The following is a 69,830-nucleotide window of genomic DNA, read 5'->3' on the forward strand; positions in this document are numbered from 1 at the left end:
TTCATCACTTGCCAGACGAGTTATACAAGGACTACTGGCTGTAACAACTGTTCCTGAAGTTCATCGTGTCCCATAAGCAGAACAGTTAAAGCCAGTGTTAGTTTTAACTTGTATGTCCTTCATTTTACACAATTACATACAACAAAAGAATCAAAAAGTTTGAGTATAAACAAAACAACATATCTTTCACAATGTGAAGTAACTTAATTAACACATTATGAAGTCCATAAGTGTAAATTTTTTGCTAAAAATCTTTACACATATATATATATATATATATATATGTATATATATATACACACATATATATATATACACATATATATATACACATATATATATATATATATATATATATATATATATATATATGTATATGCATATGGCAAATACTCCTATGTATAATGTTAAATGTTTGTCTTGGATCTTGGATCTTAGATCTTGGATCGAGTTGTTCCTAAACTGGAATTTCCCCTCGGGGATGAATAAAGTTTACCTCAACCTAAACCTAACTTTTTTTTTTTTTTTTTCACAATTTGTAGTTATTAGAGTTACTACTGTAAAATGTGATTTTTCTTTAATGAGACGGTGCTCATGCACTTGAGTATGACTGTCTATTCTATCTTATAGAAAGTTTCTGTTTTCTTTTGATTAGTAGTACACTGTTGGCTTTATTGTTAGAGGAAGGTAAAGTTAACAATATTCCTTGCTTCAAGATCAATGACAAAGAGAGTAGTTATGGAAATACAGTAAAATCTCCAGTTTTTTTTCTTTTTTTTTATCATTATTCTTTTTTTTTTTTTTTTTTTTTGCAGGGTTAAAAAATATATTCAAATCAAAGATATTTTGTCAGTGACATGCAGAACGCAATATTTTGGCAGCACTTTCTTCAACCTCTAGGTTTTGTATGTATGTATGCATGCAGTTTTTTATACACACACATACACATGTCTCTTGAATTAGTTACTGTTTTGTGCTGGAATTACCATAGAACAGTGTGAAGTGGCTTAAAAAAATGTACATATATATATATATATATATATATATATATATATATATATATATATATATATAGCAAAATAAGAGGCAGTCCAATTAAAATGTCCATGAAAAAAGAAGAATGGACGACAATTAGGAAAAAAAAAAAAAAAAGCCTGTAGAACTATTGTACATAAAATGAAACGTGAGAATAAAACCAAATTGGTTTTTTTCTTTTTTTCTCTTTTTTTAAAAAACGTAATAAAAAGAAAAAATGTTGGCTGAACATTGCTCTGGCGTCTTTGTGTTTGGAATGAATTGACTTATGTGTGTCGTTTCTTTCTTTTTTTTTTTTTTTTTTTAACCTGTCCTGTCCAGCATCTCAGCATACAGAACAGCAATCTGCGTGCCATATTTTTGCCAGACAGATTTGCTCTGTCAAGGGAGACATCTCATGTATATAACTGCCCTTGATAATCTCAATATGTTTATTATTATGATAATTATTTTATTTTATTTTATTTTTTCCTTTTTTCATTTTGCAATCATCGTCAGTCTTGATATGGCCGAGCTGGACCTGGCAGGGGAAGAGGAAAAAAGAGGAAATGAAAGGAGAAAAAAGAGAGAAAAGAAAGGCGTGTCTAAGCTGCTAAAGTTACAGTATTTGCAAAACAATATAAAGTACTGAAAAAAATACAACAAGACATAAGTAGGATAGTGACAATATTAAAAAAAAACAGACAAAAAAAAGAAAAATAAAAGTAAAAAAAGTAAATGAATTAATAAAATAACAATTACAATACCAACCGTTATTAAACATACCTACAGAGAGTCATCAGCAACATTTAGTAGGAAGCAGATGGGAAGATGAGCGCTTTGTGGGCGTGCACGTGTGAGTGTTCAACCTGTGATCATGCAATCAAAGATCAGCTGAGTGCTTGTAGCACGACCACGACCCGAGGCGTAGGGGAGGATGTGTGTCGATTCTGTCATAAAGGGAATAATAAACCGGCATAAATAAAGAGACAGCGACACTCAGCGGTCACTTTATTATATCATGAAAATGTTGTTGCAGTACCGCTTGCTTCCATATGAGGGCGCTTAACAACTGGAAAACCCAAAAGAGGAGGGGCTAGAACCGCTCCGCAGCAGGTCTGTTCACAGGGCCAACTAATGTACATCATCAAGCTAGTTAGCGGCGCTTCGCTGTAAACGGTATCCGTGATGCGCTTACTGGCAACAGAAGATGGACTAACTACGTGATATATTGCCCAGTGTTTGGACAATCACCATTAACCTGTAAACCTTTTCAGGTGCTCGTAATTACCCTCTCCATCCATGCAGTCGCTGGTGCACAGGGGAGTTTGAGCTCCGAGTGGCGGGCAGGCTCAGTCATCAGCTCGCAGGGACAACACGGCTCAGTCACCGGTACGGTTGTGTGGTTGATAGCATGCTAACCAGCTAACATTAATAAGAGAGTTTAGATGTACATGTATGACTTCACTTGCTGCTTTACAGTGGAAGTGTTTAGCATCGTCGTGTAGTTAATTGCACGGCCAAAACGACAGAACAGTAAGGCGACATAGAAATAAACGCTAAAAATGTTTATTTGACCCACTCGTGGCATGTCTAGATTAAAATAAACGTGTTTTGTGCAGTTGTGCTCCAAAAGGAAATGCTGTTGAGGAAGCCAGTGAATACTAATATCATTGTTTGGGTTAGTTACACAGTACAAAGCTGTCGTTGTGTTGCCTGGAAGCTTGTGTCCATGCAGCAGCCCAGTAGTGTTATCAGTTAAATATTCCACGTGCAGTTTTTAATTATCTGCACACACGTGTGTGTGTGTGTGTGTGAATCTATCTATCTATCTATCTATCTATCTATCTATCTATCTATCTATCTATCTATCTATATATATATATATATATATATATACACACAAAACTGCATGTGGAATATTTAACTGATAACACTATATATATATATATATATATGTATATATATATATTTGTATGTGCATGCATGCATGTGTGTGTTAAATATGGTGGGCATGTTAATTTCTCCCAACAGAGAGTCAGCATGGTGGTACCGGACAGTGCCGGTGTGGTCCATCAACCTGACAGTGGCAGTACCACCGGCCTTATGGAGAGCTCCTCGCCCGGGTGCGAGGAGGTTGGGGGTCAAGACCTTGCTGTAGGGGAGCTGGAAGAGGTCCGGAAGTTGCAGGAGCTTGTTCGTAGGTTGGAGGTCCAGAATGAGACCCTACGAAACAGAGGAGGGAAGACTGTCATCCCGAGAAGAACCAATACCAATATATCTGCTGCAGTCAACATCAATGAGAGACTGACATGTGAGGGGGTCACTAACTCCCACCTTAGGTTGGAGCACAGCTGTGAGCTTGGCAGCACAGACTTTAAATTGTCACCCCCTCAGGACAGCAGCAGCAGTGAAGAGATGTCTCCTTTGCCTGTGGCCAGCACCTTGGAGGAAGAGGATGAAGAGGAAGGGGTTGAAGAGGATGATCAAGGTCCGTGTGGGGGGTTTCTAACGCTGACTTGCAGCAATGGAACGAGACAAGCTCAGGGGGAAAGCCAGACGCCAGAGAGCCCGTCTCAGGAAAGTTATGAGTCAGAGACACTTGCAGAGAGCGACTCTGGAGTGGACCAGACCGCACTGGATGAAGTGGATGTCCTAGATTTGGAGGATGAGTGTGCAGAAGTGGAGGACGAAGACAGCTGGTAGGTCTTATTTACAGCATTTTCACTCCTCTCCAGTTATGCTTTTGAAGCCACGCCTTTTGTCAAGTTTGGGTTATCCATCATCTGTTATTGCACCTGTCACGAAACATTGCAAAGATAAAGAATACTCATGCAATGCATCAGTGCATTGGAATAATCTTAAGGGCAAACTATCTTAAGTTGTCAAAGGTTACAGAGAAGTCATATTTAAAATATCCTGTTATGTTTGGCTGTCTGTAGGAATTGGAGATCCTTAAGGCAGATGAGCCTTTTGGGCTTTCTGAACCTTTGATTCAGAAGTGTGCAACTTCGTCCAAGGGCGATGACTATGTAGCGCGTAAAATTAGATTCAACCTTCCTTCTTTTATTTATTATTTTACTGCACTCAAAGTAGGTATTTCTTCTTATCCTTTAAAGTTTAGCTGGATATTGGCAAACATTTTACACAGCAACAGTCTTGTTTTTGTGTAACGATGGTGGAAATGGATGCTCGTGCTAGTGATTGGGGAAAAATGTGCAAGAGACTAAATTGAGGAGAAAGGGCCTGGAAAGGGAAAAAAAAAAAGAGTATTCAAATTTATAATCAAATAATGTAAAAGCAGCAAGAACCTGCTTCCTCTCTTTTAAACATGACTGAGTTTTCACTATAACTTCAACAACAAATGCCTGTCTGGTACCGGTTTTGCAGGTTAAGTTCAGAACAAATTAAAGCTGAAGCATTAAACTCTGTCGTTGTCACTTGTCAGGTGTCTTCTTTCACATTAAAGTAAAGCAGTAAGAGAAATATTTCCATCATTACTGATGTGACCTGACACAAATCTGCTCTGGCTAAACCTCATTATACTATAGGCCAACAAAGCTACATTAATCACACTATGAATGCAGGTAACACTAGGGTGTTTAGAGGTTTGAGGTTTCTTATTAAGAAATGAGATTAAAATTGTTTGTTTCATCCAGTTTAAATGACTGAAAGTAATTATCTAAAGGGAACAGCAACAGAGGCCTAATTACACATAATCTGTGTGTATTTTATGCCAAAGATCAGTTTTGAATTGATTTGTTTCTGCTATACCTGTTGTTTTGTCTGAAATATGTACCATATTGTGTTCCTGAAGGCTACTGATAAACCTTAACAGCCAGACCATTCATGGCTTATTTCCAGTTTTGCATTATTAGCCATACCATATGTGCTTTGTCAAGTTATCATAGCCAAAATACTGGGTAATCCTAACAGCAACATAATCTGATCTGCTCTGGGCTGGACGCTGGCACACAGCTCAACTGCTTTGGGTGGGATTGAACAGCATGTGATCTGAGGGCCACCCCATGTGTGACCAGACACAGTCAGACAGCAAAACAGGCAGCATGTGGATGATTTGTTTTGCCTTTTTAAAATTTTTTTTCTCTTATCAGATGAGACAATAATTAGGCTTGTACTTAAATACCTGTGTTAGATATCTGATATGACTTGGATTCAGCCGTAATGTTTTGTGGAAAAATAGCTGCAGATATGTATTTTGTCTTAAAGTTAATAACAGTAAACATGGCTGGATCACATTAGGGAATCAAATAAAACTTTGTATTTGAATAAACCAAGTTACTTTGATGGTGCCCCCCTTTCCTCTCCTCTTGAGGCAGGGTGTGTGACCTGAATATTGTTCTTTGTATTGTTGCTCATTCCAGTGGGAAATGGGACCTTTTGTGTTCATCCAATGGGAAGATGATTCGTAGTTGATTGGGGCAGAACCAGTCAGTCCGGGTCTTTTGTGTATCCAACTAAAAGGATCAGCCCATGTGTTCGCCAGCTCGCAGCTTGCGGTGATTTAGTGGGTGTTTGCTGTCACCACGGCAATACCGAGCATGCAGCATAAGAAGTGGTGAAAATGCCTCCAGGGTTCATAGACTTTTTGTAATGTGATAATCATCCACCCACACACTACAAAAGCAACATATCTTCATTTTTCTCTAAATTTCTGCATTTTTTTCCAGCTTTTTATAAATCCATTTACTGTCCTGTGGGTATGACACACCTTAAGATCAGGAAGAGCACAGTTTGTTTAGTGGGTGTAGAGGAGGCAAAAGTAGATTTAAGATTGGATAGGGTGTAAGATGTGATAAAGGCATTCTGAGACACACTATGTTTAAATTGTGTGATCAGTCTGTATTTATTCTGATTAGATCAGGGCTACTCAGTTCAGTCCTACGAGGCCTGCAGTCCTGCAGGTTTTTGATGTGTCTCTGCTTCAGCATACCTGACTCCTTGTGCAGAATATCATAAGCTGTTGGATCTATTTTAATTTGAGTCAGGTGTGTTGGAGCAGTGACACATTAAAAACCTGCCAGACTGCAGCCCTCGTAGGACCAAATAGAGAAGACCTGGATTAGATCGTTTGCTCATTCAAATCAACCTGGTTGGTTGTGTGTTGTTGTATCTGTGCTGCAGCAGTTTCCACGAGCCAAAAACCATTCAGTGACCTGTTCATTTTGTGTTCAGTCATGCATAATATTATGTACACTTTCTATGCTCAATACTATTATGTGCATACCTTGCACACCAATGCTGCCGTATTACAGATTTGTTCCTTTAATCTGCAGAATTTAATGACAAACACTTCTGACTGGAATGTTTCATAAGAAGCGGATTAGGTTTACTTCTCCTTTTATTGCCACAGTTTTCCATCCCTTGCTTTTACCACGTATAGCTTTTCATCCTGTGTGTCTTTTCCCCGCAGGTTGTACGTATCTCCTAAAAAGCAGGTAGCTGATCCTGGGCCAGACTCGCCATTGAAGTGGTGTCGACAGGCTCTCGATCACCGGAGCCCAGAGACAGAAATAGCTTGTCGGACACTGATCAACCGTTTGGACCAGAGTGTGTATTTTTGTGTGTTAAACTCTTCAAAACAATCAAACTTAAGTTATTAAGCATTTTATTTACAGCATACCCAAGGCTTCATGTACGAACCAGCTATCAGCTATGTTGCTAATTTAAAGCCCCTTTTTAAAGCATCCTTATAACTGAATTTTGCAAGCTGAAGGTGTGTGAATCCTGTTCTGAGACCCAGTTTAGCTCATTTACTGCTTCACTACAAAAGACTCCTTTATATTCTTATTTACCGCTTACCTCTTTAGAGCGTGTGCACAGATCTCTCTTTGTTTAAGTTGCATGACAAAGCCTGGGTAGCACCACTGAATGCATATTCACCTCTGTGTGTGGACAGGCATTTACATTTGATCCAGCAGACCCCTTTTATTATCACAGTCGCAGATTCAGCTTCCCGCATACGGCATAACCTGAACAACAAAGCTATTCACACCACAGCTGAGTGACTACATGAAGTCATGGGTTGGATTGGATTACCTTCCCCCTGAGACATTCTCATTTTTTAAACGGCAGCACCAGACTGGTGGCAGAGAGCAAGCTGCAGTCAGCTAATGACAGAAGCTGATGGCGTAGCAGTAAATATGTATTAAGACAGCGAGCAGAAAAAAAACACCTTTCGTGACATGCAAACATTTCGACAGCTTACTGTCATAACTCTTGTGTGAATGTTTTACAACCAACCCCCTATCAACCTTAATAGCATCCTGTCTTCATGCTGAGGACCTGATCTTTCCTGTCCTGTTCCCCGCAGCGTCTCGATGGAGGAACATGTACAGCAGCCCTTCAGAGGCAGGCTCAGCGAGCTCAGGCCTGATCTCTCCTGGGTACCACAAATCAACTAACAAATCCCTACTAACTTGTGGCAGCTCAGGTATGGCATGACATTAACACACTGCTCCTCAGTGGCATTAACATCAGTCAGTTTACATGTATGTACTGAAGCACTGACTGTGTGGTCTGATTGGGAGTTTTTAAATATAATTCCTGAAACCTTCGGCATGTTTTTCCTTTTTGCTGTCTACATATACCATACATTACTATATACCATTTTCCAAATCTTTATGTAACACTCCATGCTGATCTCCTGTTTCTTCCAGGAAAAATTTAATTCGGTTATTGGTAACTTGGTGCAAAGCAAAAGTTTGCTTTGAGTTAACCATCCCATGTCTGCATCACAAACGGATCTAACTACTCTCAGCACTGCGATCACATAGGTTATTTTTAAAAGACAGACATGATATTCACCATAATGAATAGTCTTGATGTTGTTTGTTTAAATGAAAGGAAACACGTCTGTGCTTTGGAAGATGGTCAGTAATTGTGTAAAGTATATGTAATTTATACCACAAGGGATAAAATCATGGATCTTGAGTTTGCAGTGGAAGCTGTTGTGGTCACTCAGCTTTTTATTTCTCACATTGTCTCACAAAGATCAGCAGTGCTGATGTTGCTGTGAAAACTCTTTGCATGAACATAAATGCTTGGCTACTGAGACATGATCCTGTCTAATCCCTGAGTTTTTTCCCCCCATAACATCACTTCATGTTTGTTTCACTGATTGTTAGGTGTGTGTGTGTGTGAGACAAAGCCCTTCCTCATCAGGCAGCCTTTTCTAGACATATGCTTGTGGTAGTAAAGAAAGGACATCTTATTTGGTAGGGGTGGGAAAATCGAATGGAAAAATTGAATATTGGGATTTTTTTGCTTCACAATCTTGAAATTTATTTTTTGTTAAAAAAATTTAAAAAAAAAGATCTCAAATAAATAAAAAATAATCCATTATAAAATTTGTCTTTTTTATTTTTTATTTTTATTGTTTTTATTGATCTTTTTATTTTTCTTCTTGGGTGTTATAGCAGCAGAATGATGATCTGACGACTGTGTTGTTTTTTCCTGATTGAAATCGAGAAAAATGATGAGCAAAAAAAGTTTTGTACATTTTCTTTTTCGTTTTTAGTCTACAAAAATCAGCAATATCGAGGAATCATGAGAATCCCAATTTAAACCAAATCAGTGCCAAAAAAAAATCTGAATTGAATTGGGACAAAAGCATATCGTCATGGCATTATTATTTGGTTGCTTGGGTTTTACATTGATCTGTTGGGTACTGAGATACAGTTTATTCTGATATCTATTAAGTAGCTTTCCTTTGATATCTATCAGCTTACGGAAACCATGATGAACTTCATCTGTTCATTATGTTTTCTCCACCTAACCATCCTGACAAGATCTTGTAGTAATATTCAACATTTGGTTGTTTCAATGCAGCTGTTACTGGTCCGATTTATTCAAAATATCGTGGTCAGTATTCTTAAAATGATCTTGTAACAATAATTCTCTCTGTATTCTCAGGTGTCACAAACATGCAGTCAGCCCTAAGCTCTCAGTCCTCCATAGACAGTGAACTCAGTACATCAGATGACTCCATCTCTATGGGATACAAACTCCAAGATCTCACCGATGTTCAAATCATGGCTCGCCTGCAGGAAGAGAGTGAGTAGAGGTGGCACACAGTGCTGCACAGCTTGTAATCACAGGTGTCAAACTCCCGGTCATTGAGGGCCGGTGTCCTGCAGGGTTTTGTTGTCTCCATTCTCCAACAAACCTGACCAAAACTCATGAATAGGTTGACAAGAAGCAGCTGGATCTTTTTGATTTGAATCAGCTGTGTTGGTAGAGGGATACAATGAAAACTTGCCTGATAATGGCCCCTGAGGACTGGAGTTTGACTCTCCTACTGTATTCATGGCAGTTGACAAGGAAATGGTTGTGTGGAAATGCACGGTTGGTCTTCATTTTGAAGTTTTGCATAGTTGTTGTAATATATATGAAGACGTGCATGGATAAAAAGGCTCTTGAATTGCTTCCTTTATAATATTTTGACTTTATTATAATGCAGTGTTTTTCAGCCACTGTGCCGTGGCACACTAGTGCGAGAGACTATCAGGTGTGCCCTGAGAAATCACCCAATTTTACCTCGCTAGTCTAAAAAGCAGCTCTGTGTTCATCCAAACAGGCCCCAGTGAAAGATGATAAAATTCCTTCTTCTTGTGTTTATCTGATTTCTATTCAAGAGACTTTGACAGGATGGACTTTATAATTTAAAAAAAAAAAAAAAAAGTGTGCCTTGGCTCAAAAAAGCTTGAAAAACACTATTATAATGTATTTGATGGCAGGTCTGAGGCAAGATTATGCGTCAAGCTCAGCATCTGCATCACGTCGCAGCTCTACAACATCTCTACAGTCCCTTCGTCGCGGTGGAACATACAGCGACCAGGAATTTGACACGTACAGCCTGGAAGATGAAGAAGATGAATTTTGCCCCACGCTACAACGTCGACATCGCTTCACCCCTTCGCCATTAGGCTCGCCTCGTTGCCTCTCTCCCTCCACCTCTAATCACGGTCAGGAATACTGTAGCCGACTTGGGGCACCACGCACAAGAACACCCAGGCGGTCTCTCCAGGGCCCCAGTGCAGAACTGCTCAAATTTGCCAAAAGTGAAGGTAAGATATTATTAGAAAGAAGTGAGCAACATAAAGAAGCTCAGGAAGACTCCAGTGAAGATTCTTGTCCCTGGAAGCAGAGTTGATGAGTATTTTGTTGTTAAATGTTTTGTACGTGTGTGGTTCCAGAGGAGTTGAGGCACAGCATGCCTAATTTGGCTCCCCGCACCAGCCTACGTTCCCTGGAGGCAGTCAGAAACAGCCGCAGCATGGAGGCTAACCTCCAGAGCTCTGGCAACCGCATGTCTCACCTGACTCACTCCCCCTCCACAGGTAACCCTACCCTCCTCACCTGCACCCCACCACTCCTTTATCTTGCATTTAGCCCAATGCAGTTTCACTTTAATTTCCCCTTTTAACCTCTGCATGACCAAAAAGAAAGCCTTGTCTGGTGTACTGATGCAGTGGAGCAGTTCTGAAAAGATTAACACATTTTTAAATCTAAAATGTATAACATTGAAAATAGCAAATAAAAAAAAAACTTGGTTCGTTTTAATGTTACAAAGCACACCTGATCCAGGTTTCACACATGCAAAGTCCACAGTCTTACAAATCCACTCGCCTCAGCTGTTATTCCAGTCGTCCTTCTTGTATGACAGTTATTAAACATAATGTGACATTCAGTCACCACATGAAGTCACATTGAAATTATTTTCCATAATTGACTGCAATGCTGTGACAAAACAACACAAGAGAACAGAAAACAGTCCAACTTTGGAAATGTCCTGACAAACTAAATAAAGACTATTTTATTGATTGGACTCACTCAAAATATTCTTTAAGTTTAGATTTCAGATAATGTGTTGTTGTTACTAAACTATTACAAAGAAACTGTTACAAAGAATAATCGATCAGGTACAAACTGTAATACGATTTAGAAATAATCACGATAGATGGAGATCAAGTTCTGGCACGTCTGTCTTCACCTCACAGGGAGCGTTTTAAAAACATGCTGATTTTCAGGTGGTAGGAACAGCATATTTTCTGACATGCATTCTCTGCTGGTTGGAGTTTGTCTACCTGAATATGAACGTATTGGGGCGGAACAGAAATCATGTGTACAGAAACAATGCGCTGTGGTGTAAATAAGTCATATAACATCAGACTATATTGTTTTTACTGCAAGAACAAAGTATAAACAAAAACATCAACATGAAACCTTCAGACTTTAGTGTTGTGGCCGCTGTTGCATCCTGCGTTGTGATGCATCTAATGTTATACTCCTCCATCTGAGGGTGTAAATACATTTCTCTGTAAACACTGGACAGAAGTTGGACTTAAAAAAAAAAAAAGATATTGCAAACCAAATCCCAGTCACAATGTTTGTCAGAAAAATCACAGTTACATTTTTTTCCAGATTGACCAGGCATAAATAGACCTATCTCTCATTTTGTATCCAGCAAAAAACTGCTCATTTTGTGTTGCAGGTGTGTATTATTATTTAAACATAGGCTGGTATGATTGACCATGTTTAAAGTTTACACAAAAAAGTAATTGTGCTGTATCAGAGTTGATACACACCAACAAGCAAACCGATAAAGAAAAGTGTGGTGAAAACTCTTCAGTAATATGTCCTCCATGCCCCTTCCTCTCTCCTTGATTCGTTAAACTCGTATGCAAAGGTGTACACACACGGAGAGGAGAAGGGAAACTTTACAAAGGTAGTGTGAGCAAACCTTCTGTTTAATCATTTTTTTAGATAGCAAAGTACAAAAACACAGTTAATTATGTTGCAGATGTTTAATTCAGTTCAGTTCAACTTTATTTGTATAGCGCCACTTCACAACAATGTTGTCACAGGGCACTTTACATACACCAATCAACATACACATCATTTCAAGCCAATTTTAAACTGAGCATTTCAAGGGGTTGACTGTTAACAAAACAATGCTTCCCTGAAGAAAAGCCTTTCACTCAGTCAGTTGTTCATTCAGTCATTACCACATTTAATCAGTCTTAACTCTTTGTGTCCACTACATTGAACACCTTGAAAGCTGTTTTTAGTTTACGTGTGGGTGAGGATTGTACATTTGCAAATTAACCCCTTGAGTGGACATTAGAGAGTAATCCAGTACTCACTGAAGTAAAAATAAGCATATTATATAATTTAACATATACATACATCAAAGTTACTAAGTTTGCTTTGATGCTCCATAGGAAAAGATTATAAAGACATACTTCTAATAGAATGGATATATAAATATGTTAGAATATTATTTTATTATAAATATGTTAATGAAATAGACAGAAATAAATCAAAAGGCCAAATAAAGTTAATAAATAAAATTGCATCACTGTAAATGTGATATGTTCTAAATAAGTGCAGCTGTTTCATCACTTAGCTTTTACTGTTTGACATTAACACATTTACAGGAGAGCCAGATGTCTCACTTTGGACACAGGTCATTCTTTGGGGCTTAAAGTCTTCCGACTCAAATCACATCAAAGGAAAAATCCGACTGAAATGCGTTCGGAATACACAGGCAATTTAACAAGTATTAAAGCGATGCCAAGCGCTTTAGCTTTCCGTAACACTGTCTCAATCAAACACTTCTGGAAGACTGGACAGTTTTTGCAGTCATAAATAAAGTAAAGGACCCATACAATTTTTTTTTTCAAAAAACTTTTTACGGGTGTGTTGTGGAAAAAATTCTAAACAGTCAAAGGACGAGGAGTCTGGACTGTAGTGAAAAAGATTAACAAAGTTTATTGAACAGAGAATGAAAACTGAACAAAGTGTTCGAATTGCAATGTGAGAAGCCATTAAGAAGTCTGATCGAGCAGAAGTCTGAAGGGGTTCTGATCAGAGGAGACAGGAACCTATTTTAAACACTTCAGTAGATGTGATAAATATATGTTTCCTTCAGTCACAGGACTGATCTTAATCAAGACTCTGACCTGAGCCTTACTGTCCGGTCCTCAGATGATTAGCAGAAAGGCTTCTTCAGGATATAAAACCTATATAACTCCATTTTATGATGAGCAACATAGAGTTTTATGTCAGGAAGGAGGATTACCCAGATATTAGAAAAAGTGTCCTGCTCCAGAGACACTGAGGTCTCTATGACCTAATGCTTAAGACTGCTCTGATGTGAGGCCTTTTCCATTCTTTTTCTACGAACAATGCATATGATTAACATAACCATACAAATTATGAGATTAATACAGAGTACACTAGATCAATACAAGTAGATATAATATGACATTTCCACGACAGGTGTATTAGCCCAAAATTCAGCTTTTGTCTTTAATTTCAGCCATACCAAAAGTGGCTCTGGGGATCTCTGCTGTATTCATGAGCAGAGATATTAAAATTCTGTCACCTGTGAGAGGTGACAGAATTTTCTCATTTTTGGGGCCTCATACACAGGATATGCAGGATTCATAGGACTGTTTGAAAAACTTTTAGAAAGTGAATTTTGCTAAGAATGGGACATTTTAATGATATTTGATTTCAGAAACTTAGGAAATTGAGAGAGTCAGCTGTGAAAAATAAACTTAGGTTCTCTCATGAAGTAAAAATGTTGTGGTCTTGGCTGTTACTCCCTAAATGAGGATAATAGGAAAATGCATTGGTTTCTTTTTTTCTTACACTTAATAGTTTGGGTTGGAAAAAAAAACGATCAATTTTAAATTGATCCGTGCCGATGCATCTTTTCTTTTTGGTTTATTTGATTGAATTGGGATCTTGCATGTCATCAACAACAAACCCCTATTTCTTTTTTTATGCAAGAATCATTAAACATAAATAAATTAAATGACAAGCAGTGCTCTTTTTTTAACATCCCTTATTAAAGCTTAGATAATATTAGCTGTATCAGAAAGTTTTTACATTAATCTGTCTTAATTCCCGCATCCTGCAATATGACTGTTGTACATTCTCACATTGCAATGTTAGTATTGAACGCATAATGTGCTTCCATGATCAAGCATGTGCCCAGTGCTGATGCAATACTTTATCTTAGTAATTTTCTTGAAATTTCATTTCACCATGAAACTGAGAAAATTTGAGCTCAGTAATATATTATATTTGATAAAAAATAAATAAATAAATAAATTCTGAGCTGAATTTTCTGCCACTGGATCAGTTATATATTATATTTGATCAAAATAAATAAATAAATTCTGAGCTGAATTTTCTGCCACTGGACGTTATCATCACTTATTTGTCATCACTAATTATTAGATTTATCATGTTATTACATGTATCCAAACCACATGACACCTCAGAACTAGTTGCACAAAGCATCTCAGATTTTATCCTCCTTTTTTTCCTGACTATTTTTCTAGCCTGATGCTTCCCAGTAATGTACAGGTAATGTTTTCATTCACCTGCTACATGATTATACCACTACCCCTAAGCTATACCTTATTAATCCAGTGCCGCTCTTTCAAAGCTTAGTCTACAACTCCTATGTATGGGTTAAGAAAGATCCTTTTTATTTGGCTCAACATGTCCTAAAGAAGCAATTGTGCTTACCTCCTACACAAGGTATGGCCTGCAGTCGTCTACGCAGCAATGGGCAGTCCCCTCTGTCCCTGAGAACACCAGTTAAAGTTGTCACCCCCGTGGGCTCTATGGCAGCTGGTCGTCAGCCATCCAGAGGCCTGCCTGTTGTCCAAACACCAACTGCAGGAGCGGGTCGCAGGATCCCATCACCGGGATCCTCCAACGGAGGAGCCTACGTACCCGGGCGAGCCTCAGCTGGAGCAGGAAGACCTGCAGTGGGGCGAAATCAGGCTTTGTCATCCGCTTCCACAAGAAGTAAACTCTCGCACCCTACCAGGAGGTAAGGGCTCAAAAGAAGCACTATTAAGCAGTGGAAATGTTATTAAGTATATTTCTTTTAATTCATTGGCTACTGGCCATTGTTATAGCACATGTCTTTGGTAGTGAGTTAATAGTAATAAATGTGTTTTTATGAGACTAACCCCCCTGTTCATTGGTAGGTCTTTGGGTATGACTAAAATCTCTGATGAATCCTGGAAAGATGGCTGTTACTGAGTTCTCCTGGCAATGAAGGACGTTCACTGCTGCAACTTTCACCTGACTTCTCCTCTATACAAACGACACAGGAACTGTGTCCACAATGTGTCACACAACCTCTCGGGTCTCCCATTTCAGACTGGAACGCTGGGCTGCACTGGATTTGTAGTTAATCTCTTTTCCCTCGCATGAAACATTGTCAACCCACACAAAAAGAGGATGTGTAGGAAGATGAGGAGCCACACAGGCGCACTCCGTTTCTTATATGGACCAACTCCGAGCTTCCAGAAAATTTGTTTGTGACTATTTTACGTATTTTTTTATGGTAATAGTGAGAAACTGCTGGAATTAAAAGGGTTGTATTACTGTGCTGTTAATGTTATTGATATGAAGACAATTTAAATGAAGATATTGCTGATTTGTTCATTATGTGTGAATTACTACTAGATGAAGGTGCTGAGTGTTGCATGCTGGGTTTTGTTGTTTACCCCTTTCCTCCACGGCCTTTACATCACCCTCCCAACTGCAGTATGACAAATCCGCCATGTGATCTGTGCAAATCTATGATTGTTTGAGTGGTTCATAGTGAATTCTTTAGATTTGTGTTGTGTTTTTACACAGCAATACAACTCTTAAACCACACTGCCCTTATTCAGTTTATTTGAAAAATAAAAAAAGACTGGTTTGTGCCAAGGTGCATTACAGCTGCAACTCTTTAATTCCTTATATAATCTTGAATAATTAAAGTACTGTTACAGTACTTCTGAATTTTTGAATGCATTTTTACTGCATATCTAAAGTTGGATTTTAGTGTTTGCCTTTGGAAACCACTGTAATAAAGATGTTTATGCACAAAGGCCTTGTGCCTTAGTCAGCTATGCACCCTCATGAAGAGTGCCTCTGAAAATTAGGAGCTGTAATAAAAATTGACAATAAAGTCTACCCTGAAGCTGTGCTCCTGTTCTTTTCTTTTTTATTTATTTTTTTCTGCATCCATCCACGTCAACATCTGTTTGCATCACAAGCCATTAAGACTATTCGGATCAATCCGCAGCGCAAGCAATAGCTGCAGTGCCGTCATCATCTCCCGGACCCGGATATTTCCTGGGTGCATTACCGCCTCTCAAATGAGAGCTCAACGCTACCCACCCCTTGTGACAAAATGGCCTACAGGCCTCATCTGCGCATTCAAAGTCTGAGCGCACAATTTGCAAGCGCGCTTTAAAAAACTCATGTTTGCGTTTTGTGGTTTGAATTTTGTTTTCCAGAGTATGGCGTGAATATATAACCATTAAGACATACGTTGTGTTAATTTAACTCTGCTCTCCTATGCATGACGCAAATAGTAAGGGATCAGCGGTAAACGAGGCCACGCATTGTCTGCCCCCCCCTCCCCGCCCTCCCTCTGCTTGTCAGGAAGCAAGCTGATTGGCCGAGGCCTAGCAAAGAGTGCCCGGGGATCCAAAACTGCAGGCCGCACTTAGCTTACCGTCAAAAATAAACCAAAACAATAACAGACAGATTTGAGAAGGGGGGAGAGACACCGGTAGAGTAAGAAGACGACGTTATCAGGTAAAATTATTCTAAATCGATGATTGAGGCAGGCGGAACTAGACGCAGGGGCCCAGTCAAACGTAGCGGGCCTCTTTCAGCCTTCTGGAAAAACAACATGGAAGATAATGCGGTGCGAGCAGCTCCACTTAGCTTAGCAAGCTAGCTAGCCGAACACACCGTCGTCTCCGCGTAGATTAAAGTAGCATCAATCAATATTATTCAACGCGTATATACATTCACTTTTTGTGCTCGTGGCCTATATGATGGGGTGTAATCGTGAGTTATTGATGCTTAACACGCTTTTTTTAAAGTGGTTATTGGATCTCTTGCGTTAGCTTTTATGCTAAAACAAAATGGCGCTTGGAAAATCAGCCCTAGCTTGCTGGCTAGTTAGCTCGTGTGGGTGGAGGGCGGTAGCCGCCTTATTATGCATTACATAATCGAGGTGTTTTCATTGGTGGTCATAAACTCTGAACATGTGGAATTTAGTTAAGACTCTAGATAATGATATTTGTTAAATCTTACGAGTGGTAGCACAGTGTTAGTCTTCGTCTTTGTATCGCATATGTGTAGTAACCAGCCACCCCCTATCGATACCGCAGACAGCTGAAGACATGGTTTATTTGCTTTATTTGGAATTGTCATGTGACGATAATACAAGTCCTCCTGCAAAGCAAATAGGTCTTTTCGTGCAGGATTTGTGAATGGCGCTGCCTCCAAGCATGTCCCGTGCACGCGGAGCGGGACTGTCCTTTGTTTCAATTGGACTCTTTTCCATCAGGCTCGACCAGATCCAGGTGTACAAAGTCCGCAGGTTGATGCTGCATGTAGTACTCCTGATTGGCAGTGGAGGGTGCCAGTGGTTAACAAACAATCCCCCTCTTTATATGGACATTAGTATGAGACTTTCTACTGAAGGTGTTTTATATCTGTGGTGGCAACAACACACTTGTTATAAACCAGAAATTGTATCTTAGAGTTAAGATAGCAACATTACACTTGGATCAAATGAAATTGTTGAAATTATTTTGATTGTGTTCTGAACATCTGTACCTTTTCTTTTTCTCCTCCTTTCTCTTTTTATCACAGTGATTGATTCCTTTAATGGAAGGAAAAACATCAGTGGTTTTACTGGTTTTATTCTAAAGTTCTTGTCACTAAATGTGAAGGTATGGATTTAATAGTGCCCATAGTGTCATTGTTTTACCTTTCAATTTTAAGACATTGTAACTGGAAAAGTGAAGGGTAATGTTATGTATACTGTCTTTTTTTAAGCTTTTTTTAAACACCACAAAGACATGGATCAGGGAGGAGGGGTGTTGGAGCTGCACACTCAGGAGCTGAAGATGCCCCATGCTATGATCATGCAGGATTTTGGTAGGTAGTTAAGTAGGATGAGATCACATCCGATATGCAGAAAATCATGTTTAACCATAGCATGCAAAATGTAGCCTTTGGTAGACTTTCCCACAACTTTGGATAAAGGTTAAGTAATATTACAGTTTTTCTTAATCTGTATTTATACTGAAGATGTTTCCTTATGATTCTTTGAGAGCCCAAATGCACCATGGGGAAAAATAGCCCCTTATGTTTAATACCAAAGGGTTTTCTGTAAACCTGGCAAATTTTAAAATTTATGTGCATTGACATCAGGATAGTCCACTAGACTCAGTCAAGTTGGGAATTGTGTCTTGGTTCAGTTGCAACATAATTCTGGACCAAGATATCCACTACAAGTGAGAAAATATGGAGCTGCTTCTATCTATCGATTATCTATCAAAACTTTGATTTCTTCCACGTCTGACCGTAAGCTATTTGTCCCAACCAGAGCTGCTTCTTATCCCACAAACACAAGTTTTAGTTGTGACCTTTTGTTTGTAGGTTTCTATGATTCAAATCAGAATTTGTTGCGTAATCACAGTACCCCAAATGAAGACTATTTGAGCAAACAGACCTGGGTTAAAATCAAATGGCTGATGTGAATGTCCCCATAAATAGAAACTCTAATCTATCATCATTATTTATCAGCTAGTAAATTCTGATGACACAAATTGTTTCTGAAGAAATGTTTATTATTTATAAATTTAAAAAAAAATAGAAAAGATGTTTGTGTTTCTAAATACCATATACACAAAGTATGGCCTATATTTGTTACATAGTAATAACAGGGAGATGATGCACCTGCACATTCATGTAACCTACGTTCTTGCTTTAATTCTGTCTTTGTAACCGTTTCACCATGAAGCCATTTTTTGTCTTTTTCATACAGTTGCAGGCATGGGAGGTCTGGCTCATATTGATGGAGAACACATTGTGGTGTCTGTGCCTGAAGGCATGCTTCTTTCTGATGTGATGACGGATGAGGGCATCCTCCTGGAGCATGGACTTGAGGTAGAAGGTCTGGAAACTCAAGTGGTCCAAGGCCTTGAGACAGAAGTGGTAGAGGGACTGGAGACTGAAGTAGTGGAGGGCTTACATGCAGATGTAGACGGCTTGGAGGCCGAGGTTGTTGATGGACTTCAAACACAGGTGGTGGAGCTGGAGGCTCAGGTTGTCGAGGGCCTGGAGGGTGAGGTTGAAGTGGAGGGCCTCGAGGCACAAGTCGTTGAGGGCCTGGAAACTGAAGTAGATGTGGAGGGTCTGGAAGCTCATGTTGTTGAAGGCCTCGAGGAAGAGGTGGAAGTGGAGGGCTTAGAAGCTGAGGTTGTTGAAGGTCTGGAGGTAGATGTAGAAAGTCTGCAGTCTCAAGGAGTAGAAGCTCATGAAATCACCAGTGAAGACATGGTCCCCACAGGACACAGTGTGATCATGCCTGAGAATATACTGGGGACAGAGGTTGCTATAGAGGAAGCCTTGGAAGCCCATCATCACCATGTCTTAACATCAGACTTAATTCAGGACTCAAATCACCACCATGATGACATGCCAGACCAAGTTTTCGTGGCACAGCTACTGTCTGAGCACCCGGACAACACACTGGACCACCAGCTTGTGTCACAAGGGTTGATGGTGACAGAAGCCAACTCTGAGACTATAATCCATCAGCAGCTGCCAACTGAGGCTGTTCCTCTGCAGACAGACGAGGATGATGATGGAAGGAGCAGCTCAGAGGATTACCTTATGATCTCTCGTAAGACAGCTAACCATAAGATAGCACAACTGTAATTACCGCTATAGCATTTCTCTCAGTGTAACCAGCAATGTTTTTTGTTATTAAAGTTGATGAGGTGGGAGAGAAGTTGGACATAGGAGACACTCCTCTGGAGATCAGCACTGAAGTAATGGAGGACAAAGAAATAAAAGAGGAAGATGACTCTGAGGTTATCAAAGTCTACATCTTTAAAGCCGAAGCAGATGATGATTTAGGTATGTGACCTTTACAACTTACTGCAACATTTGTCTTTATAAATATCCATGTTTAAGTTAATTGAAACTTGGACTGTGATAAAATAGTTTTCTTTTCTTTCTAGGTGGAACAGAAGTAATAACAGAGGATGATTACCAGAATGGCCACCCTGATCTGGAAGCAGCATCATCAGGCAGACTGGGAGTTGGCCGTGACAAGATGGTGTACATGGCAGTCAAGAACCCTCCAAAGGAGGAAGAGGATGATGATGACGACAGTGATGATGATGACGATGATGACATCAGTATGTTTCCTTTTGTGAAATGACAATTGTTCTCTTACCGGGAGGATTGTGTGTTTTTAAATCCATATAAAGAGTCAAAATAGCGTCCTTGTTGCTGAAAGTAGGTCAATAAGTGGAGGAAGCTGAAAGTGTCTGCTTCTCGAATTATATCTTACACTGGTAACCCCAGTGGACCCCATGGGAAAGAGATGATCCAATGAATCTCAGAGGGGTTTTCTCCCAGTAAATGAAACTTTCCGTCATATTTTTGCATGTTTGTTTATTTTCCTTATCTATGTTTATCTCTGACCTTGTGTCACCGGACCTTATTTCCTGTACCCTCACTGACCTCTGATGGCTCACTCACAATTCATCCCCCATTGACTGCAGCATATCAAACCAGATATCCACTCAGACTGGGACATACCCACATGCTTCTCAAATGACATCTTTAAACTTGACTTTGCAGTTAATGACCACCGGTTGAATCACCAACTTGTGTCACACGCATTAAGCTATTTGCGGCTTTCAGCATTTTTTTCTGTGACGGGAAAGACTTTTGAAATGTCAAATATTGCTGGAACTAGTCATTAATTTACTTGAAACCAACACCTGGCCCTTTTAATACAGAACAGTTCATAAACTGGATGCATGGTAATTGATTTTTAGTAGTTGATTTTTTTCCATTTAGTTTTAATTTTTTAAAATGAAAACTCACTGAAAACTCTTATTTTGTTTGTGTAGGTAATACTATTGAACAGGTGAAAAATGGAGTAGCCACACCTTTCCTGCAAATCCGGGAGGGACTGGTTACAAATCGTGTGCTGAAACCCAAACCTAAGAAGAAGAAGAAAGGAGAGACACGACAGTGCCAGACTGGTAAAATCACCATTGATGGGACATCACTTAACACTGATGGCCTGAGTCTTGTGTTTTTATACTCAGGAACTTGCAATAATCCTCATCATTATTCATCAGAATAATTTGACTGTTTTTCCAAACTTTTTTCTTCAGCTGTCATCATTGGACCGGATGGGATGCCTTTGACAGTCTACCCATGCCATATTTGTGGAAAGAAGTTTCGCTCACGGGGTTTCCTCAAATGCCATATGAAAAACCACCCAGACCATCTGCTGAAGAAAAAGTACCAGTGTACAGACTGTGACTTTACTACCAACAAGAAGGTTAGTTTTCACAACCACTTGGAAAGTCACAAGCTCCTGAGCCATAACAGCGAGCGATCCCCGGAGTATACAGAGTACACGCGGCGCTACCATGAGTCCAGTCCCCTTGGTTCTGACAAGCTCATTGTCAAGGACCGGGAGCCCAAACTGCATCACTGCAAGTACTGCGATTATGAGACAGCTGAACAGGGTCTGCTCAACCGTCATCTGCTGGCAGTGCATAGTAAGAACTTTGCACACGTGTGTGTCGAGTGTGCCAAAGGCTTCCGTCACCCGTCAGAGCTGAAGAAACACATGCGGACCCACACAGGTGAGAAGCCCTACCACTGTCCGCACTGCGAGTTCCGCTGTGCAGACCAGTCCAACCTAAAGACTCACATCAAGAGCAAGCACGGCGCAGATCTGCCCTTCAAGTGCAGCCACTGTCCCCAAGCCTACGCTGATGCTCGTGAACTCCAGCGTCATATAGAGATGGTGCAAGGCCACAAGACCCACCAGTGTCCGCACTGTGAGCACAAGAGCACTAACTCCAGTGACCTGAAAAGGCACATTATCTCAGTTCACACCAAGGACTTTCCTCACCAGTGTGATGTATGCGAGAAAGGCTTTCACAGGCCGTCTGAGTTGAAGAAACACGCCGAGACACACAAGGGCAACAAAGTGCACCAGTGTCGGCATTGTAACTTTAATGCTCCTGACACGTTCACCCTGAGTCGCCATATCCTGTCCTTGCATACGAAGGACCTCCCCTTTAAATGCAAGCGCTGCCGGCGAGGCTTCCGGCAGCCCGCTGAGCTTAAGAAGCACATGAAGACACACAGTGGTAGAAAGGTTTATCAGTGCCAGTATTGTGAGTATAACAGTACGGACGCTTCTGGCTTCAAACGCCATGTCATCTCCATTCACACCAAGGACTACCCCCACCGATGCGACTACTGCACCAAGGGCTTTAGGAGGCCTTCAGAGAAGAGCCAGCACATAGCCAGGCATCACAAAGACATGTTGATGTAATAACATCACAAACACACTCCTTTTCCCCAGTAAATCTGTGTCACACACCCAGAGGTAATGTTAGTGTATTAACAAAGAACTGACTGATACAAGCAGAACATGAAGATGTTATATTTGCTGTTTGGTGTTGTATAAGGTTTAAACCTCCTCCCCCAGGGGTGATGCAAGTATGTGTTTTAGATGGAGTGAAGTCTCAAAAGACTGCGCACACTGAGTGGAACAGCTGTAAATTGTCTTTTGTTGCGGAAAATCACATAAGAACATATATTCAGGGTCTCAAATGTCTATATTTTTATACCCATTCAGCTGAAATGCTGCAAGATGATGACTGTCAGTGCTCTGTTGACATCATGCTATTTCTTCAGATGATATAGAATGAATACAGAAGTTTGGCTCAACAGTACCAACCAGTATCTTTTCCTCATTAACCAGCTTTTACCCTGACATTTTTCTCTGCGTTATCTGATTTTAAATGTTCAGAAACATTTGACTTCAAACTGAGCTGTCGGTGATGTCGGCGTACATAATGCATCTTGGAAAAACTTTTCAGCAAATTAGCCAGTTTAATTTCCATCGTTGTTGGATTTTTTTTTTTCCACCCAAGCTTGAACCCTTTGAGCTCCATTTAATTGATCATGTATTAACAATACAGATTATTTTATGTAATATATGTCTTAAAAAGAAGAATCAGAAAAGTTCTGGTTCTGTTAAGTGTCATTTCGGGATGGAGAGTGGTGCAGCTGGTATATTAGAATATCCTTTAGTGTACACATTTCTGACACAAAGCTGATGTTCTTATCTGCTATGTTGATTGACCAGTGTATTATTATTATTATTATCATTAATATTATTATTATTATATAAACACGACAGATGTCTGGCTTCACGTTCCATAACCCCTGAAGTGGTTGTATTGTATTCGACTGCCACTGTAAGTTGCATATGTGTGATATTACCTATGACACAGACGTACTCTGCTAACCCATTTGATTGCAATCATGCCTTACATCTGTTGGTCTTTATCCCTAAAGCACTGATGAACACAGCTAATCAGAAAAGAAGTGATTCTTAACTCTCAAACATGCTGTATCAATGCCATTCTCCTGGAGATATGTGTTTGAGTCAGTAGAAAGCACTTTAATGTTTTTTTTTTTGTTTGTTTTTCTGTCTTTTGTATTTTAATGATATATGGGAGTTAATTATCTAAGGATGTATCTATGTATAAAGATATATCCACTGAAAAAACAGAGCTTAGGGGTAAAAGTGAGGATTGTTTCGAGTATTAACTCTAATGTTGGCACGATTGATTACTGCATCATAAATGAATTGTCATTGGAAGTTGTGGGTGAAACCATTTATTGTTTTGTTCTATGGATAAGTGATTGGGTTTTGTGTTTTGTTTGTGCTCACTAACAAGTCTCCCACACATTAGTCCTTCAGTCCTAAATAACCAAACCCAGTCCCAGTCATGGGAATATTTCCTTGAAGTCAGTGGTCATTATATTGGCATTAGTCTTTAAAGTATGCACATATGATGTCTCCATGAAATTAATTGTGGTATATATTAAAAATCCCCACATTTCGTGTACTTTAGTCTATATTTTTCTTTCAGTCTGATTGTGGATAAACTACTGGTGGGGAAGAACCAAAATAAACAATTATCTTTTTAAAGTTTTTGTCCTTTCTCTCCTATAAGATGGAAATTTCAAAACCCCTTGTGTGGCACTTAACTATGTAGCTGTAATGGACATAAAATAGGTTATGCGTTGCGTGGCTGTTTACTTTGAGCATGGACAAGTGTTAGTTTATATTTCACAGATTAAAGTTGACATACACCCTTGTATTGTCTTCAAAGGTTTCGAGGCCAGTAAGTATCCATCCTGTGTAAGAAGTGGAAATCTTGTTTTTAACTTTTATTACATTTTGAGGGGGTTTTTTGGAGCCTTTTTTCTTATGCGATCCAACTGAAGCTTCCAACAAGAGCTTCTCAAACTCAAAGTAGATTGAATCAATTTAGTAAAATCTGAAGTGTTTCAATTGCTTCAGAGAACATTGAGGGCTGTACTCACTTCACAAAAAGCTGACAAAAACACTTACACAGCTCTCAGTCCTGCATTTAAAACAGACTTATATGACTCAGTTGCTGATGTAACGGAGAAAACACAGGAGGTAGAGTGAGCCATTATGAACAATAACAAGTACAGTTAATATAGTGCTTTTCTGGGCTGCTAATCTAAATTGTCCCTTGCAGTGAGCGTGAGTGGTTGGTTGTCTCTTTGTGTTGGCCTTGCGATGGACTGGCGACCTGTCCAGGGTGTACCCTGCCTCTCGCCCAAAGATTGCCGGCTTCAGCTCCCCCGTGACCCTTAAGCAGTTCAAAAAATGAATGAATGGTATTTTTCTCTTTTCTCCTCATGGTGGTAGATGTTTTATAAAAAGACTAACTTCCTGCTGCAGCATCAGAAATCAGCAATGATTAATGCATTCATCACCACGTAGCATTACTACCCTTCCAAAGTAAACAATTTAGTCACTGTCCCTGGCCAGTAAACATCCATGCACAGTGCTAGACATCTATTTTGCTGAGAACGCTTGGTGCTGTTATTTCTTATAAGATAAATCACATCAACCTCCAATCCGATTGATTTTTTTCTATTTTAATTGGATCTCTTTTTATTAAAACTTAAGTTTGAATTGATAAGCTCCTCAGACTGACAGCAAGATCATTTGAATCTTTTATTCTTACCTCAATCATGTAGAACTGGGAGTAGGTGAGAAGGAATTGATTTATACCATCAGTAATGAATGCTGAAACACATTTTTCATTTGTATCCATGATGCATGAATGGAGCAGATCTTGTTATGGAGAGGTAAAAGAGAAGGAACTGCATTACAATATTTCAGTGCAATGAGAGGAGAAAAGTGGAACATGGTGAAAAAGGAAGAAAATGATGGTGTTTTGCTTTTTAAATTTACATTTACATAACAATTTGGAGTTATCACTGGTGTGTTTCATTAAAAAAAACAAAAACTACATCTTCTTTCTTTGCAGGGGTCAGCCAGTCCCACTTTTCGAGTTGCGTTGCAGATGTGTCCACTTTCATGTCCGTGCCATCATGAAAGATAAATGATATGTCATGCTGAGCGCAGTGAGGCTGTGCAGACCGGTTCATATGGGCATCGATAACAGCTGAGAATATAGATGCAACAGCCGCTTCATTTTCGTTGAGCCCTCAAAGTATCTCATAAATCACCCACTGGGTGCTGCTATCAGCAAAAAAACAACAACACAGAAGTGCAGATCAATGTGCAAACATATACATAAAATCTTCTAAATAACTTTTCTATTGTCACCGCATTACTTTGCAGTTCCATATTAGCAGCATTTTTTTTTCTGACTTCCAGGCAACAATAAGCACATTTTCCCTTCTGAGAATGCTGAACCACTATATTTCCCTCCCTCTGGTTGCAAGCTTCATCTACCCACACACACTGACAGAGTACACCCAGCAGCCTCAGAAGGCCATCACTGTGATGAAAATTGACAGTTGTATACAGATTATCCAGCTGCTGCAGAAGGTCAAACCAATTTATTTGATGTAGTCATTTTGTCCATATTTCTGAGCATCGCTGGGCTGCACCGTGGATGTGATTAGAATGATGAGCCTGTCAGTAAAAAAAATCCAGGATCACTGCTCGAGGTGCGTTCAGTGTGAGGTCGAGGTGATTTAGTGAAAAATATGATCATTTATCCGCAGTGAATGTAATTTGACCATCTTTATCATTTTCATTCATTTGTAGGGGTGAAAAGCTTCTCACTGAACAGATCCAAACATTTTCCTGTCACTTTTACTTTGAACTCCACATGATTTTTGTTTGTTACTGCTAATTATTTCATTGACTGAAGAACAAATGGAGCTGGGGCAGTGTCATCAACTTGTCTCATTGGCCGAGAGCCTTGCCACATTAGCTCTAGCTCCCACTGTGGCCCACATAATCACAGTCATCCAATGCAGATTGTTGATGACGAGGCTGCAGTGGTTCAAGCCAGCTGGAGACTGGCGCGGCCTTCAGGGAACTCAGTGCCAGGTTGCCTGGAGATGGATGGAGGAGGGGGGTGGGGGTCAGCTGATTAGTCAGAGAAAGGCCTGTATGGTGAACAAAACATGACTTTGGTTGAAAAGAGTGGGAAGAATGGCTTTAGCAGGCCTGTTAACAGTGCAGGTCTCTGACTCATCTGCATTGCTAAGTATGTTCAAATCTGAAGCTGATGAAGCTTGTTAAGCACATTTTCAGGCCTCAAAGCTCCCCGCAGTAAAAATTCAAGTCCTACCTCACTTAAAAATGGAAAGAGAAAAATCTATATTCAGTGTGTATAACCTGGAGGGTTTAAAATGTCCAAATCACAAGTGTGTATGCTCCACTGTCCAATCAGACACACACAGTTCAGCTGAGCAGCACAGACTTTCCTTCTTTAGTGGTAGTACTACAGCCTTGTCAAACTGCTTGCAAATAATTCAGTAAAGTCAAACACCTGTGTTTAGTATTGATCAGGAAAACACATTTATAAGCACAGATGTGCTCAAACTAAGAGGTTCCACATATATGGCTATATATCTATATTGTTTAATATAATGTGATTAAGAAACAATAAGGTTAATTTAAATCAGTTTGGAAGTGGAAGCTTTTCCCCTTCAATCCGCAAGATGTCGCTGTTTCTCCATTTTCTGGATCCTTTAGAGTTTTCTCAAAGCTGCATTAAAATCTAAGTGCACTTCTAAGTTAGTGGATGGGTTTGAATGACACTCCATATGTGACCCCAGGCAGCGCAATAATTTAGCATTTCCATCACTTTAAATTATTATGACAAGTGCGTTTGGAAATCCAGCAATTCGCAATTTAGTTGAACTTTTTTTTGGCAACACTGACAAACATTATTAGCCTGACTCCACTACGGACGCACAGGAAAGGTCCTTGGCAGACGAGTTAATTTGACTCGGGTCACAGCAAGAGGCGCGTCAGCAAGAGGTGGGCGTGGCTACCCGAGAGGAATATGTGCGGATCCCCGGTGAAGCTGCAGAGAGAGGTTCAGTCTGACACGAGACAGGCGCAGAGGCTGAGCGGCGCGCGTAAATCTCACCGTCCGAGGGATGGAACCGCTGGAGATCTTTTTATTCACCTTCATCATAACTCACTACATCTTTAAAATCTTCTTCGTCCAGTTTCTTGCTGACAACATCACACCTGTCGTATTGATCACCCCTGAATTGATCAATATAACTTGGACCACCTGATCCTTTTTTTTTTTTTACTTTGCCAGGGCAACCGACCAAAATTAGAGAAAGAGGAGTCGTTATGAGCAACTGCGTAAATATTGCATTTTCTGCTCGGAGAACTGGTGTGAAACAGAGAATTTCCTCCTCGGGATACCACATCTTTTTGCGCGTAAGGGACGTGGACACCAGGGATCCTTACAGCCCTGCCTGAAACACACCGCGCTATGTTGTAGCAGTTAAGAAGAAGCGCTGTAGTTAGAATAGAGGCTGTGCTTGAGTCTGCTTTTAGGTGGGTTTCTGTTATTATTTTTGTTCTTGCGCGCAGAGCAACCACACGCAGCATTCTTCAGCTCAGCTCCGCAGCTACAGGCAGACTGCTGCAGGACCTGGAAGTCTTTTGACACGCAACAGGCCTCTTCAATCACTGCAAGGTTTTGCTGACAACATCCATAAGTTCACGAGAGTTTTTTTGCAGCTGCATCAAGCTGCAGCAGAACTGAAGGATGGCTTTACCTGATAGTGGCATATGTGGGGAGGAGATCCCCTTTCCTGAGATAATTGAGCTCAATGTTGGTGGGCAGGTGTATATAACCCGCTACTCCACGCTCACAAGTGTGCCAGATTCTCTGCTGTGGGAGATGTTCAATCGAAAATCAGCCAAAGGACTGGCCAGGGATACCAAGGGGCGCTTCTTTGTGGACCGGGATGGTTTCCTCTTCCGCTACATCCTGGACTACATGCGGGATCAGCAGCTGGTTCTCCCAGACCACTTCCCTGAGCGTGGACGTCTCCAGAGGGAAGCTGAGTTCTTCAACCTGCCTGAGCTTGTCAAGTTGCTGGCACCTAAAATCAGCAAACAGAACTCCCTGGGTGATGAAGGATGTCAGAGTGACCCAGAGGACTCCTCACCTGGAATCGACACAGCACGTAACCTGGGCTCCCTTGGAGCTGCTGCTGCAGCCTGTGCCAGCCTGGTGCCTGGTGCCATGGATGGCAAACGCTCTGGGTTCATCACCATTGGTTATAGAGGCTCATACACCTTGGGCCGTGACAGCCACACTGATGCCAAATTTCGCCGGGTTGCACGGATAATGGTGTGTGGAAAGACCTCCCTGGCAAAGGAGGTGTTTGGAGAGACGCTTAACGAGAGCCGCGACCCTGACCGCCCCCCTGAGCGCTACACATCCCGCTACTATCTCAAGTTCACCTTTCTGGAACAGGCCTTTGATAAGCTGGCAGACGCAGGCTTTCACATGGTGGCCTGTAATTCCACAGGAACCTGCGCCTTTGCCCATGAGCAGACGGACGACAAGATCTGGACCAGCTACACTGAATATGTATTCTACCGTGAGTGAGACTATCGGCTTTGTACCCCCGGCCTCCCTTGACCCTGCCTCCAACAGACCCCAACCCCCCAACCCTACTCCTTCCTAAAGCCTCCAGCCATCCTGTCTTTCTCTCTCTGGTGGCTTCTGGTCCAGTAGATGTACTGTAGATGTTGTGCCCTTCCATCTCTGCAGCCTCTCATGAACAGTACCCAGCTGCTCTGACTCTTCATACCCTTTCTGTGGGTCGAATCTGCAGCTTTCCCCTTCAACCACAAATCCAGCTTCCTCCTCATCCTCAGGTTAAGTCCTCTTTTAAGTCACCGCTCCATCTAGTTGTAGTTCCCATAAGTCAACTACAGCAACCCAATATATTTTCCCTGCAGACTGGTACCCTCTATTTTCCTTTTGTACCCTGTATACTTCATATGACTTGGTGAAGCACAATACGAAATCCAAGAGCTAATTTTTTAAAGAAGCATCCCAGTGTGTCCATATAACTATCAAACCTGTCATTAGGGGCATGAGGGAAAGGGCTTTTGGAGTTGCTGTGATGTACAGTGCTACACTTCGCCTGCTTACTTGAGCAGATTGAACGCTCTTACGTTGAACTAACTAAATTACCAAATAATTGAACATCTTATCAGCCTTGAGGGACGCAAGTGGTCCCAGTACAAAATAGCAATGTAATCTAATTTCCTTCAGTTGTTATTAAATGTGTCCAGCAGCCATGCGGTGTGGGAACGTGCCATCGTTAAAATGCCTTGAGTTGTTCTGAAGGTATACAGCTTAATGCAGCCACACGGACAGAAAAATGTGTCCCGCTTGTGCAGCTGCTTCTTCAGAGAAGACGCTGTAGTTGTGCCATATGGCTGTCATGAAAAAGTTCAAACATCAAGAAATCTCAAAATAAAAAGATATTTGTAGTGATTGTGCAACGAAGCTATCAGTATTTCAATCATCCACATGGGGGGCTAAACAGTGTAAGATTTTTTTTTTTCTTCTTTGACTTTTCTTTGTACTATTACATATTAAAAAGCTTTCTTTTTTTTTTTTTATTGTTGCTGTGAGCCACCTCATGGGATTGACTTACACCATGACCTATTGTTCGCAGAACAAAAAAGAAAATTGATAGTAACCATAGCTGACTGTGTTTTAAGTATCAACAATAATGTTACTCTTCATACTCAGTTCAGTATTAGATGAAGCTGCTGCATATTTGATGATAGCGCTCACTTACTGTAAGTGAATACCCATGAGAGAGGGTAGGATTACGTTGTAGCCAGCCAAAGCCAATCGTTTTCTCACCGCTGTAGCAAGGGCACTGTGAGGGCAGTTTATAGTGACTGGATATAACTTAAGTTATACAAGAGAGCCACATACAGCCTCAGGACAGGTCTGCATGTCATATACCTCAGACTAAAACGCAAGCTGAAGCTGTTTAAAGCCAACAAAGGTTCCAGCAGACTGTGTAAAAATATCCCAAATGTAGATGCAGAAGTAAGATAAAGAATTTTGTCATTTTGGTTGGAGTAAGAGACAGTGAACAGTAAGTGCAGGGTTTCAGCTGAGCTATGAGATGTTGGATTGTAGTTTTATGTCTGACCTTGACAAATGTTTTTTTTTTATACTAAAATGTCCATAAATTGCAATGTTGTGTTTCAGTGTGATGAAGTGATGTTGACATCTGAGTCAATGTGTTAAACGTGCTGCAGTTTTTATATGTGCTGCAGTGTGTATGGCGTAGATGACACTGAAATTAGAAGTGTTCAGCAGAGGGCAAAGTGATTTGTTAAATAAAAATATGTTTTATTTCTATCTTGCTTGTATTTTCCATTCATAACCAAAACAGGCTTTCGCTTCTTAAATGGCAGTGAGCACAAATTAGAAGGCGAAATGTCACATGCCCCTACAGGAGGTCATGTGACATCAGTTCGGCATTTAATTTTCAGACTATGCAGCTGAATCACAAGTACACCAAATTAAATTTTCATTTTTGCATTTCCCCATAAAAGGACATGTCCCTAGAAGTAAACTCCACTTATCAAATGTTAAACACTTCTCCCTCAGGCACCATGTCCCTCATTCCTCCATCTGCTTCCCCCTTTTCTCTCTTTTTTGTTCTCAGTCTGGTCTTGTATTGAGTATTTGACCAGAAACCGGGGCTAAAATAGGAATGAGGATGTGCAAGCATAAAAAGCTCTGTTAAAGTAGATTACAAAATACTTAAAATGACTTTTGACCAATTATTAATCCAATTACAATGGATAATCTAAATTTCTTCACCAGTAAACTGCTGCAATATCTGAGGCTTCCTTCTGAGTAAAACAGAAAAAAAATCTACAGGTTTACAGATGATTTCTGTCTCTTGCTAATATAAAGCAGCATTTGAACTGAGAACACCCACAGGTATTAAAGTTTTCACAAATTACATTTGAAAAACAATCAGGGTTATTTTTATGTAGGTGAGGCAGTCAGGTAGTCATTTATAAACCTTCATTACAGTTTTTCTCCCCTGTTTTTTCATTTCTTACCAAGAGATTATCACATGCTAATTACTCTGGTATAATACCTCCAAACCTGATCTCACTGTGGCCTAGATAAAAGCTTTGCTGACAAACTCGATAAAAACTATTGAAACATTTATGTGGCTAACTTCTGGGACAGCACAGAGCCTGCAAGGTCTACCCCGCAGTCCAAACAAACACACCCACAGGCGGCATTCCTCAGCCACCATCCCATGGTACGCTGTAGCAACACCAGTGTGCCAGGGTCGGTCATTAGCACATGGATGGAAAGACATGCCTCATTCGTGAAATTCCAGGCATTGGTCCCTTAAACCGTCATCCGTCTTTACCCCCATGAGTTGCCCTAAAGGCTCTACATTCCACAGCAGATGTGTGAGAAGTGTTGACACTCACACTGTGATGAAATGCTACTTTTTTTTTCTATCTCTCTAATCTCTGTTGTGAAACTTGTGGCTAAAAAGTGTAGCATGACTGCTTGTGTGCCATATAAGAAGCAGGTTTTAGTTGTGTCACCATAGCGATATGCCTGTTCTATCCAGAGTGTGACAATAAAGATATTTTACCATGACATTTTTGCCTTTCTCTCTTTTAGAAGGTTTTTTTTTTTTTTTTTCAGATCACCATTTAGCTATTTCTGTTTTTAAAAGAATGAAAAGAAAGAGACACTTATTGGTTCACTTTCCCTCTTCAGGCAGTGATTTGATCCATGTTGTGGTACTGTCATTACTGTAGGCAGCTTTGCATGTAAACAAACCCAGATAAGATTCCTTTCCTCTCATAGATTGATCATTGTCTAGCAGCCAGCTGGGTCATTACTTCCTGTGTTTGAAAACAGAAAGGAAGAGAGAGGAGGAGAACAGGAAGGAGTGCATTTGTGTCAAAAGGAGGGGATTGAAAAATGGGGCAAGGCGAGACGGAATATTTTGGCTGAAACAAGAAGAGGCCGTTGGGTATTTCACTGACAAAGACTTGCGGCTTCCTTTTGATTGCTGTTCGTCGACAGCTCCAGCATTAAGTGTTCTATTATTTCGGAAATGTTCAGCATCATCTTGACAAAGTCTTCACAGACGTCCTGTAAGGTCCTCTCTTGTGGTCTGTCAGCTCTGTCAACACTCCCAGAGATTCTGTTGCACAACTCCCATCACACACTACTTAACAGAAGTGAATACACTCTTGTTTGAAATGAAAAATATACAGAATATTTTTATTACTTGATAGTAAAATGAAATTTTTTTGACTTTACCAGTTGGTTATTGCTCTTAAGTCAAGTTGAAGACCAGTAATTTAGATTCAATGGTGTTAAATAATAATAAATTACAGGCCATGCTCTTGAAACTCAACAATCAGGGAGTTTTTTTTTATCCACATTATATCCAAAAGGGGAAATTAGAGCTTTTACTTTGTCCAGTAAATTCATGGTACATTAATAAATTAATTTCCCAAACCCTTCATGCTCTCACTCCTTGTCATCACACCTCCATGCATCACAGTAACGACTGTGCATTCATAGCCAAGTTCATGCAAAACATGTTGATCCCGTACAAATTAACCTTGTCTTATATGACCAAAGCAAGGACCTCTCTAAGTTCTTTTCCAAAGTTTATTCTAATGGTAATTTGCTTAAAAGCAGGCTGAAGAGTTCTCTTGCACTGTCACAATCTTAGTGTCAAGTTTGTCCTTGGCAGATTTGAGCAAAATAGTATGATTTAGATCAACACAAAGAGGTAACCGATATTAATACAAGTATTTTCTGCCTCACCTGTGTGTGAATCATAAGTTGCCCCTTTATACTGTCATATAACCAGTCCAGGTTCCCAGACTACAACATTTTCATAAAGGACATACCACATGTGTTAGAGTGTCAACACAAAGTGAGTCATTTTCTCAACAGCTTAGTCGGAGTGTACAATCAGATGTGTCTGCATGCTGTTGTTTGTGTTCATTCAGAGTATTCAGCTGCAACCATCTGTGTCTCTTTGTTTACTTATGTCCCATCAGACTTACTTGTTTTATGGATTTGCACACAAACATATTTTATTTCTATTATTATTATTATTACTATTATTATTATGATCATACTAATGTATGTGCTCATTGGCTGGGTATTTGGGTCACAATATTCAAAGGATCACTACTGGGTTGTTAAAGGTCTAGGCGAGGACAACAGACTAAGTCCACTCTATTTCACAAACGTGCTGAGCAGGCAGTTGGCATCTCTAAACCTGAACTGACACAAATACAGACGCACACACATGCGCAGACGGATGGAGGTTGCCAGGAGAAGATATGCAACAGCCCTCTGGTGTGAGGCTGATGACTTGGGACTGTGAGGATTGGGATGTAATTGAGTGCAATCATTTCACTCTATTTTGAGAACGGTTGAAACGCATTAGTAGGCGGACGCACTGTTTACTTCCCTCATCCTCTCTTGATAGCAATAAAAAAGTACACGCTAATAAAGAAAAGATCATTACTGGTATTTTCTAGGGAGTTGTGATCAGCCAGTGGGAATATGTGGTGGAGAAATGGAGAGTGCTTACAGTCCGTGTCAGTCTTCTCTATTAATATGTGATATGTGTGTGTGGCTCATTTGCACATATATGTAAGCATATGTGAGCTTTCGTATGCCGCCGCACCAGAAACAGCATGGTTCATCCGTGCTGATATGTTACCCCACGTACAGAGAGTACAGTAACACTGACCTGAGGCATCCTCATCTCATTGTTTGTTAGGTTATTTTCAGTGAGTCGGGAAAAGAGCCAGATATGTCTCTATACACTGCACCGCTCTGTCCCTTGGAATGATGGGCATAACACACTCTTCTTCTTAACTTAACTATCATGTCCTATTGAGAGCAGCTGTCACAAAACATACCAGCTGCTAAAAACTCCATCATACAAGATTAGGGGTAGCTATCCCTTTAGAAGAGACGCAAAGGGGCAGCATCAACATTGGATAACATGTCATAGCCAAATGAAAGCAGTCTGGGTAACTGTTGAAGTACAACGGGGTATTATGTTCTATTTCTCCCCGCATTATTATTCTGCTTTACTTACAATCTTTTTATCTTTTAAGCTCCAAGACAGAAAAAAAAAAAAAAAAAAAAAACTTAGAGAAGGGAGTATAGGAGACATTTGAAAGCATTCAGTGAAATTAGGATGGAAAAAAGGGAGCCTGATACTAATCACAGACACTGTGCCAAAGAGTCTGGAGCGAATTTAAAGATAGGGAAAAGAATAAAAAGTATGAGGACTCAAGTGGCAAAAGTTCTTCACAAGCAGTAATGCAGTACACTGTGTGAAGAGATGAGAGCGGTTTGAAGGACGGGGTAGAGGAGACTGTAGCTGAGATATGATAGATTGTGTAAAAAAGGGTTGAAGCTGTGGCAATTACTGACAGAGGAAACAGTTGGGAGTCCGTTACGCGTCCTCTGCTTGACTGGGTTGCAACTGGCAATGTGCAAGCGGGAGCTCTGTGAAGCTGCCATCATCAGTCCAGTAACCTTGTGGATATTCATGCAGGAGCTTAGTCAACCAGCCCCCCCAAGTTCACCAGATCAGGAGGCCTTTATAACCACAACCTCTGCATGAAATTATTGCTATTAAAGTTTGTTTATTATGCAGTGCACGATTCTATTTTTCTTTTATCACTGTCATATGAATAAATAAAAAATACCAGAGCTAAGTGTTATGTATGGCTGCTCCAGTAAGATTTGGATGTAATTTATCATCTTAACATAATGAGTCACAACATTATTATACAATTTTTTTAGGATGTTTTTCATTTCATAAATTATTGAGTCATTTAGATATATGTTCTTTTATTCCCTTCTATGAATACAAACTGTACCAACTAATAGTTCCCTAAACCATTTACAGGCTCACATTTTTATAGAAAAAAAAATCCTCATTTATTAACAGTAGTATTGTCACATAAAGTCAGAAATACATAAAGATCTTTAAGCATTGCAGTGTGATGCTTTAACCATTAACTTGATTCCTATCCTGTAAATGTACTATATTAGGACAACATTAATGGCTATGACTGAACTTGCTAACAGGAAAAACCTGTTGCACAATAAATGGGGGAGCAAAGAAAAGAAGATAACTCATAGAAAGATCTTTTGTGGACAGAAGAGGCTTTTAGTAGAAAGAAAATACTACAGATAGTAAATCACCTTGGCAGTTTAATTGTGCAATGGAGCTACTTGGTTGCCATATGTACAGAATGTACAAATGGTTGAGAACAGAAAAGTTATCCAAAGCAGTTTAGAGAAAATGTGTCTGAGGACCAGGTTTTAAAATAAACAACTGAAGCGTAAATCAAATGGCATAAAAGAAATGCGGGAAACAGAGATGGAAGATTGTGAACTAGCCAGCAATGAGTCCAGATGGAACAAAAGGAAAGAGCTTGAACACAAATGACACAAACCAGCAGACGGGTGCCAGAAGCTTCTAGTTAGCTTCAGGTTTGAAGGCTGCCACTGTTTCCTAATTCTGCAACCAGTTATGAGTGAAGGGTGTCAACTTTAGGTGTATTTCTATTTCACTGTATGAAAACCTCTTGTTGCTGAGGTTTAGGCATTTTATGAAAACAATCTGATCATGAGCGTTTGTGTAAAGTTTAATTTCATGTTTCAGCATTCAGTATTAATTCAACTTGGATGGAGAACTTGTTTTTGTGTTCTTATGGATGAATCAACTGAACCTTGAAACTTATTTTATGTTTTTGTGCCCAAGCATCTCACATATTTCCAGAATTGCTCTGCTAATGAGCATTTAATTTCCAAAGTTTCTATGTAAACAAAGATCTCAAGTCCAAATTTCATGAAATTTAATTGCATGTCATCAATCACTGACAGAGTGGGGGTTGTGGTGGTGGTGGTGGGGTGTGAGGGGGGGAGTCTGTAGAGCAAACAGTTTCCATGTCTCGACTCATCTAACATCTCAGTGTAAAGCAATGAGCTGAATCCCATCTTTAGGATGGGATTCACCTTGGCCATCTGGAGACTTGGACTCTAATCTGCCTCTTTAATTATCAGTAATCTGAACAGTCAGGCTTGTCCTTGTTGCAGTTCATAGAGTGGTTACACTAAGGCTGAATGCAGGCTGGAAAAGGGATGCAGGCGGCAGGGGGGCTGCAGGAGCAGTTTGATGCCAGGATGGTTGCTTAGGCAGGCTGGTTATGTGCCTATTGGATCCAAAAAGCAGCTCAGGGTATTTTTAAAGTTGGATAAGAAAGATAAAAAGGAGACATATGGTACAGGTGAATAAGCAGGGCACTTTAGTGGGAGATGTATTTGTATGAGCCTGCAAAAATAAAAATAAAACAAACATTATCTGTTAGTCATTTATTAATGACTTGCTCACAGATTTATTTTAAATAATTTATCTTCACCCTTTCTTTCCTTAAACCTTCACTTCCTTTTTTGCTTTTCATGCTTGGCAGCTGCTCGCTGGTTTCCAGCTGTTTATGTCAGGCATTTCTTCCACATTATGTTGAATGACAGATTTGTAATTGCTCAGACACTTGTGAGTGCACTCCAGAGATTTTGAGATGAGCGACTGTGCTCATGCACCAGTGTTCTATGTTAGTCTGAGGAAAAGAGTTTTACTGTGTCTCATTACACCCCCCCCACCCCACCCCCATACAGAATTAACTTGCTTGATGGAAGTCTGTGAGATGAGACAATGAATGAGAAAACTGTAGGAGGTGAGACTCATACTGTCACCAGGCTCCATATGGATCATTCCCCAAAACAGAGTAGGGAGTTTGAGCTGAATATGTTGTAATGAGACATTAAACTGTGAAGCTTCCTTTTATGAGAACAGGAAAGTGTCATATGTACAGTACAATACTGTGCATTTGCAGGATACTAGGTCTGGCACGTCACTGTGGTGTTACCATGGAGATGAGGATGTCCTCTTCTTTGTTAGTCTCCCCATCTTTGAACAGCAACACCTGCCAAGGGACACGGTGAATTTTAAAAATTATTCACAGGCTGATTGTTCCACTTCATATTCACATATTCAAGTTAGTTAGATCAATGACCATCCTTGCACTTTTGACTTAAATAATTAACCCTCTCTCTCTCTCTCTCTCTCTCTCTCTCTCTCTATACATACATATATATATATATATATATATATATATATATATATATATATATATATATATATATATATATATATATATATATAAACATACAGAGAGAGAGAGTGTTAATTATTTAATTCAAGCATGAATGAATCAAACAGTGATGCTTCATCTGTGTTTGGACATCCCTGAGATAAAATATTAAAGCTCTGTCATGAGCACGGTTTTCATCATATGCTTTGGATGCTACACAGACATAAAGCTGAATTAGCAGCAGCTATGAGTCCTTGACTATGACTAAGAAAAGACTAAGCTGCTTCCAGTGTTCCATGTCACTCATCACCTGCTTTCATGGGAACACTTCCTCTGAAATAACAGCTCCAACACTTTCAAATGTTGTAGGATAATGAAGTTATCTGCTTCCTGGTCCAAGAAAAGAGAAGAAAAGCAATCTCGAAAGAAGTTCCTGGAAGTCTTTTCTAATTCTGCCTCTTGCTAATATGCCTGTGATTCTGTTTTTGACAGCTTACGTGTTCAGCTGCAAAGGATGGCCTTATGATTTCAGGATGTCTGTACTATGTTATTACTAAAACAATAAGAAGTGGTGTATGCATTAACCATTATGTACCTATTTTTGTCTGATTTTGGTGTGCTACAAGCACCAGATTGAAAAGTGTCATTTTGTAAGTTTTTTTTTTTTTTTTTTTTTACACTGTTTCTCTTCCACTGAGGCTACAGTGACTTCTGTTTGCTGAGGACACACATTTTTGTTCAGTTTTCCTTATTCTGTTAGACATCACTTTTGGATTTCACACATTTGTGCCTTAACATTAACTTTAAGAGGAAAATAAGGGGAAAGTAAGCAACAGTAACTTCCATTTTCCAAAGGTAATCTACAAGCCAGTGCTATCACAGTTTGTTTCACTGCCTGCAGTTGTTCACACTAACTTAAACCAAACTTCTTTTTTTCACACCATTACAGAATAAAGAGGGGTTAATCTCACACTTGTGTGCTTATAGTTATAAGTATGAGGCTTGAAAATCATTCTAAAATCATTAAATTTGCCTCAAAACACTTCTGCAAAGTTACCATAGGTAATACCTTCCTATATAATCTTAGGACCCTCACCCTGCTACCTAAATATGAGACATTTAATGGCCTTTTTTCTTGTTCTCATTTTTAGGGCTGGAAGCCACATTCATCCTTTTATGAATCTAAGAAATTTAAAAACTCAGATCTTAAATAATTCCTCACATTGAAATTTTATCGTGAATGCATTCCCTCACAAACCAGCATTTATTCAACGCAGTTTCATGACTTTATGAGGTCTAATGCGATTTGAGAAATATTCAGGTTAACGCATTACAATCCATGGAGTGCACATTTTTAAAATGGAAAGGCACTAAACCCTGGCAACAGTGACACATGAGAGTTGCTCATAACAGTAATGATGGCAATGAAGGGATGTGTCACACTAAACAGATGGGAGAAGCTGAAAGAAAAAGAGAAAAAGAGGGAGTGAGGGAGGGGAGAGCCTGTGTGAAAATGCTCGAGCTTTTGCATATATATCCCTGGAGAAGTGGCCTGGGGAAAGGAGTTGAGTGCACTCTTTAGCCATTCTCCTCCATGAGGCTTAACAGTGGAGGAAAGCACGGAACCCATCCCCCAGTGGATTATTCTTCCGACACTGTTAAGCCCCTGTACTCCCACATTCAGGCAGCCCTCAAACACATGTATTCATTATGAGACACACTGAATACACCACGCACATGGGCTCACAGTGGAGGACATCCTTCCTCCAGCCCCTCCTTCCTCTGCATTTTTTTACTTCTTCGCTGTCTTTATCTGTCCCTCTTTCAAATGCCATTATATGCCCAGAATTACAACACACAGAAAACTTCCCACACACAATCACACCTCCACATAAAGTAGGTGAACATGAGTTTATTGCATGCAGGCTCAAACACACACAGAAGACACTCACTTGCTCTGACATCCTCACCTGAGCACTACTGCTGTTTTCAGAGATCCAAATCAGTGGGAGAATAATCTGCGCCACCTGTCAACACAAGTAGCTTTCGCTGTTATATAAGGCAGGTTCATGTATTGATCAGCCTTGCTGTTGGGAAGCAGGTCGTTCATGTAAGTCAGCAGTAGGGCCTCAGCTGTATTTGTGGCATTCTGTATGAGCATGCATTAAACATGTCCCGGGGATCTGCTGCTTGTATGTGTTGTCATGAACCATGACAGCATAGCCTGTACTGTATGTGACTGCTTCACAGAGAGAGGGAATCTCTGTGATTTAATGTTGTGTGACTCTGACTCTATAGATGATGATCTGCATGAACACTGCAAATGCAGGAGACTGTCATTACAAATTAATTTAGTCTAAAGCTTTGTCTAAACTCATGTGGATAGCATGACAAATGTCCATGAACCAAGTTCAGGCACCTGATTTGAAATAAATAGATAACTAAAATGAATAATATTCCATTTAAAGTCAAAAGTATAGGCTTCTATTACCTGCAGCCTGACCAAATTTCCTCCTTTTTATTGTTTACATGACATAAAGGAAACAAAACAGACTTAAATACATAACATATCACAGTATTGTAAGAACACTGATAGGTTCAAATTCCCAGATTATATCAATTAACTTTCAAAAATGTGTGAAAATACACAACTTTCAACAATACAAAAAACAGTACATGTACAAAATGAAGCAATCAATAATTTTTGTAAAATGTTTTAAAGCAAACATGTGATCTGCACTTCAATTTGCTGAACAAGTCAATGTTTTGCAATGAAGCAAGATGCATATTATTTGCCCACTTGCCTCTAAAAAGTAGGTCTTTCATGAAAAGAGAGGCAATAAATGACCCTTCAAATACTATGATTTACAGACCGTATACATACATATGTGTATATATATACATATATATATATATGTATATATATATATATATATATATATATATATATGTATATATATATATATATATATATATATATATATATATATATATATATATATGTATATATATATATATATATATATATATATATATATATATATATATATATATATATATATATATATATATATATATATATATATATATATATATACATATATAGCTGTGTTCATTTTTATTCATTCCCTTACATTAAAGAAAAGGCTGAATTTACAACAGTCACTCAAATAACTGGAGACTTAAAAAAGGAACAATAAATAAACATTTGCAAAAATATAATTTGGTAATATAAGACACTTTTTTTCATTGAATTGAGTTAAAAAAAAAAAAAAAAAACAAAAAAAAAACAAACAAACAAATGAATTGGTCCTGGACAAATTAGAGCACTTTTCTGTTGAACAGTGGGACAAAATACCCGTCAATAGGTGCAGAAGTCTGACTGAGAGGAACAGAAAACACCTGACTGGAGCGGAAACATTAAAGGATTGCTCAACAAAATATTAGTTTATGAGTGATGTAATATGTAATCAATTATCTTATTTGTTTGCTTTTTAAAAAAAATATTTATTTGAACCAGAATTAGAAAACAATGTAATGATTTTCATACAATACTTTATTAAAATATTTAAAATTTGTACTGTATATATATATATATGTATATATAAAAAACAGCTGCCTGTAAAATAAGCTGAAATTGACTAAAATAATAATAAATATTATTATTAAGTATTTTATGAAAATCATTACATTGTTTTTTAATTCTGGCTCAAATAAATCATTTAAAAAAAAAAAAAAAAAAAAAAATATATATATATATATATATATATATATATATATATATATATATATATATATATATATATATATATATATATATATATATACATATATATAGTACATGCCACTCCTCTTTTCTGAGAAGTCATGCAGCAGTGATTTTTTTATATTCACACTGGGATGAGATGAAAAATAAACATACCATGAGAAATGTATTGTCAGGCTTTGGTCAGAAGGTTTCCCACCAGCCTTTAAGTCCTAGCATGTATTTTAATTTAATCTGCATGCAAGCAACATGAATGGGAATTGGAAAATTAAATTAAACTCTTCTGTTGTCTTCTCAACTCATTAGATTTGTTCTCGTGCTTTTTCTGTCCATCTCTCTCTATGATGCTTTTGTACCAGCTTGTGTTTGCTGTTATATAGTAAATGGAGAGAAATAACTATAGTGTTCAAGGTTGAGTTGTTTGTTTCTTGCTGCACATTGCTGACACATTCTGTTAAGTTTTAGTGAAAACAATAAATAAACAAATAGAGGAAATTTACTGACATTTCTGTTTGAATGAGCTATGGGAACTTTTTCAAACAAGACACCTCAGTGAGAATTTCTCATATTTTCTGAGGTTTCTTGGACATGATTGGACTTTTTTTTGTTTGTTTTTGATGTCATTCCTGAAGGGGGACTGCCATGTTGTGGTGTTTGTGGAACGCAACAGAACGCTGTCCCTCCAGCATGCTCAGTTATTCTCCTCTCATTGGGTTGTGCCTGGAGCACCTTACCAGGGAGGTGTCCAGGAGGCATGCAAGCCAGATGTTGCCAATTCCCGACATCAGTGTTTCCTCAATCCTGGTCCTCAGGTACAACTGCCCTGGATGTCTTAGATGTGTTTCTATTCAAACACATCTGATTCACATTAACGAACCTCCTCACCAAGTTCTTTGCAAGCCCGCTAACGATACACTCATTAAAATTAAGTTGTGTTGAAGTTGGGACTTGAGGACCAGGATTGAGAAACACTGCCCTTCATAATAAAGTACATTATCCAAGCTTTATGGACATAATCAGCGAGGCATACTGTGTCACATTCATTTTACATGGAAGTCACCCTGCTCCGGGCTTATCTGTATGTTTTTTTTTTTCCCATTTTCCCCCCCTTCTTATTGGCTTCTCTTGATGTCAATTAAATAAGTCACACAAGAGCAGTCATTTATGGTGTGTTTTGCAAGAATATGTTTTTCTATTTCCTCACCACCGATCACTGTTACTGAGTTGCTGACAGTTGTACAATATTTTTCAGCTGAAGTGAGCATTTTTTTTATTACCCTATTGCAAGTGCAAAACCAGAAGAAATACCAATCTACACCCACTTTATGTAATGACATAATATATATCTCAAATAAACCATCATACTTACATTTTATAAACATATATCATCTACATGTAGCTTAATCACTACCCTTCTTTATTAGGTATTTTATCTACATCACTGATATGTTGTTTTACAATCCCTTATTTGTTTTCAGCTGCCATGATTGCAGTGCTAAAAGGTATTGTAGTTCTTACATAATAGGAGCATTTTGCATCGAATTAAAAGTTACAAATATTGAATTAACCAGGGATGATGAACAAAGCTGTGGATTTAAATATTAATAACCTAATAGTTAAATCTGTGAACATATATTTAATTTATGTTGGATGGCACCCCCCCCCCCAGTTGATGTGTATAAAACATGAGTTATTACATGACAGTTCAGGTAAAGAGCTATCTTTATAACAGTTTGGCCTATGTCTTTTGTTGTTAGATTGTCTTCAAATATGCACAAGGTCAAGGTTCAAATGTCTGTTTTTCAAAGCAGTCCTGTAATGTTAATGCTGATGTGTTATTATCCATTTGAAGCCTTTCCCAAAGAATTTTCAGAGAAAAGCGTCTAGGTTACATTACATGTAATCAAACATACATATGCATAGGCTATAATTTAAATAACCACAAGGAAATGACATAGAAAAAAAAAAAGATATTTCATTGAAGTCAAATTAGAATTTAAAAATATTTACAGAAGACACTGTTTTAATCTGGACTAAAAATAGTTTCAATCTTTGTTTTTGCATTAGTAAAATAATGCACCTATGGGGTTATAATACAATGCATTATATGACAAAAAGGGAAAAAAAAACTTCATCTGTCTGGAAGACTCCACAACAAAGCTCCTCTACTGACTTAACATTTCCCTGATTTCCATAGTCTTTTTTTTTTATAGTCTTTTATAGTCTTCCATAGTCTTAATTTTATAGCAACATAGTATAGCTATACTATGCTATAGTGTAGTATAACGATAGTATAAATAGTGTAGTGAAAACGTATAGTGACCTTGTGGTTATCTCACATGTTTCTGTAAGATTAGGTTAAAATATTACCTCTTCCTGAATGATAAAAATTGATAACAATAATGATAACAACAAAAGTAATAAAATTACAATCTGTGAAATATTTTGTTGAAACCAGAAGATGGTTAGTTTAGTATAGTTTAGTTTAGATAAGATAAGCCAGTAACCTTCAGGTTCCAGGGGGATTGAATGTGTTACTGCACACTGAGAGTAAATAACTTAGCGTAGCTTAACTTTGCTTGGACTAGTGAAGCAAATTACCTTTTGGTTCCAACTAGACTGTGGCTGTAACCAGAAGGTGACAAACATAGCTTAGCTTAGCCTAGCCTTGCTGAACTGTAGAGCTGAAGCAGGACAAAACTACAAGCACATTTGTAGTTTTTGGATATATGACTTCAGATAATCTGACTATGATCCATGTATGCTAGCTAGCGTAAGCAAGATCAGTGAATTATTCTTACAAGCATTCTACTTTGTGTCCTAAATCTGAGTTGTTTTTATTTTTCCCAAAATAAAGTTGTTACACATTATTAGTGCTTGTAGCGAAATGTCCTGACTTTGCCACAACTTGCCCAGATCTTCACCTTATCAAATTTCCTGTATATTGGACTAAAGCAACAGCTTCAAAATACTTGTAGCCTATCTACAACTTAGTAGTTACATCCACATGAGCAAAGCAAATGAGAATCTAATTCACATGCAGCCCATGTGACATTTTCTGTCAAGGGCCTAAAGTTTCACTGAATAGGGGCATTTAATACATTTTCAACCCGCATCTTTCAATAAAACGTAGATGTGTAAGTAGTTTTACTGCAGTTTTTTTTAAGTCTACATGTTCTTTTCCTGCTCCTCGGATGCTTTGTTTTGTGGTTTTTTTTTTTTTTTTTTTTTTGTTGTTTTATTTTTAAAATCAGTAAATATGTATTTACTTTTAGTGTACAAATTTGCATCACAGGCTTTGATGTGGTAGCAGTCAACTGTATAATACAGTTGACTTAAAGTAAAAATCCCGTCATGTTTTTGGATCTCGCTGTGTATTTGTAACAGGTGTTTTCATTAACAGGCTCATCTACCTTGCAGTGGAGATGAGCTAATTAAATTTAGTGGGTTTACTGACTGGTTGGAACAGCTGCTGGACAGGACTTTTACTTTGTGGCACCTGGATTATACATCTCTGTGTAGTAGTAATGAATAAGTTTTTATGGTAACAAAAGCCTTGGATGTGTCAAATTCTTTCTTTGAATTGGAAAGGTTTCTCTTCAAAGATTATTTTACTCACCTAAACTAATCTGCTGCTTGCTAAGTGTGCATTTTTTGTCATACAAACATGGTAATCATCAAACTCAGAACTTTTTGTTTTTACTCTTGATTGTTTTGTTCATCACACAATTCTTTCTTTCCTCTGCAGGAAGCTCTTCATCCGTTTCCAAGGACGTGACCTCTGAAGCCCCAGCTCCCAGTGAAGTAGTAACTGAGGTTGTAATTGAAGCAGTAACTGAAGCGGTATCTCCTCAGCCGGCTGCCGCTCATATCGAATCAGTCACAGTAGAACTCGGCAGCACGGGCCGAACTCAAAGCCTTCCAGAAACCGGCACAACACTGGACATTCAAAAATCCCTCCCACCCCTTCTAACACCTCCTCCTCCACCACCGCCTCCTGCAACAGAAATCCCAGATCTTCCACTTCCATCTCCTCCAGTCCTTCCTCCTCCTCCGCTGCCTTCCAAACCTTCTTCCATCTCCAGTCCTCCTCCTCCGCCAACGCCACCCCCAATTGAGAGCCCCCAGCGTCCTACCACCCTCAACCTAAAGACGCTCCCTCGGCCTACTGTCAGGGAAAATGGCGGTCCCCCTGCTGGAGTAAATGAGGAAGAGGAAGAGAGAAAAATGCTGGAAGAGGATCTGAAAAAATGCATCGAGGACTTCAAAAAGATCCACTTGCCCAAAGTATTTCCAGATCGCAAGAGGCACTGGCAAAGTGACTTGCTCAAGAAGTACAATGCATAGAGCGCTTTGTTGTGGCACCGCTGTGAACACACTTGACAAGGATTTTAAAACAACATGCTGTGAGCAGTGGACTGAGGCTAATTTAGCTCTGATTTAAACTGTGTGAAGAGTGTCAGCAAGTTTACTTAGACCTCTAATAGCTTTTGCATGTCAGCAGAACCAAAGTGTTTAAGCGTAGTGCTCAAGCTGAGCTTATCTAACATAATAACACAGAGATGTCTTTTCCCATGATAGATGCCAACGTCCCTTTAGATTTTATTAGTTATATACATCTTTGTTGCACAAAGCTATTTTGGAACACTTAAATAATTATGGTTTTTTTTTTATTTTTCTTTGCACTAAGTCAAAGGATAATATGTGTAATGTAAGGTAATTAATTAGAGATTTGTACACCTTCTGTCATAAGTCCAAATATGACCGGTAGTGTACTCCTCTTGCTGTTGCATGTCCTCTGATCGAGCAACTGGAAAATGTCAGCAAAGTGTGAAGCTTTATGCATTTGACCTTAATGATACAAAATAAAGGAGAAAAAAAAAAAGAAATTTCTGGTGCTAATCTCAACTATTCCACCTCATCAATATGAACTGCATGACTTCAAAGCCTTCCTTCTTCCCTGTTGCAGAAGTGCCACAGTTTGCTTCATTTTGTAATTATCGTCCAGCTAGCAATGGAAGGAATTCAGAGAGAGAATGGAGTGTACCAGGAAGAAGAGTGAGTAATTACAGGACCAGAACGTTGAATAATAATGACAGTAATGACTACATGAACCAATCCACAGTTCCATTTGTTCCTCTATCTGCTCTGCATAAAATGCTCATCCAGCTTTACTAATGAATTACAAGATGTCTGTGTGTCCCTGTTTCTTTGTCTTTACTGTGGGAAAATGCGATAAGGAACTCTCTATGAAACAACAACTTTCTGTTTGTCTTTTCAGCCAATCTGAACTATTTCTGAATGCCATTGGGAAATGTGCTGAAGTGGAGATATGCATGTCTTTGCATGCTAGTTGTGCCTCAGCCTAGCTTACTTTCAGCAAATAAAAAAAGACTTAAAATAGGAAAGCAGCTCACTAATAACACTTGATGTCTTAATTTTCAAATCCAACCAAAAACAATGAACAAAAGTCACGTGTTACAGCACAGCAGTAGATAAAATAGTCACAAACTCCTTAACAGAACGTCACATATGGCACATCACGTGTTTAAATTACACACTGGCACCAGGGGAGCGACAGAAATAGTTAGCAGCTTTATCAGGGCAGGCGTAAATTCCCAGGCTATACTCTGCTCTCTCAGCTGAGCATTCACACTTATATAGCAATAAGCTCAGCCTCTTTTTGGTCAGTATGAATTAACAAAAGAAAATAACTGTGACTCAGAGGATTTCTTTTTGAGCTGTTAGCACAGTCTAGGAGGAAAAAAGGTTTATGATATTCAACTAAAAGAACCTGCTTGTATTCCTCTATGAAGCTGCCAGTCTGATGCCGACTTAATTTCTATTTTAGGTCATAATTTAGTTGATTTTTAATTTTGATTTCACTTTGTGTTTGAGTGGGTTTAGGTACTAAACTACTTGGCAAGGAAAACTACTTTGGGTACTGCTTATTCAACTGGTGGTCAGATCAGTGAAGGAAAAGATGGTTTTGGTTTTTTTGTTTGTTTTGTTGTTGTTTTTTTTTATTTTAGCATTCTTTAGAAGTAAAGTTTTTGCTAAACATTGTGCTCCAGGGCAACAATGTAGTTCAGTTTTGTTAAACAGCTTGACTTCTTGCAGGACCAACTCCTGCTTTTTTTCCTCTGGTGTACAAAACACTCTTGAATTCTAAAAATCCATTTGATATTTTTCTTTCATGTCTCCTCCAGCATCTTTTCTTTAGAAATAATAACTGGGGCGGGAACCCATTAAATAGCTGTTTTCCTGTAAGTTACAAAACACACATATATAATATATTCCTTGAGAGCAGCATATCATTTACAAATGAGTCCTGCATCAGTGATTGCAGCTTTGAGGAGGTTTTGATTGGGACAGACAATCTCTTTTCTCTTTTGATCATTTTATTTCCACTGACTTATCTGACCTGAGTCAAGTCAACCTGAGGCTTTTCACTTTGGTCATAATGAGCCTGGCAGCCATCTGCACCAGCTCTCTTTAGTCCTAATGATGCTGTCTTATCCTAAAGCTTCAACCAGCCTCTGACCTGATGCATTTCAGCTCGTCATGGCCACTGGCGAGTATTGAGGTTAAGGCAGTAATCCTCAAGCGTTGGCTGAAGAAAATTCAACATGGTCAACTATCGGACAAACAGAGCAGTGTAATCAGCTGCACTTGTAACCTCTAAGGAGTATTGGATACTCCCCTCCTTCTCTGAGTAGAGGATTAGCAACAGATTAGGGTTTTTTAGATTAGGCTGCTCCTCTTACCAGCCAATGACGACATTTTCTGTCACCCAGTCTGTCTTGACCAAAACAATTTGCACTGACATAAACACTCGGATCTTTTCCAGCTGGCTGCAGATTGCTGAGAAATCAATGCAGAAGATTCCACTTTGAAATTCATTAGTGAAGTATTGCCTCCATCAGCTGTTTTCTGGTCTTTTTCATCCGCTTGGAAAGCGACGGTTTGCTGGCCAGGTTCCCGGACTCAGAGGAGTGTCATTAGGCTTTATGTGAGTAGAGAAGTATACAAAGAATTGTAACAAGTCTTTCAGATTCAAGATTCTCATTTATTGCATGGTCTTCTGTTTCTGAGCTCTTTTAAACAAAACAAATACCCCAAAGCCAATGTTTTGGTTATCACTTTTTCCATGAATTTCCATAAGAAAAAAAAACTGTCAACCTCTCCATTGTCCTTCACCCTTTGTCCATTTTTAGTACATTTTTGTGATGCTGGCCCTTTCACGTATTTCATATGCTCTGTGAGAATTTGTTCTCTGAAGTCGAAAGACTCAGCCATTCAACAAAGAGAATACTTATCCTTTGAAACGAAGAGGTAAAGCAAGTTGCTGGGGCTCAGACTGACTTAAAAACATTCTTTGACAGAATATTCAAGCATTTCAGATCAAACTAGGAATTGTAGCGCTTGTAATTATCATTGGACAGAGGTACTGGAGATCATAAGGATTTCTTTAGAGCAACTTCGTAAAGTTTTCAGTGGATGGACACCTGGTTCTTAGAGATGTTTGGTTCTAAGCAAAGAATGAAGTTAATCACCTGTAGCTTCCGAGTTTCAGAGAATTGCATTCATTAAATTGGTATCGTACAATAAACTAAAGCACTGACCTACAGGGATGAGTAACTGGGATATGTCATAGAGGTGCTGCACAAGAACGTCTCTGGAGTGATAATAACATTTTTCTTTTCATTTCAGGTTTTCAGGCGGTGAGCAAGGACAGGACATCTGCCACAAACATGTTGGGCATCTTTGTTCCACAAATGTATCAGTTTCCTGACTTTGCTGATAGACAGGCGCCTTGCATGAAGGAGGACCTTGCCGATTTTTCTCAAATGGCCAGCAATACATTAGCATATCATTTCTTCGGGGGATGAGTTATCTTCGGTACAGTCAGCTCTCATGACAATTAAAGCAGAGCTGAAAGTGAGCCTTACAATAAACTGGGGGGGAGTGAGATTTTTTTTAGTTTTTCAGCAATCAGGAAGAGTTTCATACTTAAAAGATAAATTATTGTTACAAGCAGTACACACTGTATGTATTAATGAAATGTGACTTTATGTGCGAAAAGGGAAGTGAGGCTTAATTACTGTATTTGAAAAAAGGAAAGCAGTGCTGAAAGACAAACTGTCAAAAACACCTTCTGGTTAATGGAAATGTTTAATCCGGTGTTATTCTCATTAAAAATGGAATGCTAATGAATTGCTTTAAATGATTTTATAGGAATCGGCCACTATTTCTCTATAAGTAGCACTTATTTGGTGTAAAAATGTAAAAAGAAAAAAAAAAGATTATATTATCATTATTAGGTGCTTTATATCTTATTATGCACATACAAGTTCTGCAAAGATAAAATAGTGCAGTGTCTAATGCAAAGAACATTTTGACTTATCTGCAGAAAATTTAAATTTTCTGCAAATAAGCCTTACAATATACTGGGGGGGAGTGAGTGAAAATTTAAATTTTCTGCAGAGGGCACTGCTGCCGAGCTGTCTACACGCACCTCATTTTGTTGTGCAGGCTCGTCTTCCTTTACTTAATAAAGTCACCAAGAAAGCTATTTACATAATCTTTATCTAATGGTTACCTGGACTTTAGGGCTCATTTATGGTCGACGCAGAAGACAGACATCTCCTGTGTTGGTTACATGTATGATTTGGTCCATTTTTAAGGAACTTAGCTATCCAATCACTTGACGCAAAAAAACGGAACAACACACTGGAAATGATGGGGTCTGTGTAGAGTTTTATAGCTGACACAAAACCAGCAAAAGGAGCAAGTAAGAGAGGAAGAGAATGACACAGACAACTCTGAATAACACGCACATGAAGAAGACACAGGATAGCAAAACCTTTGTGGTTTTATTTGTCTACTTCTGGTGTTTTTGGATGGTTGTAAACAGTTTTATAGCAATGCATTGCTGCTACCAGAGGGTGTCAAAACGCAGAAATGAACTCTAAACTCTTCACTGCCCACCAGTGGATGAGCTGACTTCACAACTAGGCTGATGTAAAAAAAAATGAATGGAAGCCTGAGGGCTCTGACGTATGGTGACGTTTGACGTGAGGGAGCATAAATAGGCCTTTAGATTATAAACCTGAAGTTTCTAGAGAAAGAAACTGCCGAAGTGGCCATGGGAAAGTTCAATCTAATGACCCTGGAAGAAGATTGTAAAATGCAGTGATGGAATATAAGGAAGAATCACATTAAGTGTCTGAAATGAATAATTCTCCAATGAGCCTGAACGGTCAACCATATTCTGTCTCCCACATTTGAAAAACTGTCTCTCATTGAGATAATTGTTGTAGCCCATTTGCGCGCATGAAGTAGAGTTTGTGCATCAGTCTTTAAAATTGTGCAATTATGTTTGACCTTTTCTTAGGTTGCCCTTCTGTGAGTAATTAAAAAAGATTTGGCTGTCGCAAGACAGCTTTCGGTTTATAATGTGAAAACCGTGCGAAAATATCTTCAAACTGCATGAAGAAAAAAAAAAATTAGGAAGTCTCGTTGCTCCTTTTGCAGCATTAGTAAGAGTTTTCCTGTAAGCAATTCACATCTTTTCCAGTGCAAACCTGATTATGCAAACTCATGTCACTTTATGGTCTCAAATTCATGCATGCGCAAAGGAAACACTGCACATTTATGGAGCTCCATCTAGTGTGGCTGCATTGCTTAAGGAAACAACTGCTTGTACATAAATGTTCTTTAAACAACCATATGTTATTCACTGCAGGGAGACCCATCTCTCCCTGAAGGCTGGCCATGCAATCAAGAAGAGGCACATGCTGCGGAGAGAGGCAGGGAAGAGAAGAGGGCCAGAGAAAATGTGTCAGACTCCGTTCACAGTTTTTCCATTTCCATCATTAAAACCTGGAGCCTAATCCTGCAGCTACTTTAATCTCTTAATTCTGTATCCTTCTCCCCCCATCTGCATACAGTGCATTCCTGTTTTATTTCGCTCCCTTTGTCACTGATTTGAATTCATGTATTTTCATACATTCACTGCTTTCGCAACCCCTCCAGCCCTCACACACACACAAACTCCACCAAAATTTCGGCTGCGTCACATTACTTGCTTTTAAATCCTTCATATGAACATGCTTCCACGTGCTAAGTGTGTGTGGAAGGGTTTTGAAGCTCATTTCTGCTGTGCCCTTGATTGTTGTCAACCCCTGAGCATGACTAATGGTATGTAAGAGGATATACAGCAGCCTCATGGGTATTTAGAGTGTGGATATGAGCAGACACATAACATAAATGGAAACGTTAGATCACTTGATTATCAAGCATGACATAAAAGAGTAAATTTGGAGGACGGTATGGCAGATGGCCTGACAGTCCAATCCACGAGCCAAGAGCTTGGCCCACTACTTTTCTCTGTGGAAAACATGACATGGCCTGTGTGAATGTGATTCACACTGCCTTATTACTGTTTTGCAAAGATTGCTACATGACTAGAACAAACTCCGCTGCTCTGCATGGCAATAATAATTTACCAAACATAGAAACAAATATCAAACAGACTAAGCCTCCTGAGGGAGGGTAATTTATGCACAAGAAGTTGTAATAATGCTATAAGCACACATTAGGAGATGTAAATGTCTCCACAACACCTCATTTGAACTGATTATGATTCAACCATGCCTTTGCGACAAATATCCCAACATGCTCAGTCGCTCATTTATACTTTCCTCGGTGCACATCACTGCACTGTGTCCTCTATAAATCGCTCAGTTATGCAGACAGTTGACAGCAGTTTTGTGCATTGCAGTGAATGTCCTACTGACATGTTACTCTGCAGGCCATCTGCTGTCAACATCCAGACGAGTGGAGCAGAGAATGCAGCCTGACATGAGTTTACTCTACAGCAGCAGAGCTGTTTGACTTGTCCAGGCCTCTGACTGATTTCATTTCTTTACTTTGTAAACTGCAGGGTACCAATTCATCAGAATCGTGGTGGAAAATATGAATTTGTATCAGAGCGCTGTATGCACTAAGAGGCAAGGGGTAGAGCTTGTTTTTATGTGTTTATAAAGGGGAATATAAAACAGTAGTGAAAATCTATGATATTTTGGGTGGATCCTTTGGATTTGAGATGGAAGCGTCCCTCTGATGTTGCTGAAAACAGCATGCATTTTGCTCTTCATAATAATGAAGGAAGGAACTTCTGTGGTAGACGCCTGCACAAACAAGATATGAAATGTTTTGGCTCTGGCCACAGTAGGTTTTCTTTTTATTATTGTCAAAGATACTTGGCCACACAAACCAAAATGTTTAAAATGTGGAAGTAAAAATGGTTTCACAACCAAAGGAAGCTTTCATTTAACACAACTTCACCTATCTTTAAAAAATGTTTTAAATGCCTTTTGGCAGCATTCTTATCTTTTACATGGCACAAAACAAATCTGTTTCATGACTGTATTATGTCTACATCTGAAAAAAGAGAAGAAAAGTTAGAAAATGGGTATGCAAATTAGAAAAGAAAAAGCAAATGTTTTAAGGAGACTGTTCAAGCATATGTCCTCACCCGAATTTTTCCATTTCCAGATTCAAGATATGTGTTGTTTCAGGAGTCTCATGACTGCAGTTAAACTGTAGCAGATACAAAACACTGTATATCTGTAATAATTCCTTTAATTATTTACCGTGCATTCCTTCAGATGGAAATCCTCACAAAAAAGGATATAAATAAATAATATTGTATAAGTTTATGAATCATTTTTGCAGACAACTTTAGATAATGTTTAGGCCTCCATGAATGCAACAAAGGGGACCAATCATCGTGAAATGGTTGTTATGGTCTTGGTAATAGTCTAATCTTGCCATGACTACACTATGCATACTGCTACATAGTATGTATGTTAGTATCTATAGTAACAAATAAAAGTTGAGCCAAATATGCAATGATGCATGAGTCTTCCTTTGTGTATTGGTATGTATGGTCTATAAATATTTCTATTCTCCTTACTGGATATGAATATTTTGACACTCAAGTTATGGGCGCATAGTGGATGTTTCAGTTTTTTAACACAGAATTCCTGGGCTGGGTGGTGCAGTGGCTAGCACCACTGCCTCACAACAAGAAGGTTCCTGCTTTATACCTCTGTTGGGGGGTGTTCAAGCCAGACCTTTCTGTGTGGAGTTCTCATCCTTTGTGTTTGTGGTTCCTTTCCAGGAGGGATTGTTTGTTTCCCTGTGATGGCCCTGCAATGGACTGGTGACCTGGCCAGGTGTACCCTGCGTCTCTGTAGTTACTGGGATCTAGTCCCTCTTTTACACTACAGTGGCATAAGCAAGTGTAGAAAATAGTGGAAACTTCCAAACCAAAGAATAAAAAGTTGAGAAAGCTTAAAAAGTAAGGCAACCACTTATAAAGAAGTAAATTAAAGAAAAAGATATTGTATCATCATGCATTAAATGGCCAAATAAAGCTGTAAAATTAAGCTGAACAGACTTGAACATAATTTTTTAGAGATATTTTCAACTTAAAAACATGAAGTGTTCAACTAAAAAGCATTGTAAAACTTGAATAGCTGTCCTAAGTTTATTCAACTTTGATTTGTGCATAAAATGCATGACTAAACAAAGCTTTGCAGCTAGTTGCCTCTCACTTTTTCTCTCTGCTTTTTTTTTTTTTTTTTTTTACAGTGTGGTTCTATTGTTCTTCTTAAGCAGGGATCATGGAGTCCAACCAGAGGCAAGAGTCATGTATTTTTTATGTGGCCTTATGAAGTGCTGCCCAAATATTTCAGAGACAAATAACTGTAAAAGATGAGACAAATCCCCCACAGTTGCTAAAGTAACAATAGAAACTGATGTTTCTCTCGAAACAGAATCTCTGGTGTGCAGTATTGACATAATAAAATCCATATGAAAAGAAATCCCATCAGTGTGTTTGAGAGTTTTATGATGCTTCACAAACCAGTCTTTATTTCATTTTCACCTCCAAACCCAGAGGTGAAAGTTTCAAATAGTGAGTCTCTTTTCTTATTATTAGTAATTGAATATTTTACAAAGAGTATCTGCAATAAGCAGATGTGCTTTTTGACTCATGTAGCACATGGTGCCGAAAGGGAAGATATTATTCAGCTCTAAGAAATAAAACATAAATTCAGACTTCCAAATGTTGCACTAGTCACATAATCAGTATCACATTAAACAACAACATAATTAACACGGCTAAGGAGTTGTTGGAAACAGCGCCTCCACAGAGCTGCAGAGCTGCACTTTTCCAGACAAAGGAGGAGTGACAGTGCACTGGGACTAGATAGTTTCCTGGGTCTCTGTACTCCCGCTGCATCAGCCTGAGTCACCGTGCTCTCCTGGCATCAGGTATTGCTGAGGAGGCTCCCTAACACACAGAGGCTGTACATCATCGTCAGTCCTATGGGTTGTTTGTGTGTGAATGTGAGTGTGTGTTATCTGCAAGTGTCCCACGAGGACCTTCCAACTCTTGAACAGAAAACAAACACTGCGGCAACAACAGAGCCTGCTCAAAACCCCTGCTGTTCCAAAATATACCCGGAATATTGGTACCTTCATTTTTCTTTGCATCCAAACAAGCTGCATGCATTAGTAATGCTGGAGCACATTGGCAGTCACACATCACACTGCAGCACCAGTTCACACCACAGAAACATCCTGAAAAAGCCCCAAACTCCCAAACACACAAAATAATACACCCTTCACTCACCGTTTATTTATTCATTTCAAAATTGATGGTTGAAATTATTTGATCAAAAACATTATTCTTGTTATTATTTTGATTATTTGCTGTTGTTGTTGTCCACACATGAAAATTGCAGCTCTACAGCATTAAAAACGGTTCCTACAAAAACCTTCGACCGAAGTGAAGATTTACAAACAAACTAAGTGCATCTGCGTGTGGACATACATAACAGGGGTTTTAGGTTTCGAAACTTTCCTCCCATGTGACAAAAGATGCTCAACCTCCCAGTGCGACCAGTATTCAGCCCTATGAGTGTACTTAACAATTCACTTCTGCAGATATGTGTGGACAAATTGTTCTTTAAAGACAGAGTCTTTTTTAGGGGGGTGAGGCTGGTGGGGGTTATGACTTTCGTGGGATGAACAGCTATATGCAAACAGAGGTATATGACACTTTCAGCATCATATGCTTAAATTTTTAATGACAAAATATTTACATGTAAAGATACAAAAGGCGTAGAAAACAAGATGGATAAAGTCAAATAGCATGTCTGAGTGTTTGCTGCTTGCTTGTGAAAGTGTTTGGTAATTCCAGCAGTAGCAGCAGCCTCTCTCAGCTGCCCTCTCATCTTATTTAGGTGCCCAAGGAATAATTACCTCTAAATTAATTGGGTGGGAAGAACAATACACTTCAGAGCAGACTGCTCTTGTGTCATCCATTATGTATAGGCCCTCTGATGGCTTTGAAGTGATCATCATGCTGCTGTATTCTTTTACTACAGTCTTGTGAAGTCTCTATTATGGCCTTTGGGTTTATATCTGGGTTCCCAACACATAAAGGTGAACGAAGGGAGCACTTTGCCCCGCAGCAAAAGCTATTACAACTTACTGGCAGAATTCAATTAAAAAAATGCCACCAAACGAACATGCTAGAATTACTGAGATTCTGTCTCTGCAAAAATACCACTGAATGCATCTAATTAATGGAAGACTGAATGCGTCTAATTAATGAATGACTGGAAGAGTGAAATGCTGTTTTCTGCCATTAGCTCCTCTCACTCCCAGAGCTCCACCAGTTCTCTGCTGTAAATTTCTGAATGTGCTTGTATTTGAGGCAAAGCTTTTTGAGAAAAAAATCTTGCCCATTTTCTATTTTTCCACATAGTCTATACTTCACTGCAGGTTCTAAAAGCAAATAAACAGGAACTAATCAAATAAATATACTGTCCTGTGTAGCGTCATGTAGAAGGTTTGGCACATCTCTCCATAGAGAACAACTTCAAATGTGGGATGTTGGTGGACCTTCTCACGGAATTGCTCCAGCTTTCTCTGCATTATTTCTGCTGGATTAAGATCAAGACTTTAATTCGGTTGTACAAACATAAACAGACAAACAGCAAAATAATTTAAAAAACATATGAAGATGTTATTAAAATTGTTTAAAATAATTACAAAGAAAATCTAATAAAGTCTTATAAGATAACTGAACTGAAATGATAAAAAAGCAAACAGTCTAGATACTAGGGCTGTGACGACATGCTTTTGTCCTGATTCAATTCTGATTTCTTTGAGTGCTGATTCGATTTAAATTGTGATTCTCACCCCAAAAAAAATGTACAAAACACTTTTTGCTCGTCATTTTTCTTGATTTCAATTAGGAAAAAACAACACAGTAGCCAGACCATCATTCTTTTTCTATAATGCCCAAGAAGACAAGTAAAAAGAAAATCAATAAAAACAGTAAAATGACAAATGCCTTTTATGACAAAATTTTTATTTATTTGAAAAGAAAAGAATTTTTTTTAACAAAAAAATCTATTCTAAAATTGAGAGGCAAAAAATCCCGATATTCCATTTTTTTAAAATTCAATTTTCCACCCCTGCTGTGCAGATTTCATGCATAGTCATTTGAGAAGAGAATGTATTTATTTTATTTAAATGTGTCTACATTTGATGAAAGTTTAATTTAAAAGTTATCTTCCAGTTCTAAGTAACCTCGAGAACGATTTGCACATTGTTTGTTTGTTGGCTTTCTATTGGTTAAACCTGTAGTGAAGGTAAACATATTGGCCATAATTTGTGCTTTTATGTTTTTGTCTTTGTGTCTTTAGCTGTAAAAGATATTACTGTTACAAAGACACATGTGAACAATGTTTGCCTGTGTGAGCTGCTGGAATCAGTCAAGCCCACTCAAAGACTCCAATCCAAAAGTCTTTATTTGTGCAGGGGTAAGTAATAGACCAGGGGATCACACCAGACTGTAGTGGAGCAGCTTAGCCTCCACCAGCAGCCCTCGCCAATGAGCCAAATGGCCCCATTTTATATCCTCTCCTGATTGGGCCAAACCATCTTCCACCCAACAGAGGTGCTTCCCTTAAAAAAAAACTACATTCTAATCACATTCTAAAAATAACTCTCTATATAAATATACATAACTAAACCTAAAACCATTTCCCCAACCTAAAGCCAAAGTGCCATTAGCCTAAGCCCATCTGTCTCATGGCCTTTCCTGCAACCTTTATAGAGTGTTCAGGCCCTTGGGGAAACACTTGCCTGAACACCCAGGAGGAGGACACCATCCAGGTAAGCTAAAGGCCATTTTACCATCTACCACATGTGCACATTTACACACTTCATCTGTTATTAAACATTTGTGCACATTTACACACATCATCTTTTATTCTTTTCTTCCACAGATATCTGAAAGACAAATTACATACATCAGTAAATATCAATAAACAAATATTTGTGTGATTATATCAATTAAAAAAAAAAAAAAAAAAAAAAAAGTTAAATAAAGTGCAAATGTGCCTCAACAACAAAACCCAAATGTGCCATTAAATTGTTTACTCTAAATTTGTATTATTTTTCTTTTATTACTTAAACATTTTATGTAACGGGCAAGTGCTTCGTTACAATACACATACCACACAAATATGTGTTATTATAACCCAGAAAGGGTTTCTGGACTCTGCAGTAGTAGTTTACATTACTGAATTATCTTCATAATTTTTTAACAATTTTTGTTAACTTCATTTCAGTGTGGATATATTTACTTTCTACTCTTTTAAAGGGGATCATCATTTACTTTTCTTAAAGACATTTATTTCTTTGTATCATTGTGTGTATTTCCAAAATGAACACTGAAGTAAACCTTAGTAGATGGAACATTTAAAAATAAGATCCTTTGTGTCTTCATATGACAGGTGAGGTAATGAAGGGACATGGAGAAACAAACCCTGTATCAGTGCAAAACTAAAATTATCTGTCAAATGTGTTATAAAAATATATATGGGTAAGAGGAATCTCTTTAATACCCCTTAACTTATTATTAGCGAATGCAGCAGTTTCTAAAATAACTATCTGAAATGCTTGAAACCCTTATTGCAGGATACTTTGTACATTTATATCCGAGTAATTTGCTTAATTAAACACGTCAATGTTTTCCAGTCTACTTTAGAAAATTCCTTCTTTTTGAAAAGATTCAAAATGATGTGCAGTATGTGTACTTTGGGCTATAGTGTGTGTTTTTGTGCTTTTATTTTTACATTAAAGCTGGTAAACCGAAAATAAAAATATGGATATGAAATGTAACAGAGACACTTTTTGAGCATTTAAACACGAGCAGGTCTTGAATTTTTCATGGAGAGTCAGGCTGGAGCACAGACCAGGAAAAGGGTGGCAGTGGGGGTTTTTTTAGAATTATTGTTAATTTCACTTTGAAAAGTCATCAAATCTGGTGGTTTTATGGTTTTTACATCTTCTCCATTAGATGCATAATAATACAGACAAATATGATCACCCATACATAGGCAGCTTTTCAGATGATTCTGTAAAAATGCTGGATTGTGTTCAAGAATGTGGTGGTGTTGATGTAAAACAGCCTACAGAACAACATAACAAACAATATTACATAGCGCACAAACACACTTGTGCCTCTGTGGTTGATCTGGGTTTACACTGAATATTTGTTTGAGTTTGATTGGATCTTGTATATTTTGTGTGTCAGTACGTGACTAACACAGTAAAGCTGACATTTACAGCTACAGTAGTGTAGTGTTTAGAAGAAACTTGGAGGCAGCAGTGTGTCGCTGTTCACAGGAAATATGTGTGTGGAGAGATTTATAAGGCTATAATAACAAATTCTCTGCTGTGCTCCCTGATTTGCAAGCTCACAAGTTATCTCAGCACCATCTTGTTTCACACAGTAGTTTCAGCATAGCTGATGATATCAGCACAACAAAGCAATAAGGCAAATATTAGAAATGTGTATTGTTTTTCATACCTTATTTTCTAGCTTTTTGTCCCACTTACATATCCTAACCCTATGAGATGTGAACTTCTGTTGTTGACATTCACACTCCACTTAGTCCACAGACTTCTTTATTTTGCCGTCTTGTTTTAGTCATGTCTCAGTTTTGCCTGCCAAGAAATCTTAAAATTACAGCCTGGTTTGGTACATGCAACACCACTGAAATATCTCTGCAAGCTGCCTTTGCAGCAGGTTTTAGGCTTTACGCTGCACATGTTTCCCAGAGCGGTCCTCCACAGAGGACAGAGCATATAACACATCCTGAACCAGTTTATTATCTCAGTAAATGTGACCTTGCATAATCTATTGATCTCTATCTTGTCTCATTCAAAATTTCAAAAAGGCCCATTGAGTCATGTCAGTCATTTCAAGATCACAGCTCCCCTCTGGTGGTAGTGCAGTTTTTGGGCGAGCCAAGATAATTGGATTTTCTCACCTTAGACTGTCTGCACTGTCACAGAGATTTGGGGAAATTAAAATCTTCCTTGCAGTCCGTGCAGTAAATCAATATCAAAACAACCCCCCCCCCCCCCCCCCCCCACTCTTAAAAACTGCTACACATGCAAAGAAAAGCAATTAACCCAGTGCTGGAATTGATTTGGTCCACTTCAGCTTACCTCTTTTGACGTTGCCAAGCATTTACACACCCACAGGGAAGATCAAAAGTTTTTTCTTGTTTCAGGTACCTGACAACATCTTTTTTTTGATTTGCACTCATTTTTTTTTTTTTTTTTTATCTTCACCAGGCAATTACCTGCTATGGTAATCAATGCATGAACGTCGTCGTTAATAGTCTGTGGTATCGCCTTTTCTGCAGACTGCACAAATTACAGTGATTCATCACAGCACCAAACTGCCCTGCTGGCAATACTGAATCAGTTCTCACATACTTTACACACACATACGCAGCGCCAGCTAGCTAGCGCTTTGCATTCTGGCTTGGAGAGGTCGCAGAGACCTTGATGTTGATTCTTGTGAAACAAAAGAGTTTCATTAAGAGGGTTTGAGTCAGGAATTAATAAATTAACAGCAAGAGTCGATGCATTCAAGCCCTTTCTCTCGCAACAGCAGATTCAGAGGCTGCCTAATAAAGTCATTTGTCCTATTGAGGTGACTATACACAACTATTATCCTCAAAAAAGAATGAATATTTGTTGAACCTCTACATTTTGAGTCACAATCTTCCAAAATGAGTTCACAAAAACAAGGACAAAAGCCTTTTTTTATCAGAAAGAAGAAATGAAATAGATTAAAAACACTACCCTTCGCTAGCTGGAGGCTGATGAATTAAAAAAAACGACAGCTTCTGCTCCACTGAGCTGCAATGAACACATATGCTTTTCTCCCTTTTCACTTTCTCTCTCAATCTTTTATGCACACATACCAACTCATGGAGAAAATCAATAGCGGTCCCAATTGTTTCTGTCTCCTGATGACACCTGCCAACTCCTCCAAATATGACACCTCACATGCAGACCTTTTTCCACAAACACACTGCAGCAGCCTGCTGCTCAACAGGAAAGAGAGCAGACAGGAAAAGTCAAAACAGGAAAAATCTGTGTGCTTTCACACTGGACAAACTGGATGGAGCAAAATGAGAGCGAGGTGCATAAAACTTCCTTGTCTGCTGTCAAAAACATCAAATGAAATTGGGTTTCTTGAAGGTGTGGTGTTGTTAGCGTTGCAGTCTCACAGCAAGAGGGTTCTGGCTTCTGTGTGGTTTTGCACATAGAGTTAGGCTATTTGGTAAATCTCAGCTGTGAGCATGAATGGTTGTCTGTCTCTCTGTGGCTGCTCCCCATGAGACCAAGTACAGGCTGAATAGAGGGTGAACAGATGATCTATTACTATTTAATTATCCACTATCTACTGTATACCCACTTTATTCACAGACAGACAGGCGGATGTGCACACTCACACTCACACTCACAATGAGTTAGAGTCATCAGTTCAGCTAACATGCATGAAGAGCATGAAGAGCTGGAGAAAAGCCTTTGCATGCACAGGAACATACAAACCCTTCACAGAAATGGCAATCCAATCCAGCACCCTGCTGCTCTGCTGATCACTCATCCTGAATATACACAGTATATTATACTGCTTCATCTATTTTTAAAGGATGAACTGCTTTATGTAATGGGGAGATAGAAAGGAGCTGAGGGAAGTTTTGTAATTGGAGCTGAATGTCATCAGAATTGTCAGAAGAAATTATGCTTCTTCCTTACATAGTGACTGTTGAGTCTGACAGTATTATCACAATACTGAGCAGAAAACTAAACAAATTTATCTTTAGTTGAATAAATTCACTGAAAAACGAGAGCAAGAAAACATACATGTATTGCATCTATCCACCCAACGTTTACATTTTAGCTGAACTATAAGAAGTAAGAAGCTGAAAGCAACCACTGCAACAGAGATTTCATGACATTATTGTTTTGCTTGTTAACTTCCACTGTTTAATGAAGCTCAACAGAAGCAAAAATGAGCTTTTTGTTATGTCTAGCTCTTGTTATTCCCCTTTTCCATCATTTTCCAGACAGACCTGTGATGTAGTCTTGTGTGTGTCCATGTGTCAGATTGGTGAAAAAAATCTTTTTACTCACTAAATTTCTATGCAGCTTCTTTTTGCATTAAAAAAAAATCCGGAGACACTTCTAGAAAATAATGACCAGTTGGTTAAAGGAAAAGTTAGGTAAAAGCAATTATAATTATAATTTTAATTTAGATATTCCGTGAGGTCATTGAATCAATGAACAAACACATGTAATGATTTGTTCTCATCACATCAATAAAATTATTTACTTGTTTCTTGTTTGTTTGTTGACATGCTGAATTACACATTAGGTTGAACAAAAGGAGGAGAGAGGGAACAGAAGAATCAATGTTGATTCATGTAATTACCCTAACTGATCATTAATTGATGAACATTAATTCACTGTTAACTCATCTATATGTTGACATATTTGCCAGTTTAGATATAAACATAATTTATTTCCCTGTTTCTTATTTCTTTTTTTTTTTCATTTCAATTTAATGCAAAACACTCAAATTAGTTCACTTGGTCAACAGAAATTCATGATAAAATCTTCATTAATAGATGCATTAGTTCATAATGAGTTGCATTTAAGCATTATTTAAGTAAATGACTTGTTCCATTATTATAAAGTTTTAACAAAACATCTACAAGTGTATGATCGAAAGGTAAAAAAAAAAAAAAAAAAAAAGCAGATAATCATCAAGAGCACCAATAAGAAGACAAACCGTAATTAAAAAAAAAAAAAAAAAAAAAAAAAAAAAAAGCATGAACAGTGATAACATAACTGGCTAATTGTGAGTAAGCCTGCAGGACAGCTGGTTTTTTACACAATGTGAATAATGATAGATGTGCCGTCTAATAATGCCTTAAATTTTGTACTTTTCAGTTGGATTTTGATTGATTTTTATTAGTAACAATCTATCTAAGCAACAAAAGGGGTGTTTTCTCATGAAAACAAAAACATATTTTAATTCCTATGTGTTGCCCTTAAGGTTTCAATCCAGTCGGACTCAATGTGATGTATTGGAAAAAAGACTAAGTTACTTCTTTACGGCACTATTATTTATATCATGCTTTATTTTTCACTTCTTCCAGACATCTGTTGCATTTTCTCCATTTACCCAACAAAATTAATACAGACCTGATTGCCTCACCTCTTTGCTAAAATACCCTCTCTCCCATCTGCTAGTGGTAAACCGTAGCTCGATTCAACATTTCGTCTTGGTTCTTCTCTTACAGGTGTTTACTACCTTCTGCTGAGCCCCTGTCTGATCAGCCTGAAAAAGTTAGTCGTATTTCCTACTGAAGTTTAAGTTTCGCCCTCAGGATTTATTATCATTGTCTTGATTGATCACCTGTGTGCCAATCACCTTCTATACTAAAACACAAAACTTGCCTTCTACCCTGCCTGTTTGCCTGTTTTTACTGTTTTTGCAGGAATGCGATTACACATTAAAGGGCAGTGTGTATGCTGACCATGACCCATCCTTACATTACATGGCTTCATATGGTCATTAATTGAAAATCCTTTCAATTTATAATATTAAAAGGAAGAATACACTTTTTAATTAATACTTATGTGCCTGATCATAATAGTTTTGGTGAGTAATCCTGTTAAAATGGAGGGATGATGCAAAAAACATGTTTTAATTCCTGAGTTGTCCAATTGAAGCTCCAATCAAAGTGTACACTTTAATCATATCCTTATTGCTTGGATTGTTATGTGTCACAATCTAATACCTTTGGACTTATTAATCAATGGAGACACCACATTTCATATAGCTCTTTATTCATTTTTACCCCATGTGATAACCTGCACCGCAGGGCATAATGGCTGTGACATTATACTGTTTCCTTGTGGCTTCATATGTGGGTGGATTGCATCTAATTCTGTCTTCCCTTGCATGACAGGCATGGTTTGGGCATCTTATCCTGAGCTCTGTTTTACACAATAGGGAACCATTCTCCATGCTATTTGGTAATCCAAACAGATTGGTGGATAAATGCTACCCCAGACTAAATCCATTGCTTGTTATTTAGTCTGGGTAGTGTTTATCCGCCATTTTCTTTGGTTCAGTCCCCAAGAGAGAGGGATCAGCTGTGCCTGCATCAGCAGTCCAATTTGAGTCTTTATAAGCCAGATGCTGCTGTGTAGAAACACTTGCAGTACCTACAGGTTGGGTTTCAGTGTTGCAGTTCAAGATACAATGACTGATTAGCAAAAGTAGAGCAGGTTTCTCCTTACCAGGAGACATTTTGCACCAAAACACATGTTTGGATATAAAGTAAGTCTCTCAGCTGCTGTTACAATTAAAATGATGTTTCAGTGATTAAGTACCATCTACATGAGCAGATTTTACTCTCAGTTCCTGGAAGCAAAGCATCAAGATTATATTAGTCAGATAATTAATTCAACAGCACCAGCTCATATGGATGCAATGAGCGATTGAAAAACCTCACCAACTTTAGCCAAATAAGAGTTGATGCATTCAAATATTGACATTGGTGAAAGGACCCATTAAGAAAACTATTCCTTGCATGATCCAGTACCTAAACACTCTGCCTTTTGAATTATTACCTTCATAAAGTTAATTTTGCCCGCAGTTTGATTGTGAAAATGTTTATTTCAATTGCAAAAATATATTTGAAATAAAGTGTTCCTTCTTCCACAATATAACAAAAACAAATCTTACTATTAGTACACACAGCAGTATATATACTGATAAAAAAAACTATTAAAGTTAGTTTCCAATCACAATTTTAGCAAAAGGACCCCGCACATATGAAGCCACATTGAGAATAAACTTTGGCTAAAAACCAAAATATTTTAACCTCCTGGTGGGTTTACAGGAAGAATGTTAATATTTTCAGAGGCATCATTTAATTTGATGAAAATTTTCAGTCAGTTCACCAAGCAGAAGCTGAAAGAAATCAAATCAATTGAGTATGTGAAAACCTTGACTTATGTCTAGACAGGCTGGTCACTAACCGATTAAAGCCAAAACATATGAAAATAGATAAGGGCAAGTCTCTAAGCATGGGCTATTTTATTTTATTTTATTTTATTTTATTTTATTTTATTTTATTTTATTTTATTTTATTTTATTTTATTTTATTTTATTTTATTTTATTTTATTTCAATACTCTAAAAATAAAAACATAAAATGTGACATTTTTAGGATGTGTCATGACTGTTCCAGTTATATTGTGACAAACTTCATGCAAGTATTAGCTTATGCTGGAAGATTTGCAGCATACACACATAATGGTGTCCATTTGCTTCATATGATGCAAAAACGCATTCAGGAGATACTTTAGGGGGAACAAAGACACATCTTACATACAGATCTGTGACTTCATATTCAGTTGCTACACGGTTCACACACGTTTGGTCTGAACTCATCTCCACAAGAAGACTGTTTATTCCAGCTGAGTAAAATACGGTTATGCAGATGAACAGATTACTGAATGCATTCACAGGATGGTTGCAGAGTTTCTGAGGGTAAATCTCTCATATCCATGCTCAGCCCTTCTTAATTCCATATCATAGATTGAGGATTAGAGAGTCTGCTGTGAATTCACAACATCAGCCATGACTTACAGTCTGAGAAAAGCCAAAATTCATGTTTTAGTCATTGGTTAGATGAGTTTACACTTCCTATCATTCTGGACACAAACAAGAAGTGACAGCAGACGTAATGTGAGAGTAAAACCTATATCCACTGTTTACAGACACAGAGAGGGCCTTTTTGCTGTTTAACTGTGGATTTCCGCTTCAGTATGAACATGCATACCGGCCCATTTTCTGCAATGATAACATTTACTTAGCTTCAGGTGGTGTGTTAGCTAAACAGTTTGTGATGTGAACATGCTGCAATATATTTCCCACACCAATGGACAGGCGCTGTTTTCCAGCACACAGTGGAATTACCCCTAAAGAAAAATGAAAATCAAAGGAACGATTTACAATCACATCACATTCAGCCCATGACAAGTGGCTCTAAGGGCTTTTGTTTTAGACAGGGCTCTGTATTCCCTAACAAGCACCATGAATGGTGCTCAGGACCCTTTTCTCTGCAAGTAGGGATGTGTTTTGTGCTCACACAGGAACTAAGAATATGTCAGGTCCTGTCCTGGATCAAAGCAGCCATCACTTTCACTCAATGAGGAAAAACAAAATACAGACCGTCACATCTGACTCAAACATTGTTGCTGCTTCTGCAAAAGCTCAAACCCTCTCTGACAACTTTATCTCTGCCATTACATTATTTCCCTCATCTGCTTCCCTGATATGATTTTCTCACCTCCAGGTCTCTTTCTTTCAATCCTTACAATGAGCTGAAACTGGAACTTCACACAGGAGATACAGGACATTAGTGCTGATAGGCTCCACAGGGAGAGGGTGGGTGAGTGTTTACATACTGTGGGATGAGGATGTGTTGCGAAATTGCCTTTGTATTGTCAAACAAAAGAAGGCAGAGGCTGCCTGAGATAGAAGAGAATTGCTTTGGACATAGTTTAAGCTGCTACGTGTAAACAAAAAGAGCTCTGCTCATTTAATTAAAACAGAGACAGCGTCCCGGCAGAAGTGTGATTTGCTGATGTTTTAGCTGGGAGGTAGTGGCATGTAACACTAAAGAGATATGATTGTTTCATAATCTTTCCAGGATAGCAAAGTTTCTCCTTTCGTTAAGGTTTTTTTTTTCCAAAAGGGACTGATCATGTGGATGAATGTCTGATAACTCTCCTTTCCTCCCTCTGACCCCATGACTACAACCGACTAAATATTACTCCAAGCATGCAGGTTTCTTAGGATCATCACAACATATAAAAGCCCTGTCCTTACACTGGTCCTCGACTTCCCTGTTTCCACACATACAATGTAGACAAAATAGAAAATTAAAATGAACACTGCTTATTGGCTGACTTAAACATGTCCAAAAATACTCTTTAGTAATGTTAGATAATAGAAGAGGGTCATACAAAGATTGACTGCATCTGTTTCTAGTCTGAGTGGGACACGGGAGAAAAAAATATACACAAGTGATTAAAACTACATTAGTGGCAGCCGTCTCCTGAGTTCATACTCTGGCAGTCCCAAGAGCTCCGTCGCCTGCTGCATGAAACAAGCCAGTATTTGTTTTGTTTGACGCAGGTAGTTTCAGTTCCCATGGGAGGTTTGCTGTTAATGACTTCGCTAAGACGAAGCATAGGTGTGAGGGTGGGCTGGGATTAAAAGAGAAGGGAATAAAAGCAAACGTAGAAGCTAATCACCAAAGGCTAATTAGTCTTTCAAATTTATGCACAAGTGTTGAGGTTTTCAGGCTGAAGAGATTGCAAGCAGTGTGTGATTTCAAGGTAACTCAGGCAGTGACAGTGTTTTTCATTACAGACAAATTACTGCTGGATCTGAGTTTTGAAGAGTATGTGATGAACCTAGTGAATATTTGTTGAGGGTCTGGAAAGATTAAAACATTTTTGGAGAAATTTGTGTCTTTGCCTTTTCTTTTGCTGATAGATAGAGCTTTAACAATGTGGGGGAAAAAAGGTAATTTTCCATCTGACATTTCTTGACGGGGAACAGAAGTCTTTGTTAAGAAATTATTGCTTTAGTTGCTGCACATTTTCATCAGATGAGCTTAAAGATCCTGGTAGGGCTTTTTCTGGCTGTTAAAAGGCATGGTGAGACAATAAACCTGTTGCTGAAGAAAGGGAAAAAACAACAAGAAAGGATAACTAACGATCTTTTATTTGTAATAAAACTGACAGAAAGTTGTAGTAAAGGAGGGGCAGTTTGCCAAAACTATTTCTTGGCTTGATGCACTGAAAGTTTAATTAGGTTCATCCATGTTAAGTTAAGTGACAAACAAACCAAACTCTTTCATTTTTGGATATTTTAGATATCCAAAATAAAAAATAAATATTAATCTGTTCCTTTTGCCAGAGGCTTGTTTTCTGAAGTGAAATTAGTGACTCTTTTTATCAACCTCATTATTGTGGTTTGCATTTTCCCCTTGAAGATGTTGTAGGTTCTCTATGGCTGCCTCACAAACTAAGAAAACTCACGTTAGTTTAACTGCTGTTTCTAAATTCTCATTAGCAGTGAGTGTGAGTGGTTCTTTGTCTCTCAATGTTGTCCTTCTGATGGACTAGCAACCAGTACAGGGGTGTACCCTGCCTCTTGCCTAATAAGGCCACTGAGATGCTCCTGCCTCCACCATCCTGTAATGGATGGATGGATGAATGGATGGATGGATGGATGGATGGATGGATGGATGGTCATGATAACTTAGGTTTAACACAAAAACTGACTGAAGCATTTTTGTATTGAACAGGTTATCAAAAGCCCATTTGGGAATTCTTGGTAGATATTTTTTATTTTTTTACAGAATTACAGGGTCTCTTTGAAGCAAGAGGATGTTTAAGGATTGAAGCGATTCACCAGCCTTCTGTGATAACGTTCTCCAGTATGCAAAAGCAATACTGTAGAGAGTATATGTAATTATAGTGGAACAACAGGAACCTACATGCATTCATTTGGTGGTGCAGATGTACTTACAAGTATAGCACTATTTACAAGGTTTTTAATTACTAAATAAATTTGTGGCATTGTCTGGCCATTTGCCCACCAGACAAATATACTCGAGGTTTGGTACAAAACATCAAAACTCTACAAGTTACAGAATAGAGTACAAAATAACATATGATTAGATTTCATTCTTGCTCTATATAATTAAAGATTTAAAGACTGGGTGAATAAAGGAATTACAGCCTGGCTCATTATGGAAATTGAACATAAAATCAAAGCTTCCAAAACTTTACAGAAAAGCATGATCTCAAACATAACTAGAAATTTTGATGTTATTACATAACAGCAAGTGTGAATTTGAGATTGTGTAATTACTGATGTATAATGCAAAAAAGCTGAAGATGTCACTGAAATTAGTTTCAGCACATTCCAGCAGCTAGCAGATGTGCACATTTTTTCAAATCTGATAAAGTATAAAAGAAATCTAAAGAAAACATTTTTTGTAAGTGATGAAAATTGCAGAGAGAGAGAGGAATAATTTCTTGAAGAATAAAATGTGGAAGGAGGTGATAAGTTGTATTGTGCAGAAATATTCAGAGAAATGTTACTTGTTGGATTCAAATCTACAAGATCCAGTGAAAAGGCTCGCTCTCATACCCGCTAGGCCACCTTTCTGTCCACATATACATGTGTGGAAAAAGGCTAAACTTTTCTATTGAAAAGAGGATGTTCAAGGTACTGGCAGGACTATTGAAGAGTTTTTCAATTGGCATAGAAATGCCTTTTTAGAACTTCCATCAGTGTGTAATCAGCAGGATTGCTAAAAGGTAAAAGTTGAACTAAACTGCTGTGAAGAAGCTAAAGATAGTTATAAATAGGGCAAAAGCACGTACTGTCCCTCGGGTTAAAAAAGAAGTGGGGAAATATGCATTCAGGGTTAAAGCTCCCTTAAGACTGGAATTGCCTTCCTGCTGTTGGTCGCTCTATACCTTCATTTCAACAATTCAAAAATACCATTATGGGTCAAATTCAGAACGCATGCTCCTGTTTTTAGTACCTTAATTTGTTATTTATTTACTATATGTAGTTGGCTCTCCAAAGCCTCCTCTCCTCAAAGCACAAAGCAAGTCTAGTCTGGGCCCTACTCTTCCTCCACTCCCCTTCTAGGGTAGTGGGGAGGTGCTGTAGCACTACTACTACTACTACTACCCCCCCTGCTGCAACACACCGGACACACATCAGACTTAATTAGCAGACTTTCACAGAGCTTGATACAAA

At 38.6% G+C, this 69,830-nt stretch overlaps 3 protein-coding genes across 3 annotated transcripts; all 3 read left to right on the forward strand.

Moving 5' to 3' along the window:
* Positions 1 to 2,187: 2,187 nt before the first annotated feature.
* Positions 2,188 to 15,794, forward strand: LOC306762845 (SLAIN motif-containing protein-like). The gene is made up of 9 exons (XM_079249477.1): positions 2,188 to 2,406; positions 3,049 to 3,716; positions 6,449 to 6,585; positions 7,349 to 7,468; positions 8,950 to 9,090; positions 9,774 to 10,103; positions 10,233 to 10,376; positions 14,596 to 14,893; positions 15,054 to 15,794. Exons 2-9 carry the CDS (start codon positions 3,058 to 3,060, stop codon positions 15,106 to 15,108), a joined length of 1,884 nt encoding a protein of 627 aa, XP_079105603.1. The 5' UTR covers positions 2,188 to 2,406; positions 3,049 to 3,057; the 3' UTR covers positions 15,109 to 15,794.
* Positions 15,795 to 16,542: 748 nt separating this feature from the next.
* znf711 (zinc finger protein 711) lies at positions 16,543 to 24,047 on the forward strand. The gene is made up of 8 exons (XM_079249737.1): positions 16,543 to 16,662; positions 17,734 to 17,813; positions 17,920 to 18,021; positions 18,914 to 19,774; positions 19,864 to 20,010; positions 20,115 to 20,294; positions 21,018 to 21,152; positions 21,288 to 24,047. Exons 3-8 carry the CDS (start codon positions 17,943 to 17,945, stop codon positions 22,466 to 22,468), a joined length of 2,583 nt encoding a protein of 860 aa, XP_079105863.1. The 5' UTR covers positions 16,543 to 16,662; positions 17,734 to 17,813; positions 17,920 to 17,942; the 3' UTR covers positions 22,469 to 24,047.
* Positions 24,048 to 27,571: 3,524 nt separating this feature from the next.
* kctd12b (potassium channel tetramerisation domain containing 12b) lies at positions 27,572 to 32,165 on the forward strand. The gene has a single exon (XM_079250319.1). The coding sequence runs from the start codon at positions 28,248 to 28,250 to the stop codon at positions 29,097 to 29,099; it is 852 nt and encodes a 283-aa protein (XP_079106445.1). The 5' UTR covers positions 27,572 to 28,247; the 3' UTR covers positions 29,100 to 32,165.
* The last annotated feature ends 37,665 nt before the right edge of the window (positions 32,166 to 69,830 follow it).

This window comes from Telmatherina bonti (genome assembly GCF_933228915.1).
Source record: "Telmatherina bonti genome assembly, chromosome: 12".
NCBI lineage: Eukaryota > Metazoa > Chordata > Actinopteri > Atheriniformes > Telmatherinidae > Telmatherina > Telmatherina bonti.

What these genes read in the sequence shown, in the direction of transcription:
- LOC306762845 (XM_079249477.1), top strand. Translation starts at nt 3,058, where the DNA reads ATGGTGGTACCGGACAGTGCCGGTGTGGTCCATCAACCTGACAGTGGC. An exon ending in GATCAACCGTTTGGACCAGA is followed by an intron (nt 6,586 to 7,348) that starts GTGTGTATTTTT and finishes TGTTCCCCGCAG; the next exon opens with CGTCTCGATGGAGGAACATG. An exon ending in CAAATTTGCCAAAAGTGAAG is followed by an intron (nt 10,104 to 10,232) that starts GTAAGATATTAT and finishes GTGTGGTTCCAG; the next exon opens with AGGAGTTGAGGCACAGCATG.
- znf711 (XM_079249737.1), top strand. Translation starts at nt 17,943, where the DNA reads ATGGATCAGGGAGGAGGGGTGTTGGAGCTGCACACTCAGGAGCTGAAG. An exon ending in TATGATCATGCAGGATTTTG is followed by an intron (nt 18,022 to 18,913) that starts GTAGGTAGTTAA and finishes TTTTTCATACAG; the next exon opens with TTGCAGGCATGGGAGGTCTG. An exon ending in CGAAGCAGATGATGATTTAG is followed by an intron (nt 20,011 to 20,114) that starts GTATGTGACCTT and finishes TTTTCTTTCTAG; the next exon opens with GTGGAACAGAAGTAATAACA.
- kctd12b (XM_079250319.1), top strand. Translation starts at nt 28,248, where the DNA reads ATGGCTTTACCTGATAGTGGCATATGTGGGGAGGAGATCCCCTTTCCT.